The sequence below is a fragment of the Lutra lutra genome, chromosome 14 (genome assembly GCF_902655055.1).
Source record: "Lutra lutra chromosome 14, mLutLut1.2, whole genome shotgun sequence".
Lineage (NCBI taxonomy): Eukaryota > Metazoa > Chordata > Mammalia > Carnivora > Mustelidae > Lutra > Lutra lutra.
In genome coordinates this window covers 6,110,489-6,171,436 of record NC_062291.1, presented here as the reverse complement: position 1 = coordinate 6,171,436, position 60,948 = coordinate 6,110,489, and the positions used below count along the sequence as shown (strand labels likewise).

Below are 60,948 nucleotides of genomic sequence, written 5' to 3'. Positions count from 1 at the left end.
CATCCAAGTGAGGCAAGCAGAGGTCAAGGGTCACCATCCCATTTGACAGATGGAAAGCCGAAGGCTGTCATTGATGGAGCGAGCCAGGGACACAGAGCACAGGAGGGAAGCCATCTCTCTATGCCGCGCACGTAGACGAGTTACTCTGAATGTCCGCTGCCGCGTGCTCTTGGGATACGCCTCCTGGAGTCGGCCTTCCCTGGCCAGTGCTCAGAACTGTTTCGATTCAAAGATTCTAGACTCAGAGGACTCCCTCTCTGACTACAGACTTTCACTGCTGCTGCCCCTCGCCAGGAACTCTTTCTGGCCTATCCACCTCCCTCTCCACTCTGGGCCATTTTCAATCCATTTTACGACCGCTCCTTGAGCACATGGGACCCTTTCCACGTCTCATTGATTCTTTGCTGAACATCCCCCCAGCCTCGGTTCTAATCGCTCCAAAACATACCTACAATTGGTCATATTCCCTGGGCTTCAGACCTTGATGTCCAACTGCCCGCTGGACACACAGCTCCGCCAGGACATCTCATGAACACCAAAAACTCAACACATTGAAAATGAATTCACTGTTCTCTCCCCAACTTGCTCTTTTTTTTTTTTAAGCTTTATTTATTTATTTGAGAGAGAGCAAGTGGGGGGCGGAGCAGAAGAAGAGGGGAGAGAGAATCTCAAGCAGACTCCTGGCTGAGCATAGAACCCGACACGGGGCTCAATCTCATGACCCTGAGATCATGCAGGACCTGAGCAGAAGTCAAGAACCGGCCACTCGATCTACTGAGCCACCCAGGCACCCCCCCACCCCCCCAACAAACTTGCTCTTTTTCTATGTTCCCTTTTTCGCCATGATGGTGCCACCACCTACCCAGGAGGTCATTCAAACCCAAGACCGGGCATTGTGCTTGGCAAGCTCATCTCCCTTAGTCTCCCTCCAATCGACCATCCGGGGACATCTTAGTTTGCCCATTTCTGTCTCTCCACTGTCTTCTATGGTCCTTTGTGGTCCAGGCCACAGGCCTCCCTCATCGGGATCACGTCAACCTCACTCTCTAGGCTTCTCCTCTCCAACTCCACATGCAAACTGCAGCAAGAAAGATGATTCTAACACACAGATCTGATCATTCTCCTCCTTATCCCTGTGGCCTTGGGATAAAAATCACGCGTTGCTATGTCTCCGTCCTCCTCCCGCTCCCTCTGAGGTCCGGCCTCTCCCTGCACTCCGGTCTCACCAAACCACTTCCTGTCCCTTCTGTGCTTTTGGCTCTGCTGCCTGGGAACTTTGTAAGTGCTGTTCCTTCTGCCTGAAATGTGACCCCCTTCCCCATCTCATCCACTCCGGTTCGGCTAATCCCATACTCTCTGTGTGTCACAGCCCAGAAGTCACCTTCCCCAGAAAGCCTCTCCCGACCCTCCGATCTGGGGCAGATTCCCCACCTGGGTTCCCACAGCACCGTGTCACCCCCCCACAGAACCCCAGCACCGTCATCTAGCTGACAGCCAACATGTCCTAAGCACTCACTCTGTGTTAGGCTGTTTCTCAAGGCTTTACTCATGATCACATTCAGTTGTCACTACAGCCCTATGAAGAAGATGCCATTATTATCCCATTCTACCGATGAGGAAGCAAAGGTGAGAGCAGTCACATACACACATATTTGGTAAGTGGCGGGAACTGGACTTGAGGCAGTTGGACTCATGATGCTACAAGGTTTCATGATTCTAGCTGCACATTCGAATCGGCCTTTGAAAACCACTCTTGCTCGTGCCTGATCCTAAGGGATTTTTTTGGTGGTGGCGGTGGACAGTTGGCACAAGTCCATCATTCTAAAAGTCTCCAGAGGTGAAACTGATGTGCTGGACCAAGACCCAATATGCCGCATGGCAGCCACCTGTTCCATTGTCTTGGGTCTGCAACGAGCTTCGTGAGGACAGGGAACATTACCTCTGACTCGCCAGCTCCCCTCAGCACCTAGAATAGCGCTCGGCCCACAGTCAGCTTTCAAGAAGTGTTCAAGGAGTAAATAATTGCTTTTACTCTGGACTGTCTGGACTCCTGGGATGCTAGAAAGAGCCAGATATCCTGGCCCACTGGCCCCATGAGTTCACAGTTGCCGTCCTCGGCTCCCCTCATGGCTTGACTCCTTCCCAGGAATTGTGGAAGTTTCCCCCACAGTCTGTGAGCCCCTCCCCCTTCTGTGCTATGCTCTCAGCAGACGGCCCAGCCCCCACACATGAGACCAGGATCTCCAGAGCAAGATCCCTTGGCTGGCCTCCCCCACCCCTGCGGCTCCCCAGAGGTCTCGGGGCCTTCACTCCTTGATCCTTTACCTTTTCAGACACAGAAGGTTGAGGCTTCTTTCTGCCTCAGGGTCCCCTCCCCAGCCTGAGCCCCTGGGATGACATTAGTCCCAATTCCCAGGTAGCACTCTCCATCATTTGCTGTCTTTGGAACCTGCGTGCGCCCTCCCTTCCGAATTCCCAGCCGTCACCGCGCACCAAACGCCTCTGGCTTCCAGGCCCCACGCTCATGCCCTGGGCCATCCCGTGGCCTCACAGCTGACCGGCTTGTTCTTGTCTTTCAGCCCCACCCCCCGCCCCCCACGCCTATGTGGTCATTCCACATCTCTTGCCAACTTTCCAGTGAGCAGAGCAAATGTACGGGGGCCTGCAAGCTTCCTCACGGATTAGGCCTGAATTTCTCTTTAGAACACCATCTCTCCTCCTGTCCTCTCTGGTCTCCTTAGATCTCTTTCTTAAACATTTCCTGCCATCCCTCTGTCTCTCTCATTTCCCCCCATCAAGCCTCGTCCAGCCTCAGAGCCCAGTTTGATGCCCAACCTGAGCCCTATGACCAGCCTAGCAGGAAGGGGGGGGGGCACCTTTCTGTGACTTTGTTCTGCAGTTCGGCAGTGTGTGCTGCTTTTCCAGAGCTTACTATCGATTGTCTTCCCTCCTTAATGGCCCTTGAGGGCCCGATCGGGACTTTCTCCCCCGCAAGCGCTCCGTGCTAGCTTTGCACAGAGAGAAGGCTCCATTCTGCATGATGGTCGCAGAGGGACACGCGCTCTCGCAAGCTCCTCTCGGCCCCGCACAGACTCACAGCGCCATCAGTGGTGCCCAGAAGCCGGCAGGCTGTGCAAAGCGGGAGTTTGGCCCCTATGTCTTCCCGCGGCCTAGGCAGGCCTGCTGGGAAGCTGCTCATGGTCGCCGGGTTCCTGGGATAATAGCCAGGCGGCAAGAAGCCGCTCGTCTTGAGGGCAGGGAATGGGCAGCCTCTCCTCTAGGCAAGGCCGCCCTGGGGCCCAGCAGGGTGACTTGGGTCAGGGATCAGGGCTCTGGTCAGGGTGGCCCCTTTCCGTGTGGGCCCTCCTGGACACCCTCACTTTCCTCCAGCACGAGTTCCCCGGGACTCCCCTCCTTCTTCCCAAAGGGGACCAAAGAAGGACTCCCATGGGGGACGGCCTCGGCGGTGGGAGGCTAGAGCACAAAAGCCAACAAAACCGGCGTTACTTGTAATGCACCCACTCTCGTCGGTTTGTCAAGCCCTACTCTGTTTCCTCTGAGCAATGAGACAGGGAAAATAATTTAAAAAAAGAACAAAACAAAAAACGCTGCTCTAAGTATGCACAAACTTTATGGCCTCCCTCGGCTCCTTGTGCTTCTTCTTCCCCGCCAGGGCTGGCTGTGAGTTCCCCTCCCAGACTTTGTGTTTTCCATCCTAACGTTTCTGGCAGCTCCCGCATGAATGGCTAACACAGTCATTTTCTCCCCTCCACCCCCATTATCAAAGCGTGCTTGAATAACTGTTAACTCCCGGTTAACAGAATCATGTTAATCATCTACAAGCCCTTGGGCAGGGAAATTATTCTTTGTAACCTTGTCCCAGTGGCGGGAGAGCCCCTGTCCCCTGGCAGCTGACCTTCAACCAAACCCGGGCCTAGAAGCTGGCGAAACCCAGACCGTGAGGGTGTTACAAGGGCTGTTTGTCAGCCAAGGTCAGAAAGCGCTGGGCCAGGGTGACCCTCGTGCTCTGCCGTCCAAGCCGGGAGGATGCCTTTCCATCCCGCCACCCTTGCTCCAGGACCCTGTAAAGACACCAGGCTGCACTTTCTCCGCCCCCCCCCCCCCCCCCCCCCCCCCCCCCCCCCGCCAAATTGTTTTGCAAGCGAGGGCTAATCCATCGCACATTCTTTGTTGCTGGGAGACTCGGAGCGGCTGTACAGGCTGTTCTTTCTCGGAGCCATAGTTCAAAAGTGCTGCTGACCCAAACAGGGATTGTAACCCTGCCCTCCCTTGTGCGGGGCTGCGACGGCCGCTGGGATGTTTCTCGTGGCTCCAAGTGGCCAGATCCACCCGCCAGACCCAGGGGCTGGGAGGGTGACCTCCTTCTGAATTTGGGTGGGTGGCGCCCTTCCGGGGCAGGGGAAGCAGGAGTTGGAGGAGAGGAGCACGAAGGGGCGCAGGGAGGCTCCGGGGCCGCCCCCTCCCCACCCCGGGAGAGGGGCTGAAGCCGCTGAGCCCAGCTCCGCATCCGGATCGCGCCCCGGGGCGCCCGAGGGTGGGAGAGCCACCTTGGAGAAAACGGCCCCTTCATTCACCAAGCGGGTCTGTTGCTGAGGGGGAGGGCCGGGGGAGGGAGGGCCGCTGTCCACGCTCTGGCTGGGCTGGCTCGCTCCCCCCTGCAGCGGCGCCCAGATCCGCAGCCAGAGCAGGGCGCGGCGCGGCCAGACTTATTAGGAAAGATGCGGCGGGGTCTTGGCAGGCGCCGTGCGGCGGCTCCCAGGGTCCCCGCGTCTGGTTACTGTCAGGAGCTGCGCTCCGGGCCCTGCCGGCCTGGCCGGTCCCCGGGTCGCGGCTGCTCACGCGCCTGCGCCGCTCCGACCCGAACATTTCCACATTAGGCCACCTCCCAGCGCTCCGCGCCCCTGGCCGTGACCTTGGGGGACCTCCGCGGCCGGGCTCGGAGCCAAGCCTCTCTCACAGGTGCCCTGGCTGTTTTCTGGGTCGCCCTTGTGATCGGGTGTCCAGGCACTTGGCAAAATGTAGCAAACGTTCCCCGGTGCCGGGTTTCGCCCTCGCGCTACTGACACAGACTCTCTCCGGGACCCGTGAGCCGAGCTTGCGGCCCTCGCAGGGCACAGGGGACAGCGCCCAGCTTCACCGGCGGGGCAAGAGGCTGGATGACTTCGCCTCCCTGTTCATCCCTACCCCTCCCTTGAAGCTGGTCTGAGTTCCCTTGATTACTGATAATTGATTATTCCTTACACACAACCCCAGGTCTCTATTTGCCGGGGCGTATATGGCAGCCACCGTGGACCCTGCAGGCCTGGAAGTGGGGCTGTCCAGACTGGGGCTGTGCTGTCAGTGCTTGCTCGCAAGGCGGGGGGAATTCGAGGCTTACCTAAAATATGACACGTGTTGAAATGATGATAATTTGGATAAAGTGGGTTAAATAAAATGTTATGAAAATTCATTTTACCTGTGTCTTTTTACTTTTTAATGGAGCTACTAGAAACGGTCCCATGCGTGCCTTGTGCTGTGTTGTGGGGGACAGTGCGGCTCTAGACTGTCCCTGCAACCAGGGGTTCTGTCCACGGGTCCTTGACCTGCATGTCCCGGACTGCAGGGTGCTTCCAGGCTGTGTAGCTCCAGCTCCTTTCCTGTCTTCCTTCCCCCTTCCTGCCTCCCTCCTCGCAGAACTTCGAAGTCGCGTTGCAGGGTCCAGGCCCCACGTTTCCTACATCTCGTATCAGGGCAGACTCTGGGATGAAGCCTCCTGTGGCCACCACCCGGCCTGCATATGCGCGCTGAGACATCGTCCCACTGTTTGGGGGTCAAGGAGGCTGTGCCCAGTTCCAGGCGGACAGCACCAAATGTGGGAAGTTTTATTTCTCTATTGCAAGCGGCACAGAATGATGAGCCCAAGTCATGACAACTGGATTGCAGTTACCTGCACTCAGGAGAAAGTGCCCACCGGGTCTGGGCTTCAGACCTGTTGGGTATAACTCAAAAGAAACTTCGAGAAGTTCTTCTTTTATTAAGAGCACTAGGATTTTAAATAAAATAAAATGCCATGTATCACAATTTCTTTCATTCTATAGGCAACATTCATGGGAAGTCAAAATGTCGTGAGTTAGAAATGTTAGCATCAGACTATTGTCTGGCACGGTACATGTGTCCCCTGTGGCTGTTCGAACTTGATTTGTGGCTACTCCAAACTCAGATGTAACAGAAATATAACACGCTCTTGGGTTTGGAAAAAAAAAAAAAAGAATGAAAAAAAAAGTAAAATATCTCACTAATGATTTTTTATATTTATTATAAATATTTTAATATTTTATATTTTTCAATCGAGTTATATCATTTATAATTAGTCTTGTTCCTTTAAAAAAAAAAGATTTTAATTATTTATTTTACAGAGAACGTGAGAGACGAGAGACAGAGTGTGACCTGGAGGGAGAAGTCAGAGGGAGAAGGAGAAGGAGGCGGGGAGCCCGATGTGATGCCGGATTCGATCCCAGGACCGTGAGATCATGACCTGAGCTGAAGGCAGACGCTTAACCTAATGAGCCACCCAGGTGCCCGTTCCTTTTTTTAACATAGGTACTAGAAAATTGAGAATGACCTATGTGGCTTACACTGTATTTCTATGGGGCAGTGCTGCTCCAAGGGAAGGATGCATTATTTATTCTGACACAATTACAGATATGGGTGAGCATCTCAGCCAGGTTTATCACAGTGCTGGAGCCCGGAAACGTGGACTCTGAGTCTTCCAGCTGTGTAACAGAACATACGTCCAGTTCTGTAGGTTTGAATTCTGGTTCCCAGAGCCAGATGTTCTCTGGGGGACCCACCTTGACTTAACATCTCCAGAAACAGCCCCGCTGGCCCTCTGGGAAACTCCCAGGTTCTGCAGAGACTTGTCAGGTAGTAATTACAGGTGTGCAAAGACCCTCCTGCTTCATACACTTAGTCATAATGATTTACCTTTACCAGGCACCAAAGGTGTGCTGGGAGATTAGCTGAACAGAGAGAAGACTCGGCAAGCAGATCACCTTGAAGTTGACCTGTCAGCTGGATTTCACAGCACCTGCCTGTTCTAGCCCCGGGGGGCTGCGATTTAGTCTTTGGGAAATTGCAAATTCTGCCTGCAGGCCCCAATCCAAATCCTGGCTTCTCTCCCCAGGTTCTGGAAGACAGGATGGAGGCATCTGTAGGGCAGGGGAATTTCTTTTCTAGGGAGTTTTCCACCTGAATTAGCTTTTATGACACCTTCAAGCAGTCTCTAAGACTTTGGTCTTTAAACACGCACGCACCCACGCGCGAACATTCAAATCCACATCAGAATGTCCTTGTTCTTTGGCCCCCCAGAGTCCGGTGCTGAGTCATCTACCTGCTCCCCTTCCCAACCTCTCCCGAGCAGGGAGCCCTGGTTTGGAGGCAGTGGGAAGAATCCTGGAGAATCAGGTGTTCGTGCCCTTTTGCATGACCTGGGCACCGTGCCTGCCTGCCCCACACGCTGAATGCTGCCGGGAAGGAGAGAAGCAACATTTATGAAAGGGGAGGAAAAATTAGGCCCTTTTCATTAAGGTCAGAAGATTGCTGCGGTTGGAGCAGCTGGCCAGGTGCATGAGCAATTTTCTTGGCTCCTTGGCAGCAGCGAAGTATTTGAAAAATAATGGGGCCCTTAGTCTTATAAGTAAAAACGCATTTATCTTGGAAATTTAAAAAAAAAAAGTGCTGGCGTTGGAAATTTTCGGATGAGATGCATTTCTTCCCGCCTGAATGTCTTGAATGCCTGCCGGCTTTGTCTCCCTGCTAAGCTCCTCACACTTGCAAATCTGTGCTTTTCAAGGTGAGGAGCTGAGCGTAAAAAAGGGCTGTGAGATGTATTTCTGGGAGGGCAGAAAACAGGAAACAAATTAGAAGGACCGCGTGTGGGGTGCAGATGCTGGGTTCAGGGAGGGTGTTTGCTTATTTGGACAGAGAGCAAACGTCCCATCCCACCCAGTGCTAGGAGCTCGACACTCTTTTAACCAGCGCTGGAAACCAAGGTTCTCTTTGGAACTTGGTGGGACTGTTATTTTCTTTTCTTTTCTTTTCTTTTTTTTTTTTTTTTCTTTTGGCTTAAATTGTTTTTATATGGTTACCCTCACGACTCCTTTCTGTTTGGGGATATTTTCATATATTTTTTTTTATTAAAAAGAGCCCCAGAACATCTTGATTTTGAAAATGCATGTTCACCCAAATAAGGCGCCAAGAGCATAAACAAGGCAGCCTCAATATTTTGTGTGTCAACAGCCAATGTTCCCAGGATCCACAGCTGAGCTTGAGGGCAAAGAAGGAAGGAAAAGGCTCAGTCCTTGCTCCTAGGTGTTCCAACACCTCCAGTCCCCTCCTCTGACCTCCTTTACCGACTTTCACTTCTGTGATTTTGAAGGGAGAGAAGGCAGGTTGGAAAGGAGGAGGATACTGGGTGTGTAGGTTATGGAGGGAAGGCTCAGGGTGTGCTTGGGGAGTGAGAGGAAGGAATGGGGGATGGGGAGTTGCTTGTGAAGGGGGGGGTCCAGTGACCTGTGGGCGAATGCGGTCAGCGCGGATCTGTCCATGGCCTCCTACGCTCATGCAGTAGACTATGGTTGCCGCCATTCCCCTCTGGGCGAGGTCACAGGGCTGTGTTGGTCTTTCTCATAGCAGGGGCACCGGAGGACATTCTAGGGGTTCCTCATCACCTTTGACAGTCACTGAACAGTTCCACTGTCCAGAGAAATCCCAAAGATGCTCACACAGTCTGCCACGCGGCACAGGAAACTATCGGGCTAGTCAACCTTGGGAGCCCCTTGGCGTCCTTACTTGTTGGCATTTCCCAGACCCATCCGGTCATCAGACCTCATTACCCTTCCCTGAGTTGTCTGTTTGCTCTCCCTTCCTGTCCCCTCACTCTTCCCTGGGTCTCGGAGTACAGTGTTGAGGGGGAAGGGAGAGACTGAGCTCAACACTCATGGCCGTTAACCCAAAAAATCTGTGCTTGGCAATCTCCGCGGGCCTCTCAGGCCTCGGGGGCGTGGGTCAAAAGCAGATTCTGCAGGAAAAATGGCGATGTAGAGTCCAGAGACATTATCTACCTCTTATTTTGTGGATACGGAGCCCAAGACTCATCCAGGTCATGTGGCTTGTCTGGAGCCATTGAGCCAATTGGAGAAGAACCAGCGCTGGCACCCAGCTTTCCTGAATCTCTGTATGTGCCCCCCCAAACTTACCTATGGTGAACGTTCTACCAGGCCGTTCTCTTCACTGTGGGCAGAGTAATAGGTGTGGTTTTGTACTATACTTATGCTTGTCACTAAGTCTATCCCCTGGCCTGCGTGGCCTCTGTGTGTCACCACATTTCCTGGAGGCTCTGCTTCTGACCTGGGTGATTCTGCATGCCGTGGAGCAGAGGGGGTCCCTTGGTGGAGTGTTCTGGACCAGGAGTCACACAGTATCGTACCGGGGCCAGCTGTGGCCCACTGGCCAGAACCAACGGTCAACGATTCAGGAATCTTGGGTGTCACTTAACTATTGATAGTGGGAACGTGGCTCGGTGGAGAGGATTTGCACCACAGATATTGGTAAATGCTACAAATAGGGGTTTTCTTTTCCCTCAACGATTAGCTGGTTTACCAGCTTACCACGGATTTGGAGGTAGGACCCTGCTTAGGGTGGGGAGCTACTTCCAGGCAAGATGTTTAGTGCCAATTAAAAAATGGAAGGTGGCCCTATTGTGTATGAAGGAAAAGCATCAAATCTGGGAAAACTACCCTATGGGAGGTGAATGTCATTGATGCATCTTGCCCCGGACTGAGGAGAGCTCTAGGGAGCCGCAGGGCTATCTAACGTGATGAGTGACAGTGAGGTCTGGGTGGGACTCTGACAGCCATCTCGGGACAGCTTCCCCAGGGTCACGTATGAGCTGGTGAGCTGGATGAAACACTCAGCATTGGGGCAGAAACCTGGTGAAGGGCAGGCATGGTCCATCACTGCCTCCCCTGCCCTGCCCCTGCCCAGCACATCAGCAAGTGCTATCAATCCATCCCCAGTCCACACCTGATTGTGCCCACTGCTCCTTATTGTGGCCTCTAGCCAAGTGCAAGGCTCTGTCCCATTTCTCCTAAGACGTCCCCTTCCCTGCATTCTTGCCCATCTCTAGTTACTATCAACACAGCAGCAAAAGTGATGGGGGCAAGAAGGAGGAGGAGGAGGAGGAGGAGAAGGAAGAGAAGGAGGAAGAAGAGGAGAAGGAAGAGAAGGAGGAGGGAAAAAAGGAGAAGGAGAATTTATTATGTCATCCTTCCCTGGACTTCATCAAAACCCTTCGACAGCTTACCATTGTACTTAGAATCAAGCAAAGCTCTGCGAGAGCTGGCCCCTGCCCCCTCTCCAGCTTCTCTAGCTCTGTGCTCCTGCATCACTCTTGCCACACTGGTCTTCTTTCAGTTTCTTGAAACCGGCCTCAGGACCTTTGCACACACTCTTCCTGCCTCCAGGACTATGTCCTGAGTAATCCCATGGCTCCTTCATTTCCTTTAGGTCTCATCTTGAGTGCACCCTTCTTAGATGGAGCGTTCGCGCTCACCTGGTGGAGCCCCTGGAGGGCTAGCAAGAGGCTTTGCACACAGGACCGGTGAGAACCAAGCAGTGTGGGACTTTTGGGTGAAAGAAACCGTATGAGTTCGCAATGTTCCCATTAAATTAGCCAAGACCGTAAACCTTACAACAATACTGCTCGAAAGTCTGTGTTTGCTGACTATGCAGTTCTATGTCCATTTGGGCAGAGGCCTAGGAAGGCGGCCAGTGAACCAGGGGGTGCATGGGGACGATGGGGGTGCGGGTGCCCCGCGCAAGCCACGCATACTTCCAGACACTCCCATCTTGTCCTAAAGCTCTGACCGGCCTCTGGTTTGTTATTGGAATGAGCACCGATGATTCACGTTAAACAGATCCGAAGCAAAACTCATAATTTGTTTTTCTTGAAATGGTCCTGAGAGGTGCTTTCCAAGAAACAAGAAAAAAAATGAACTCGCGGTGACTTTGAGTCTGCCGAGGGGCAGTCAGTGGTTCATTCCCAAGTGCAGAGCTTTCCCTGTTGCCCAGTGCATGGGCAGTGAAGAAAAGGGCCACTGAGCCTGGGAGGTTGAAGTGCTTTGCTGTTGTTCTCGCGGGGTCTTCAGGGGGTGCTTATGGGGCCCCGGGGGCAGGGGATGGGGAAGGGGTGCCTCCAGGTTCCATTGTGGTGGCACAGCACGTGGCTTAGAAAACTGGAACCATACCCACTGACAGCTCTGGAGCTCAGCAGTCTGAAATCAAGGTGTTACAGAGCCACGGTCCTTGCATGAACTCTAGTGGGGAATCCCGCCTTGCCTTGTTCAGCTTCTGCGGGTGGCTGGAAATCCTCGGCATTTCTTGGCTGGTGGCTGCCTTGATCTAATCTCTGCCATCATCATCACGTGGTATTCCTCCCTCTGTCCCTGTCTGTGTGCAGGTGTCTTCATAAGGACCCCAGCCACGGGCTTTAGGGCCTGCCCTCCTCCAGCATCATCTTAACTTGCTTACATCTGCAAAGACCCTCTTGCCAAATAGGGTCTCGTTCACAGGTAGTGGAGTAAGGCCATCCCCATCTCTTTCTGGGGGACACAACTCATCCCACACAGGAGGGGTCCCCTGGCTCCTATGCGGGTAGTCACGTCACATGTGTGTGTCCCAAACATGCAGGGCTGATGAGGAAACCTCACCTCCAGCTTAAGTAAGATGTGACTTCCGAGTATGGGATACGCAATTCACCAAAACCTTTTGAGGTTTGGAGTGAGAGCCTGCTGGAGGTTGGGAAGCCACCTTCCTTCAAAGATTTCCCAACATGTGTTACACAGGTCACTGTGGCAGGCTGAATCGTGGCCCCTCAGGAGACGTCCACGTCCTGAGCCCTGGAACCTGGGGATGTGTCACTCTCCATGGTAAAAGGGACTTTGCCAATGGGATTAAGCTAAGGATTTTGAAACAAGGAGACGATCCTGGATGATCTGAGTGAGCCCAATGTCATCACAAAGGTCCTTATATGAGGGAGGCGGGGGACTCAGAATCCGAGAAGGAGATGTGACCGCAGGTACAGAGGTTAGAGAGGTTAGAGGGGTTTAGAGCTGCTGCACTGCAGGCTTGGAAGATGGAGGGAGGGACAAGGAGCCAGGAACGTGGGCAGCCCTCTGAACCTGAAAATTTGAGGAAGCAGACTCTCCCTTCCGAGCCTTCAGAAGGAACCAGCCCTTGATCCTTGATCCTACTCCAGTGAGACGCATTTTTCACTTCGGATAAATCAGTTTATCTTGTTTTAGGCCGCTAAGTTTGTAGAAATTTGTCACAGCAGCAACAGGAAGCTAATACAGTCACTCAGCCCAGTTTCCTGTCTTGTATTAATTTAACAAACTATCCGTCTGTCTGTCGTTTCTGTTGAGTAAGATCTAGAGCAGTATACTGCATGTAGAAGACACTTAACTCTTTGTCGGATGGATAAATTGAGAGCTTGTTATATACTGTGTGGTAAGCTGGCCTCTTCGGATATGTCACTGCCCTCGTCTCTCTGAGTATGGAGGAGCACTGGATAGTAAACAAATGCTTCTACCCATTAAAGCATGACTGGGTCCCTTGGTGAGTGCTATGGCATTGGAACACCAGAGAATATTGACTGAGGAGAGCCAGGGGACCTAGCTTAGACTCCGGGGTCAGGCAGAGCCACAGGGGGGACACAGGGCTGAAATGAGGATGAGACATCACTCCTTTTGGTTCCAGTTTCAATGACAGAAACGTTCTCTGCACAAGGAGGTGCCCGGATTTGGGCTCCATCATGCCCCTCCTTTTGGGGAACAGTCTGAGGTTGTCATCTGGTCGTGGGAAAAAATGCGGTGTGGGTTCAGCCTGGCCCTGAGCTGGGTGTTCATCTTCAGTCTGCCCGGGGTCAGTGCCCTCTGAGAACTCTCCTGCCCTCCCCACATGCCGTGGGTTCGGCTGATGAACCACAATTTCCCTGGCGGGGAGTGAAGCGCGGCTGGGAGGGGGGAGTGCCGCTGCCCCACTGCGACAGGCTTGGAGGAGGCATGAACCTGCCTTATCCTTATTCCTGGGGCTGCGGGTGTTTTCTGAGGTGGAGCTGGAGCCCAGGGTAAATTCGATTTACGGGCGTCTCTGTGCTAAGGAAGGGACAGGACCTGGGGAGATGACATTGAGCGACACGGAACCTCTACACCCCAGTGGTGGGGACACTTGGGAGAGGCAGATGCAGACACCGTGAATACAGGACGTAGAGTGTTGTGCCAAAATTATAAGTTAGGCACCGCAAACTCTGCCTGGGGGATTGTGGACAACATGGAGGAGACCTTGAAGATGCTGGAGTTTGCTCTGTGAAGAAGTGGGGAGAAGCCTGTTCTGGGCGGGAGCAGCAGGAGAGAAGGTTCTCCACACTCCAGGGTTCTGGATGGTTGGGAGCCCAGCTTCACGCCTCCTCCCTGGGTCCTCACACCGGGCACTAGGTCAGCAGCAGGACACAGTCCCTCGCCTCCCTTCCTGCGACAACACTGTCACATCACTGTCAGCACCCCATTTCAGATGAGCCTCAGAGAAGGGCCAGAATGCATCCGATCTCCAACAGCAGCTGAGCTCTGAGTGCTGTCTGCTTAGAACCCAAACCCGCACTCCTGGCACCATATGGATGGTGGGTCTGCGGAAAAGCTGAGCCCATTTGCACCCACGCCCCGGTCCTCAACCGACACGTGCACCCCTCCCATTTGCTGGAGGTGCATTTCCCAGCTAAGCCGTGGGTGGTGCAGACCTGGCCCCATGGGCGGTTCCAAGCCCTGGGATTCCAGAGGCTCCCATCCGTCTGGGGATGGATGGCCACATTAGGGGGCACCTAGGGAAGCTTCTGAGGTTCGATGGCGCCCTGCTGACCATGCTGAGCTCTGCCCCTTCCACTCCTAAGGGGGAGGGCTTGTATTGGGGCCAGACACGTGCACTCCGGATGTACCCCCTGGAGCCTGCTCTGGGAGGAGAGCCACTTGCGCATGGCAGCAGGAGGGCCTGGGGTGCCAAAATATTCCGCAGGCTGCCACTTGCCACCTGCCAACCAGAATCCCTGTGTTCCCCTTCCCGCCCCCGCTCCCAGCCCTGCCTTATCAAGTGGAATCTTGTAGGAACTGCTGGCACCTCAGCAACCATGAGGAAAACACTCTAGTCAAACAAAGACTCTCTCCAGCACACAAGGGCTAGCCCTCGGCTATGGCCTCATGACAACACCTTGCTCAAGCTTTTACAGGGGAGCCAAATGCCCTCGTACCAAAGGCTGTCCCACATCCTTCAGGGGAATCATTCCCCCGCCCTCCAAGCTGGGCACCCATTTGAGGAAAGACCTTGGCCCCACAGGCAAAATGGCAGCCGAGACGTGAAGGGCTGGAGTCCTGCCTTGGAGCAGAGCCAGGGAATGTGGGGGTGGGTACCCTCCCCAGCCTGTGCTTCTCCATCATCCTAGGCCGCCTCCCTATGGAACTAGGCAGGAAGTTTCGTGAGGAGGCAGAGGGGAAGGAAGCTGTGTCCAGAAAAAGCCAGAACACTCGGTGCATTCCCCGTTCAGCTGGGGAGCAAGGCCAGCCAGGACCTCCCCTGGCCTTCCCTTAAGCTCCCTTAGGGTTTTGGGTCAGCACAGCGAGGCACAGACAACCCTTTCCTCGAGGACCATCGTTCTGTTCTAGACTAGCTTACCTCAGTGCAAGGCTGCGGCCACCATGCTGAAGCCCTGGGGGGAAACACTCAACTCCCAGCACCGAGAAGAATCCCCAAGAGTTTGTGTCATTGCTGCGGCTCCCAGACTAACGTGTCTGCCGTTGGGATGCGCCAGTGTGTGTCCATTTTTTGTTTTGTTTCATTTATGATTGTCTGGAACCATGAGCATCTTCTGTGTGTGTGAGGGTGTGAGATGGGGGTGGGCTGGGAAGTGTTGGGCAGACCACGGACTGGCCCCAGCACTCCCTGGATCTTACTGTACTTTCTGACGTCAGCTATCTGCTTGTCCCTTGTGAAGGAGAATGAGCTCCATGAGGACAGGGGCAAACTCTTCTTTTTCTTTGGATTTGCAGCTTCTGAGATACTGTAAGTCTCAAGAAATACTACTGATGGAATGACGGACGCGCTATAGTTAAGTTGTTGAACAGAGTGGCGATGGGGGCTTCATCCTAGCTGGGACCCCTCTCTCCCAGCAGGGAGAGTACAGTGGTAATGGTAACCAAGCTAGGGATCAACCAGGTCAAGGGGGCTTTGAGATCTACTAGAAAATGTTCATGTACTGGATTATGTAGGGTTGTGTGTTTCAAGTAGCTCTGTTTTCCTCTAAAATAGTAACAGCAGGAGGGGTGAATTCCTGCTTGCCAGACACTGCACTGGCTTTTTGCACATGCTGTCTCTACGCCTTATAAGGACACTGGAGAGTATTATCATCTTCATTTCACAGATGTGGAAATGAACACTCAGCGAGATCGGGTATCCTGCTTAAGGCTAAAAAGTGGCACAGCCACTTGTTCAGTTCACTTATTCAGCCAATATTTATTGTGTGCCCACTATATGGCAAGCCCCAAGCGTCACTTAGAATAGCAGGAAAAACCAGACAGAAATTCCTGCCCTCTTGGACCCTCAGTGCTAGTATAAAATGGTGATCAAGATAATTAACAAAATATATGGTATATTAGGGGTTGGTAAGTATAAGGGGAAAAATAAAATAGAGAAGGGGGAGGGAGAGGGCTGATGGGGGCTGTGAGGGGCTGCTGCAATTTGTTGGGGGGGAGCGGTGCAAGGAAGCCCTCATCCAGAAGGTAACATGTGACTACAAACCTAAAGGAGGTGGGAGAAACAGCAGAGAGCTCTGGGAGGAGGGTCCCAGGCAGACGGAGCAGTGAATTCCCTGGGCCAGAGGCATGAACATTCCAGCATGTTCTAGAAACAGCAAGGTACGATGAGGTGAAGTCGGAGTGAGGGTGTGCAAAGGGAGAGAGAGATTACAAAGGGCCCTGTAAACTGTCCTGGGATCTTACTGTACTCCTATGGAGATGGGAGCCGTGCAGGGTTTTAAGCAGAGAAGTGACATGATCCATTTGGGGTTTCAACAGCATCATTCTGGCTGCTGGGCTGAAGACAGACCGAGGGGACCTGGATAGAGCCGGGAGACTGATCAGATGACTGGGAAACTAATCCCAGGAAGGGAGACAGTGGCCCAACTCAGGGCTGTAGTGGGGTCAGGTTCTGAGTGAAACTAGAGCCAGTGGGATTTGTCGATCGATTGGATGTGAGGTGTTAGAGAAGGAGCTGTCCTGAGCAACTGGAAAATGAGATTTCCATTCCTTGAAATGGAAACCAGGGGAAAGGATAATTGGGAGAGAAATGCAAGAGCTCCGTTTTGGACACGTTACATTGGAGATGCCAGTCAAACATTCGAGTGGAGATGCTGAGCAGATGGTTGGATCTCTGAGTCTGGAGCTGAGGGGAGAGGTGGAGGCTAGAGATGGGACACTGGTATCATTGTGTAGATAAGGCATTTGAAATCCTGATGCTGGATGAGCTCATTGATGGAGACAGGGAAGGTAGAGAGAGAAAAGAAGAGATCCAAAGACTAAGAGCTGAGGCTTTACTTGGTAGGAGGGCGAGGGGAAGAGGAGGAACCAGAAAAAGAGGTGGGAAAGAGCAAGCAGGAAGGCAGGAGGAAAACCAGGCAGGTGGGATGGAGCCGACTGAAGGAGGGAAAGGTGATGAGGGGAAGGAAGATGAAGCAGAGGAGAAGGAGGAGGACGGAGAAATCAGCTGGATCAAATGTTGCTAGCAGGTCAAATAAAAAATGAGAACCGAGATGAAGCCCAGCCCTGTGCTGCCCAAAGCTACTGTGCACTGTTCACTCCCTCAGTATTTGACTGACGACAGATGCCAAAAACTGTTAACAGAAAAAATTCCAAGCCCCAAACCACAGTGTACTTAACATTTGACTTCACTAAACCACTCAGTGCAATCCAAGCGTCATGGTGCCGCCTTCAAGTTCTCCAACCTGTGTGCTCCCTCCGTGCAGCAGGTGCATTCCAGAAAGCAGAATGGAAAAGGAATCATTTTAGAGTATACGATATTGTAATTGCGCTATTACTGTTGCAAACCACGCTCTTTTTAAGAGAATTGTCACCCTCTAATTTCTGTTTTATAATTTAGTGTTTAGAGATAATGAGTGGAATATACCTGCTCTGGGATTTGACCTATATTAGAAAATCACTGTGTAGTTTACCAAATGGTACTGGAGAAGAAATTCCAAAATGAACTGTCCCAAACAAGAGGCTGGTTCAGTGGAAGTGACAGAGGGAGAAGAGGGGTTCTGGCCAGGCTTGGTTATGGATCAACTACGTGATTTTAGGTGAATCACCCATCACATTTCCCTTATCCATTAAACAGGAATAACTGATTCCCAGTATGGTTACCCTACAGGGCAAGGACCAATGAGGACGTTGAGAAAGCATTTTGCAAAGCTGAAAACCCATGGGAAATGCTACTGAGTACTGAGCACGGTGCTGGCACATAGTAGGGCATGATCATTGGAAGCTGTTATGGACTATTTCTGTGCTTTTTATATGAAAATATGAGAAGCAAGATAAATCTGAAATGCACTGGAGACCCAGTGAAGGGTGGTGAGCATGTTTTGGGAGTCTGGGCTTGTCCAATGTCAGAGGAACCACTACAGGTCCAGCCTCTGTGGGACTGGGCCCACAAATGTGAATTTCTCCCTTGCTCCAATTAAGGTTTCTACTTCACTGCATCTTTCAGCCAAGGATGCTTAAGGAATTCACCACTACTCCAGAGAGAGTAGGGCTCATCTCTACTCTCATCCAGTAGAGTAGATGACACTGGCTCATCCAGTGTCAACACTGGCATCATCATTAGCGTCATGGTGGCCATTGGGACTGCTGGCAAGGCAATGGGCTGGCACTAGCAAGGTTAGGCACCATTAGTTTTCTGAGTGGTTTTTCACAATGGGCAGCTCTGGAACTAGAAGTGTCAGCCCTTGAGGAGCTCATTTCATCAGAACTGCCTCAGACTGTGACTCCTTCATCCCCTACCTCCTGTCCTGTTGTGCGGGGTGATGCTTGTCTCAGAAGGAAATACAGATGAAGTTCTTAGAAATTCCAAAGCCTTACCTAAGACCCACCATTCCCTTTGTCTTTTGATACACCCCTCCATTCTCCCTGTCTTGCCTAGTTCTTGCACATTTGTAGGCTTTCCCTTTTCTGTTCAGCTTTGGACCATTTATCTGTTTTGTTCTTGGAGAGGTGTGTCCTCTTACTCCTTACCTCCCTGCTTAATTAGAGATGATTGCTTGTCCCCATATTCACTCTTGCTTTCCTCCACAACAACTTACAGCATGGCTAGGCACATGGCCGTTAGAGACTGTTTCTTAGGCTCTCTTGCAGCATGGCAGGGTCATGTGACTAATTTCTTAAATAGAGCTCGTGCTAAAGTGGTGTGTGCACTTTCCGCGCTTTTAAGGAGAGAGGTGTGTGCCTGTTATTCTTCTACTTTTCTCCTCCTTCCTGCTGTTGGAACGTGGATCTAGTGGAGAGCCATCTTCAACTAAAGGGATGAAGGCAACATCCTGGAGATGGCAGAGCAACAAGATGGAAGGCACCTGGGTCTTGACATGAGCCCTGGACTCCTTAAACTGACCTATGAGAGAGAAAGAAATTTCTATCTTATTTAAATCCTATTATTCTGAGGCCTTTTGGAACTGATGAACCTACATTCTAGCAAATATATTCTTCAGGCTCTTTGATTTAGTGGACTGTAGGTTACGTGAGACAGAGAACATGGTTCGCTCACCATTGGGTCACTGGTATAGAGAGCTAGTAACATAGTATATGCTCAATAAATATTTGTTGAAAGTATGAAATGAGTTACTGTTTTACTCTGGCGTCTTTACCTCTGCTTTCCAAAGAGTGGGTGGCTCTTGATTCATTGCTCACTTGGACTACTATGGTCTCTGTCATGGGTCAAGTATGGAATGTCCTAAGGAAATGAGAAGTCAGAGGCAGAGAGTTCCAGTCCAGCTGGAGCACCGTTTGGGAGTGTGAGCCTTGAATGAGGTTAGATGATGTAATCTTCCCATCTGTTGAATAAACAGAAAGTTATCTAAAGGGTTCACATGACTTCCCAACTTGATGGAGATTATGCCTTCATCCATATCTGAGGTCCATTTGATAGAGTGCCAGAGAGGCAGGAGGCCCATCAGATAGACCTGGAGTTCTGAGGATAAAAGAACCCACTAGGGCCTTATAGATTTTTCAGAGGGATGACTCTCCCAGAGAACAATGACCTGGAGTGCTGGCCCATCTGGCTCACAGTTCTTTTTAGTCCACCGAATGAGAGTGTTTGCCAGTTGCCTATTCTGCAGCATCTCCCTGCCTTTAGGATCTCCCTAAAGGGGAGATTTTACCTTCCTCCCAGCATCTCCCTCCCTGACTTTACTCCGGCTGGGGTAGCCCATGAACACCAGCCATAATACCCTGATTCCTAATTGGTGGGACCATGGGTTAACTTTCCAGCCTCTACGGACTAACAGTGTAGTTTGCTATGTCTATCTTTTTTCTTGAAACCTTGCTGGACTCAGTTATTAATTCTAGGTGATTTTTTTTTTTATTCTTTGGGATTGACTGTATATAATCATGCCATCTGCAAATAGGGCAAGCTTTACTTTATTTTATTTTTTTCCAAACTGTGTGGTTTTTTTTGTTTTGTTTTGGTGGGCTGGGACTTCCAGTAGAATACTGAACTGGAGCAGTGAGAGTGGATGCTCTTTCCTTTTTCTTTTACTGTTAAAATAATTATTGTTAGCCATGGGGTTTTATAGGTGCTTTTTAGCAAGCTAAGGAAGTTCTCCCTCAGTTTCCATTTTTCTGAGGTTTTTTTCTAATGAATGGGAAAATTTGGGAAAGGGCAATAACTCTTTCATTATTCCAAATTCCTTAGTGAAATCAGCCCCTCCGTGGGCATGTTATTGATTGAGGGAACACCGTATGCTATGCTAGGCCCTGTGAGACATAGGAGCTTGAGACTTGACCCTGCCCTTGAGCATTAAAGAGTCATGATTTCCATTCTACTATTGAGCATACATTGTAAACTGCAGAAGATCCAAGACAGAAAAGGCTAGTAACGACCTGACCAGAGGTAGTATGTAGACTGGCCTCTGGGAATGAGTAGGACCTGAGAGAGAAAATAAGAGAGAGAACTTGGGAAGTCTAAATGACCTGAAGTTCTGTTTTCTAACAAGGATGACGGTAAGCCAATAATTAGCAGGATACAATTAGCTTTTGATTTAAGGACATGGATTACCTCCGTTTTGTGGATTATCCCTGACAAATGCTTCATCCTGGACTTCCTCCCTTTCTTTAACCAGCTGAGCATTTGGGCTCTCTTTTCTGCCATCAGTCAGCATGCTCAGGGAATGCAAATTAATATTACTATTAGCTAAAGAAAAACATAATTAAGAAGGGCAATCTGTTGTCCCTAAATTAGAGCATTTATTCCAAACTCAATAGGAGGGATATTTGTATTTTGTTTGTGGATATCCACACCACTTCTCTCCCTCTTAAGGATAAACAGAAGTCGGCTGTGTGACTATCACATACACGTCACGTTTATTAAGTTGGCTTGGGAGTTAAGAGTAATGCACAGAGATCATGGACCACATGACATCTGATTCATTGGACCCATCCATATTTTTATGTGTTTACCCTAACATAAAGTAATAATGAATAGTGCTCTCATCTGCAAAATTAAAAATCCTGGCACATTACCCACAGGTCATGTTTGGGTTGTCTTCCTATAGCATTGATGGATTTGCACAGATCGAGCCCTTCTATCTCACTTTGTCCTGCTGGTGACCAGTGGCTCATCTCTGAGGCAGATGGCCAGGGTTAAGGGTGAAATCTGAGGCCACGAGGCAGAGTGACATTAACTGCTCCCTTCACATAGGGATTGAACCCCTGACCTTCACCTCATTAGAATAGCACTCCAACACTGCAATTCCCGGCCTCAATTTTACATCACCCCAGGGTGTTTCCACTTAACTCAAGAGGGAGCTGTGGAATTCCCCAAACAAAATTAATTTTAATTCGCTTTAATTTAAACATTAAATATGGGCTAGGCAGGCAGGACCTTGCAGGGGTGGAGGAGAACGGTCAATGTAAAAAAATGAAGCTGCCATGATGCGCTGGTACCCAAGCCCCCAGGGACAGCCTCTCTCACCCACCGAGCCAGTCTGGGGAGGAAGAGGTCTGTCCGTAAGCAGCAGGCACAGAAGACTTTTAGATTATGGGGGACAACAGCTCAGTCCTACCAAACATCTGCATTTCATAGGATTGTTTCATGTGGTCAGCTGGACGTACTCGAGGTTTGCTGCGCCTGATGGGCAACGGTTCAGCTCCGGTCCAGCGAGGCCCTCCCTTTTTCATCCTGGGGACTGGGATACTTTGCATGGTCTTAGGAATTTGCTGCAGGAACAATTTGTGATTTATTAAGATAATAAATTGGGCTTTGTTGTTGGGGCTTTTTCCTGGGTCAATACGCAAGATTTATCGCACCGTGCTGGCCCAGGAAGCGTGTGGCTCCAAGGGTTCCAGGGTACTGTGGCCACTGGCTTTTTGGAGGCTGGCGGGGTCTCAGCAGGCTGGCAGCTGAACCGTAAGGCAGGGAAGGGAACAGTGGGAATCGGTTATTTAATGAACGTCTTCAAAACCCTTCATCGCAGTTTACTAATAATAGCCATATGCATTTATTACAGGATAATAAGTGTCTTTCCTTATACTGGCAACGCCCTTTATAATTTGTAAAGGACTTTCACACACATTATCTCATTTGTTCTTTGCACACCTGTCAAGAATTGCGATCTTCATTTTATTGATGAGCGACGAGATTCAGAAAAATGACTTGCCCAAGGTCGCACAGACCTAAATCACAGACGTCACACCAGCTGCCATGTCTTCTCATATCCTGGGCCCTTTCCACTCTACTTCTCTTATCTCCATTTATCGTCCTCATCCATTTGCTTTTGGCAGGGAAGAGTGTAGTATCTCCATTTTACAGAAGAACAAATTGACACAAAGATGTAATTAAACTTTTTGGCTCCTGCCTTTTGCAAACGCTCTCTTTTTGATGGCATTACGTCCCTTTCTCGCTGAAGGGCAAGGAATCCTTTTGCGGGGTAATTGCTGCTCTCAGAGTCCAGAATCTTGACTGTCATTGTCAGCGCCATGATGGTCGTTTGGCTCCAATGTGCCCTCTGCGTCTGCCGGGGGCTCACACCAGCCACTTCAGGGTTAGGAGGAGGTCACACATAAATGGTTTGTTCAGATCTATTTAAGCAGCTTTGGCAAAACACTCTCCTACCCAGCCCTTCAAGGATAGGTATTTTGTTCCGGATCTTTTTTTTTACAGTCAGGTCCTGTGAATTTCTTCTAATACAGTGGGCTTGGAGGACACATTCCCAACTGGGTCCTTAGACAACCTCCCCCCCGCCCCCGCAAATGACACTCTCCAAAGCCCATTCTAGATGCATGACCACACTATGTCATCCCACCTGGAGGAGCACTCGACCTCTCCTGAAGGCTTCTATGTTCATTATCTAGACTTAGATTGGAACTTAAGGGATAGTAGAAAATGGTTGTATCTATATCCTCTCCTAGCGCACCTGTGCGGCACTGAGCAGCCACAGCGACTCTGTATGACAGAGCTTGGCCAAACCTGAGTGAGAAGATGACCCCATAAGGATGTAAGCTCCATGTGGGCAGAGCTTAGTGTCTTTTGGTACAGGCTTGAATCCCTAGGTCTAGAACACTGCCAGCCTCCTACGAAATTATTTACTCAGTGAATGAACTAATGACACAGAGATGATGAGATTAAAATTGATGGTGGCCCAGAAATCATGGCTGTGCCCATTGATGGCATAAGGTCGCTTCTGCCTCCTGGCTCCCTTGGCTTACACCCATTTACCAAGCCTGGTCTGTTAGCCTTGCCAACGATTCCATATCCTGCTTAAGTTATTCAGAATTGGTTTGTAGGGCAGGCAACGGAGAAATCTGATACAAGTGGAATAGGGTTGGTTGACCACATGTATATGTTTTATCCACCTAACTTAGACTGAAAACTTCTGAAGGCCATGGCAGGTCCCATATCTTGTTGCATTCCTCAACATCTGGAATAGCGCTTTCCAAGGAATGCATGCTCAAGACATGTCTGCAGATGGTGATGAAGATGATTTAATAGCATTTTAAAGGCCAGGCGTCTAAGAGGTTGGATGTCCCGAGGACCATCTTCCCTATGTACACGTACATGCACACTTACACACACACACACACGCACACGTTTTCTCATTTGTGAGACACCATTTGCAAGAGGCCATTTGGGGAATGCAGTGGGCCCACTGAAACCGGAAGAAATTCAAGGCCATGGGCCAGCAACACCACGGGAGCCCCACACCCAGCCAAACGTTCTCACTGGCAAATCAAACCCGAAAGCTGTCATCAAATTCTGCTCCCTGACAGTCCCAATTCAACAATGTGCTGAGAGACAAAAGAAGTTGAAACCCAAGTGAAGGTTGCCAACGAGTCTTTTCGGGCAACCAGCAGATTGCACAGAGGGTCAGCACAGACACCGGCAGAGAAGAACATTCTCCTGGCAGGACTCCATCTCTAAATTAGGCACCACTTCAGAGGATCTCAGCCTCGTACCTTATGGGATTTATTATTTTTTTTAAAGACCCAACATTTGTTCTTAGTTATTCTTAACAAAACTTTCTTAATCTAGCACCATTCCCTCACTCTCTCACTCATTCACTTACTCAATTAAAGCTTTGTTGTCCACGTACAGAGAACTTTGGTCCCGTCTGATGACGAAGACTCTGGAAAGCAGGTAAACCATTCCCACATGTGCATGTTAATGATGAAGAAACCCATTTAGGTAAAGCTATCTCCCACAGCTCATTGCTACCAAAACTTTGATTAAGACTCAGTTTAGGGGTGCCTGGGTGGCTCAGTGGGTTAAGCCTCTGCCTTCGGCTCGGGTCATGATCTCAGGGTCCTGGGATTGAGCCCCGCATCGGGCTCTCTGCTTAGCAGGGAGCCTGCTTCCTCCTCTCTCTCTGCCTGCCTCTCTGCTTACTTGTGATCTCTGTCTGTCAAATAAATAAATAAAATCTTAAAAAAAAAAAAAGACTCAGTTTAACTTGTAATTCTGAGCAGTAGCCCCTGGATAAGTGCTTAGTGAGAAATACTGATGAGGCAAGGCATCCTTCCCTTGTCTAGAGTGGTGCTTTAGGGCAAGATTAGTGGTAGTGTTGGTAACTCCCAAAATACCACTGTGGAAGTCTATAATGATTTTGGAGAATGGCTTTGAGTTACCTCATGGTCTTGCCAACTATCCTAAAATCCTCAAAAGAAATCAACTGCATTTGAGCTATAGTACATCATTTGGTTGATTTCCCCAGTGTAGGAGTGTGAGGCTGAGGTGGGGAAGCATTAGCTCAGCACCAGGGGGATGAAAGTAGGGACCACAGCCCCCAAGTTTGAGGCTCTGGGTCTAAACAGAAGGGAAGAGCTACATAATTCGGTGGACAGAGCTTGGAACTACCACTGGGAGAGGTCATTCCATAGAACAAGAGAGACTTGGTTAAAAAAAAAAAAAAGGGAAAGGTTATGTTGCCCAATGAGAAGCATTGCCAGAGAAAGTTCCTGGGACGTTGAAGGAACCACCGGGCTGGAGTGTGAGTCTCCCGATTTGAACAATGATCAGAATCACTGAGGCTCTCTTTAACACTATAGCTTCCCAGATATGCCCTCCTTAAAGATTCTATTAGGCAGGTCTAGGTGGAAGCACAGAAATCTGTATGTTTATCAGACCCCCCCAGGTGATTTTTTATAATTGGGAAAGATGTGGGCAAGCTCTAGGTTTGAGGATGCTCCCACCCAAGGTGAAGAAGGAGCTTGACAAGCTAGGTCCAAGAGAGCGGCTCTGGGTCAAAAAGACAAGAACAAAAACAACATGAATCTTTTAAAAAAAAAAAAGTGACTTGGCAAAAAGCAGCTGTAGCCCACATTTAATGATTTCCCATGACTTCCAGAAAAAAAAAAAGCTGAGTCTGCAGATGCCTGTTCATCTGCAGGATGAATGGAGTCTGTGTGTTCCTCGGGATGCCGTCACAATGCGCCCATTATTACTGAGGTGCCCTGGTGATCCATTCCTTATTATCTCCCCTGTCCCCCAAAGTCCCAGGTTGGTTTTCCTTGGATGCACTCCCTTCTCTCTTCCCAGGGGTTGACAGACTGCAAGGGCTGCTGTCTGCACTCCCTTTCTCTTTCACTAGTCTCCGCTCTGTGGACTTGCTCTGGATCAAATGACCACATTTCCCCTTCCTGGGGCCTCCTGAAGGCCTGGCCCTGAGACTCCCATGGGGAGGCCCGAGGCCTGCAGTCATCTGAGATGACAGAAGCTTAATTTCTAGCCCCATCCCAATCACACCTCCAAACAGCTGATCCCACTGTGAGTGTGAGGACCTGGGGCCTGCACACATTTGGGGGCTGGTATCCCAGGAGACCTTGAAAATCCTAGGCTTGTTGCCGGCTGGTGGGCCCACAAAGGGGACTGGCTGCTGTTGCAAGCAGCCCAGCCCAGGTAACCCCAGAAGGAGGTAATGAAATGGGTGAAATCCTTGACGGTGATAACAAAGCAGGGACCATGTATTCGGCCACTCCTGTGTTGTCCTTTTCACGTACATTACTTTGTGTTTTAGAGCACTCTCTTGGGGGTAGTTATTATTACACTGATTTTACACATGAGGACAGAACCTCGACATAGTTAAGGAACTTAGCATTAGCCCACAGTTGGCTAGTAAAGAAACTTCTTAACAACAAAATATAATATGCATAAAAAGGAATATAATATGCATAAAGAAACACATAGTGTGCTACTTTTTGGATTATCACAAGTGTGAACACATTGCCCAAGTCCAAAGCCAGAATCTCACCAGCAGGAGAGAAATCTCTCCAAATAATCGCCTCTTCTCCATGGTAAGCATTTTTCTCACCAAAGATTTGATTGCTTGTTCATGAATTGTATAGAAATGGGATTGTACACCCTGTATTCTTTTTATCTGGCCTTTTCTCCACTAAGTATTATGTCTGTAAAGTTGATCTAATATTGCTAAGGGTACAAGAAATTTTCTCATTTCTAATGCTGTAAAAATTTACATGTATGAATTTACCACAATTTATTTATACATTCATAGACTGCTGGTCATTTCGGTAGCTTTTCATCTGTTGCAAATAATGCTGCTTGGAACATTCTCCTCTATATCTTGTCGGGGGATGCATTCCTGTGGCGTATATACTGAGAACTGGAATTGCTGGATTATAGGATATGCCTACGTCAGTTCTAGTAGATACACAGTTTTTCAGAGCGTTTGCACCAGTTTGTACTCCTAACAGATAGTTACGAGGGTCTGGGGGTGTCCATATGATTACCAACCTTTGATACTTTGGAGCTTTTAAAAGTTTTAGCATTCTGGTGAATGTATTTCAGTTTGTATCACCCTGATGACAAGAGAAATTAAACCCTTTTTTCAAATGTTATTGGTCATTTGGATACCTACTGGCCTGGTTCGGTCTTTTGCTCATTTTTGTATTGGGTGGTCTGTTTTTCTTGGTGATGTAGTTTCTCGTTATAGTTTCTGGCTATGAATCCCCTTTCAATTGTATAGATTGCAAATACCTTCTTCTCTGCGGCTTCCCTTCTCATTCTTAATAATTTCTTTTGATGAAACAAAAATTCAGATTTTAATGTAGTCTAATTTATCAATGTTTTCTTTGGGGATTCTGCTTTTTGTTCCTGTTACATGCGACTGACTCTTGTATACTGACATTTTTTTATCCAACAACCTTGCTAGATTTCCTCATTAATTCTGACAGTTTTTCTACAAAATAGTTTGTACTTATTACACATGCAATTGCATAGCCTGTGAAAAATGTCAGTTTTATTCTAAGAATTTAATTTTCTGGTCTCATTTTATTGCAAAGTCTAGAACCTTAAGTATAATGATGACTAGAACAAAAGAAAGCCGGCATCCTTCTTTTATTCTGGATATTGGGGAGAAAATATCACTATTTGAACATTAAGTATGATATACACTAGCGATATTTTTACAGATACTCCATCATATTGAGGTATTTTCCCCCTCTTTCTAGTTTCCTAAGAAAGTTCTTTCTTCTTATTATTATCACTAAGGGTTAATTTTATTAAGTGCTTTTTCTGAATCTATTGAGTTGATCTTGATTTCCTTCTTCATTCTGGATGATTTTGGAACATCAAAACAATCTCATATTCTTAGAATAAAACCCATTTTGTTTGTTGATCCAATCTGATAATGTTTTGTTTAGGATTAGCCTCCATGTTTAGGAGAAAGAAATAGCCTGTAATTTTCCCTCCCAGTCAGGTTTATTAAGGTAATTGATATTAAGATAACATAGCTCTCAAGAATGAGCTGACAGGTTACTCATTTTCTATTCTTTGGAATAATTTGTATAAGATTAATTATATTTCATCCTTAAGTATTTGGAAGAATTCACTGGCGAAACCATCTGGTTCTGGAGTTTTCCTTGTGGAAAGATTTTTCGTTATGGATTTAATTTATTTAATAGATGAAAGACTATAAGTTGGTTCAGAACATCCTCTCATTTAATAGCTGCAGGCCATATTGATATATATATATTTTTTTCATTCCTGATATTAATTATTTGTGCCCATCCTTTTAAAAAAGACATCAGTCTTGTCAGGAGTGTATCAATTTTACTAGTTTTTAAAAGATAATTTTTGACTTTGTCCATTTTCTTTGTTGTATTATTATTTTCTCCTTCATTAATTCCTGCTGTTTATTACTTCCATTCTTGTATTATGTCATAGTTGAATTTGCAATTCATTTACTAAAAATCTTAAGATGGAAACTTGGTTCATTGTTTCTCGATCCTTTCTTCTTTTCTAATGATGCATTTAAGGCTATAAATTTCTCTTAAGCATGCTTTGGCTGCATCCCATAAGTTTTGATATGTTTCAGTTTTATTACCTTTTCATTAAAATATTTTCTAATTTCCACTGTGATTTCTATGTTGACTCATGGGTTGTTTAGAAATGTATTGCTTCATTTTACGTCACATTAATCCAGTCAAGCACTGAGCTCTTTCAAAATGATTCCGGATTTCTGCCTCCAGCTAGCTCTCTTTCTGGATCACCCTTTTGGAGGAGTCTCAGCTGCGAGTCTGAGGTGTCTAACCAGGCCTTTTCTCCCTGCCAGGTCCTGAGCTCCCTTTTTGTCACCCCAGCCCCATAAGACTCCTGGAACTCCGCTCAGCTTCTCAGCCGCTGCTTGGACAGTGCCAGGTGCCAGGGAAAAACATGTCTGATGCTCATTCGCTGCTCATGCCTTGTTTCTGGGATTTTAGCTCTTTAGTTTCTCATTACATTGGTAGTTTTTTTGATGGCTTCTACTAGATTTTTAAAAAATATCTTGTCCACATTATCCATTCTTGCCAGGTAGGTACTCTGAGATGAGCCAGTCTGCCGTTGCCTCCAGAGAAGATGTCCTAGAGCCGGGATTTAGGCCCAGGTCTGCGCATGCCCAGAGCCAAAGTTTGGAGCCAGAATGTGGAGTTCAAAGGCAATGTGAAGCCATCCTGGCTGCTCAGCTCTCTGCTTTACCTTCCTCGTTGTTCTTGACCTAGTCCTTTGGATAAAACAGTGTCATTTATCGAACCCCACTTTTAAAATGTCCTAAACATAAATTTCCAAATTTCTTTTTCTTTTAAAGGTTTTATTTTTATTTTATTTGATAGAGAGAGAGATCACAAGTGGTGTGGGTGGGGGGCAGCAGGCAGAGAGAGAAGGAGAAGCAGGCTTCCGGCTGAGCAGGGAGCCCAGTGTGGCACTCGATCCCAGGACCCTGGGATCATGACCTGAGCCGAAGGCAGATGCCCAACCAACTGAGCCACCGAGGTGACCCCATAAATTTCCAAATTTCTTAATAAAATTATTCTTTTTGGATCACTTCCTTTCTGATGGTTGTTCACAGGGCCTTGAGGGGCCCTGCTGCCTTTTTTTAAGTTCATCCTTTCCAGGTCTGAAACCAATACCAAACTGTATGGGAAGCAGAAGCAGAATCACACTGTCCTGTAATTCTTTATCTCCCCTGGTAGACATGATGGTCCTTGAGGGGAATCCTCTGCAAGGGTTCACAAGGAGCCATTCTTAGGGTTCTCCCACAGCGACTTCCTTTCTGTCAATGTGAATGCCCTGACTGGCCACATTTCCTTTTTCCCTCTGGCTGCCAGGAAGCCCAGAGTGTAGAGCTACAAATTTATAGGTCCTCTCTAGCTGCTATGTCTGTGTGTAGAGACTGGATGTGACTTTTCCTCCCCAGCTAGACTTCTTCTTTTTTTTTTTTTTTAAAGATTTTATTTATCTATTTGACAGAGAGAGATCACAAGTAGACAGAAAGGCAGGCAGAGAGAGAGAGAGAGGGAAGCAGGCTCCCTGCTGAGCAGAGAGCCCGATGCGGGACTCAATCCCAGGACCCTGAGATCATGACCTGAGCCGAAGGCAGCGGCTTAACCCACTGAGCCACCCAGGCGCCCCCTAGACTTCTTCTTATTTCTCTTTTCCTTATTTCTGAATTTTCTTTATTTTTATATATTTTAAATATTATTCTGTCTCTCTCTGTGACTTTACATGAAACTGGAGTTACTTCAATTTTGTCCATCTATGTAACCACTTGGAGTTTTTATTTATTTAAAAATTTTCAGGGCGCCTGGGTGGCTCAGTCAGTTGAGCGTCTGCCTCCAGCTTGGGTCATGATCCCAGGGTCCTGGGATCAAGCCTGTGTCAGTCTCCCTGCTCACCGGGGAGTCTGCTTCTCCTTCTCCCTCTGTCATTCTCCCTGCTTGTGCTCTCTTTCCGCCAAATAAATAAATAAAATCTTAAAAAAATCCTTTTTCAACTATGGAGATATTTGACCGACAACAGAATGGATCCTGGAGAAACAAAGATATGAACAGTATTGTAATTTCTAGAACTTTTTGTGAAATTAGATTTTCATGAATCTTCGCCCTACATATTCTGTTGTTTAAGATCATTCATAACTAGATATTGCTGTATGTAAAAAACATGTTTCAAAATCAAAATTAAAAATCAGTGTTAGAGCTCCAATCAACCGGGAGCAAAGGTAGATGGACAAATCTGGTCACACTGGCCATGTGAGTATGAAAATGTGAAGATCAATTTTACAAAGTCATGGACAAATGAAAGAAAGTAAGTATCAAAACCAGAAACTATCAATATTACATTTATTGCAATACACCAATAAGTAAGTATAAGTTTTTTTCTTTCCTCCAAAAATTCATAGATGTCCCTAAAATGAAATTAACGTAATTTAAAGTTCGAATCCATTAGATATGGTATGATATTGCACTATTTATTTTATTTTGGGTTTGAGTTTCTTTTTTTTTTTTTTTTTTGACAAGCATGACCATCTATAGAAGGGTCAGAAAAAGAAAAAAAAAATCACTCTCTGCTTTTCTTTTTTGATCCATTACTAATATTGCTGCATTTGTCATTATTGTTAAAAATAAGGTCATGCAAGAGCAGGGGTGACACCATGTCCTCTCTGGGGGTCAGTCCTTGAGGCAGGCTGTGGGCCCCTGCTGGGGGCTGAGGGAATGTCCCCTAACCCGGAGTTTCAGGTCTTGATGTTCTCCTCCTGCAACGGCCCCGTCCTGCATTCCACTTCCTCGAGGCTAAAGGTGCCCTTTGCACACCTTTCCTCAAGCTAAGGCTTTCCAGTTGCACGCACACTGGCCTTTATAACTCAGTTCAGGCTGCTCCCGGGAGGGCAGCTTTCTGCTTGTGTTCTTCCTGCCAAGGAGCTCCATCAGTCAGCTGCCTGGGCCCCAGTGGCCGCCCAGCCCCTTCTTACTGTGTGGTCTTAAAACAGGTCACTTCACCTCTCCCTATCTCTCGCTGTAAACCCCGGATAATAATACCTCCCGAATAAAGAAAGGGTTTTCTTTAAGCCCTTTGAGCTTCAGCTGGAGCACACCACAGCCGTGCCCAGGGCTGTGCTGGGCCGCCCTGTGATTAGGTAAATTGAGATGCTCCTCATTGTGCTTTGTCTGCAATGAATGTGCCTGGCCACAAAGCCCTGGAACTCTCGGCGACACCGAAAACCCGAGGTAAGCTGGATTGCCTTACATTCTCATAAAGCACACCAGAAAAGAGCAGTAGCTGGGACTCGCCCAGCGCTCAGTGGACACTCTCATCGGAGGATGAGACGGCGCAGTAAGACACGACCCACTTACAGGTGGAGAGGCACGGCCGGCAGCCACGGCGGCCTTGTCTGCGAGCCGCAGCAGGCTCCCCCGAGTCCGGCCACACCGGGTAGGGTGGGGCAGGACCCATCCCGGTACCCAGATGGGGGAGATCGATAGCTACCATGGTGTGAGCTCCTGTGGGGGGCCAAGAACTCAGCTGGGCATGTTTTTCTATTCCAAACCCTCAAGACAACTGTTTTAAACCCCATCTATATTCAAAAAACAGAAGCAAACAAAAACCACCCCCTGAATTTATACCTTTTCCACCATCATGAGAGCCTACCCATCTGGGCCTGGAGGTCTGAGTCCAAAATTTTGGCCTGAGGCCTCCTCACCGATTCCGAGGCTTTAAGACCACACAGTGTGGAACAGCCAACCACGGAGGGAAAGCTTACTTTTCTCCTTCTGACCCAGGCCTCTGGAAGTGGCCTTGAGGCTACATGAAGCCTCCTTCCTTATGAGGCCTTGGCTAGGCCTCTCCTAGCTTGACAAACTTACCCAGAAGCCTCTGATCCCATTTTGACTAATGGAACCCCAGCCGCAGTGGGTTCTCTCGTCGGGCTGTTGTATCAGAGCCCGCCGAAGGTCGGGTCCTAGTTGTGAGCTGGTTATGAACTGGGGGTGTGCTGGGGAGGGGCTGGGAGGAGCCCCAGAATCAGAGAAGACAAGGGTAAGTGTCCTGTTGGCTGGGGCTTCTCAGAGGTAGCCAAGGACCGCGTGCGTGGAGGGAACAGGCTGGGGACGGAGTGTGACCCGTGTCCCTTGGTGGGAGAAGACGGAGGGTCCCAGGGCTGGCTGCTTGTGTCACATCCCCTAGTGGTGCCTGGCGGCAGGGGCTTCTGGAAACCCCAGGTATGGAGACGGGTCTGCTCCCTGGGGAGAGGTCTATTGTGTCGACTGCTGGGAACCATGCTTCGTTGAACTGACTTCTGGGGGCGTGTGTGTGCGTGCAGGCATGTGCGTGTGCGTGTGTGTGTGTGCCGTCTGTTGTTAGGGAAACCACGCAGAGGAGGGGAATGAAGGCTCTGGATGGGTGCTGCCTTCCCTTGGGGTCCCCTGCTGAGCGCCGATTGGATGGGCTGGAGTGTTCTCCAGGCAACCGCTGTTGCCCAGAGAGCCCTGGGCTGACTTGGTCCCTCGGGAGCTGATGTTCAGGGAGCGACGGAAGCAGCTGGTTTATGGGAGCATCAAACAACGTGAGCGGCAGAAGCCGCCCAATCCCAAACGTCTCTTGCCAAGCACCCTTTCTTCTAGATTTCGAACCCCTCTGTGTTCCAAAAGCCGTTTTGTTTAAATGGCTTTTCCCCCTTACTCCCAGTCGGTGGGAAGCTGCAACTCGCGGGCAGGATAGGGACTCCCCGGGTTGTTCACTGAGGCTGCTGCAAGCCTGACACTGGCAGACACCGTGCATCCCCAGGGGTGTGGTGGAGCGGAAGCCGGCGACCTGCCTTCTCGGGAGGGGGACTGGCTCCCCGAAAGGACACACAGGGGGCTCTGCCGTGCACGGACTCTGGTCTCGAGGCAGATATCTTGCAACTTTCCTTCCTAACGCAGTCAGCATTGTTTGTTCTCGGGACAAGTCTTCCAAGTGTGGGGATGGCGACTGTGTCCATGTTCTCTTAGTATCTCTAGGAAAGCTCTGGGGCCTCCCTCAGCAAGTGCTCCTTGAACGAATGCTTGAATGAATGAATGAATCATGAGCTCATTGTGTTGGCCACTGGCAAATTCAGTAGCTCCCTCGCAAACCAGACTGCTCCTGCGTATGGAGAACCTGGTATCAAGGTCAGACTTATCACGTACCCCTCCCTCATCCTGTTTTGTCCAGACCCTGGGAGTTCTGGGGGGGGGGGCAACTCAGAAAAAAAAAAACCCAGAATCTTCCATGGTAGGAAGATTCCGCTGCCTCCAGACATGGGGAAAAACCACTGGTCTAATTCATTCACTATGGCGACTTTTTCATCCACAGGCTTGGCGCTGCCTGGGTAGCTCTGTCTGGGAAGGTTTGCTTTCAAGTAGGACAGCTGCTTGGCGTTCTGGTCTTTCAATGTGGAGGGCAGATGTGGCATCCTCTTGGAACACACTTGCTGGTGGGCAATCAAATCCAAAGGCAGACTCCCACAAAATCTAACTAATTTCTTCTTCTTCTACTTTTTTTTTTTTTTTTTTTTTTTAAGCTTTCCGGGTCTCGGTACCCATCTGGATACTTCATTAGGATCCTAAGACATCTGGGGACCAGCGATAGCTGGTCATGTTGAGTGCCTATGATATGCCTGCATTGTGCTAAGCCCTTTCCCATATGTTACATCAGATAATCCCCCCCCCAGAAACCCCGCCAGAGTGGAATATATTCCCCTTTTACAAATGAGAAAACAGGCTCAGAGAGGCTGAGTTCCTTGCCCAAAGTCACACAGATGGGAAATAGTAGTTCCTGAATTTGAACCAAGACAGTGACATCAGTGGCGGGGGGGAGGGAGACAGTTAGGAGGCTGTCACTGCAGCCATCATCTCCAGCTGCCCCTTTCCCATGACCCCCCCCCCCAAAATATACAATCTGAGTAAGGAGAATATGCAGGGATAAAATGAACCTTTATGTATTCCCCTGCTGCATCCTTTCAGAGAGCTGATGGCCTGAGCCCTGTCTACACAGACCCCCTGGAGTCCACACCATATCAAGATTTATCTGGCTCTGAAGGCCATGTTCTTCCCAACACAACCATGATATCAGTTCTCATAGATCCCTACCAAGAAGACCTCTGCTTTCTTGAACACTTTACCCAGAAGAGCCAATCAATCAGCATAGGATTTCCCTAATGGATCCTTGCACCACAGAGTCCAAAATTTCACCAGCCTGCCCAAGGTCACCAGCCCATTAAGTGGCCTGCGCTTCTCAGGACCCACTGATGCATTGTGTCCTGGCAGGGGAGCGTCGCTGGCATGGAGATGCTCGGCATGGATAATGTAGATTAGAGTTTCAGTCTACTTTGAAATACCCACTGGCCAAGGTCCAGTTCATTCTGGGTTCCAGTTAGTTTTATCTGGTCTCTAAAGGTAGAGACCAGGGATGTTTAATGTGGCGGTCCATCCCGACACACAATCCATGTTCCCTTCGTGCCACTCCAGGCTCCACCCTGGAAGCGTGCACGGGACGTAGGGCTGGGGTCAGCCGTGGTCGTGTTCCAGAAGGGAATTAGTTAGCAGACTAGATGCTCATGGGCGAAGAGCTTGTCGCGGGCTAGGAGGGAAATGCAAAAGCAAGCTAAGCTTCCAGGAATTCAGAAGTATAAACAGGTGTAGGCACCTTCTACCTGCTCCCCTCCATCCCTCGGGAAGGCTGTGTCTAATACTCTCCTATTTTAAGCTCCTAGATCTCCTTATAATCACAAAGCATTTTTGCAGGACGTAGTTTTGATCCACAAGCATTACTGTGCCCCATTGGACAGATGAGGAATTGGAGACACCGGGGGTGAATGGTTTTGCCCAGAGTCACAGGTCCAGTAAGTCTGGCAGAGGAGAGGCTCAGATCAGCCGATTTCATGCCTGGCACTCTCTGCGTCAGATCTGGAATGTTCTCCCTAAAGGGCAAAGGGCTCATGGGAACCTTTGAGGAGCCTAGTTAGTTTTGCCCTCCTGGGGAGCTGCATTGGCCCAAGACTGGGGGCTCCAGAGTTTAGCTTAATGCTCTTTTGCTGGCTTGTGTAGACACTGCCTCTGCCTCTACATGTGGGCTTCCTCTCTAGGGAAGAGGCGGCTTCTTCCGGATCACTTGCAGCTGATGGGGCTGAGCAAGGTTGGGACAAGGGAGACGGTGCCTGGACTCAGTGATGGTCTCCGTCAGCTTCTCAGTTGCCAACGTCCTCGAGCGTCCATCACGCCAGTGGGAGAGCCTGGGAAGCTGGTGGTCTCTGGGGTGGGGCTTCGGCAAGCAGGGAGCTCTCCAGGCCTGGTTCTGTCCCGCGGAGCCTGTCTTGGGTCTGCAGCTGTGGGTCGCCTGGAGCACCATCTGAAGAGTGTGGGGCGTGTCCACACGGCTTGTGCGCCTGGGACAGGAGCGGAATCGGGCCGCACACATGCAGTCTACCCCGGGCTTGCACGCGGGTCCTGCCCAAGCTGGCTCTGGGGCTGCTCCCAGGGACAGAGTGCAGTCCGCCCCCTCAGGGCCTGATCAGAGGAAGGTACCCGAAGGCCAGGGAAGCAGGGGCCCCGTTGGCAGAAGCTACCTGGCACCCCGAAGATGTGGGAGACCCCCGATTCCTACACCCTTTGCTGTGTGGGCAGATGCTCCTGAGGCCAGCAGCCCCTCCAGGTCTCTCCCCTTTACCCCAGGAGAACCACCCTTCCTCCTTCCATCCAGGGTTTTCCAAATCCTGCCACGTCCAGGGATCTCCATAAAGTGGGAGCTCGAATATTTGGTGAACGAAGAAACCAGTACCTTATGTTACACCCATAGACTCCTGTGGGGTGGGCGTTACTGCCCTCCCTTCCTGAGGGTAAGTGATGAGCCCCCGTCTCACGGCGAGACTTCTGCTGTCCGCTCCCTCTGGGTGGCCCCATCTACCCGGGTGTCAGCCCCAAGTGTTGTCAGACCCATAAGACCCCTGGTGCGTCATTGCCCGTTCCGCCCTCAGGAGCCCTTGCCGAAGTCAAGATGCCCGGCAGACCCAAGAGGCTGTGAATAGACCCCAGGGGATGGTGGGAATTGCAGGGAATGTTCCTGGAGTGTCCCTGGGCTGCCTGGCTGCTGCTGGGACAGAATGTCACTAGCTACGGCGGTGACTGTTGAAGCACTGGTGTGTGCTGGAGGAAACCTGCCGAGAGGGCCTGAGACAGGCCCCTGGGTGTTTGCTCAGGACTATCCCCAGGGGCCACGGGGCAGAGGCCGGGGGGCAGAGGCCGGCTCCCGGGAAGCGCCCTACTCTCCAGACTGAGATTTGACATCTGGAGCCGGGGTCCCTCCGTGCTGGCTCCCCCCTTCGCTCCAGGCCAGACCATCTGCCAGGCTGTCGGCTACCCACAGCAGTGCCCCCAGGCTCGTCCTCAGCGGTGCTCCTGCACACCTGGACGCGGGGTGGGTAAATGTGTTCTTCCTGAAGTGGTTTCCTCTTATATTTGCAGTTGAAAACCATGACCACGAAAGTGACTTCCACAGGCCACTGTAATAGCCCTTGCATAATGGCACTGGGGACAGTATTTTGGGGAACAGGAGGGGGCGGCTGCGCCTCTCCGCCCATTGGGAGATGCACTTGGGCGGAAGCAGGACCATCTCTCCAGGTCCTCTCAGACTCCGAGGGAAGATGGGATCTCCCTGCCGGAGGCTCCGTTAGAAACCCGCCCTAGCTCTGTCACCTGCAGCTGTGGACCACACGTCCCTTTCCCTCTGTTCGGGGGAGGGTGTGGACATCTTCAGATTCCTCTTTCTTTGCTTTGCAAGATGTCCTGTGTTTGGCCAAGTCACCGCCAAGGTGAAGCGTGTGGACGCCAGCGTCAGGAGTCGGATGGAGCGCTCCGGTCCCAGCGGTGGCCCTTGCTAGCTTTATAACTGAGGGCCCCTTCTTTGACCTACCTCGGTTTCCCCCTTTGTGAAGCAGGGTTGCTGTGAATGGGTTCAGACACACAAAGCTTTTGAAAGCACGCCCAACCCCGTTCTGCTAATTCTCTTTCCTGCAGAGGCCGCTTCGACAAGTGTGGGCAGCCATTCGAGTTTGCCCCATTCTCGGGAGCTGGCTGGGCTGGTTCTCCCACACTGTGGGTTCCCTGTGCCTTTCCCCCTCTCTGGCACGGAGCAATGTCTCCCAAGCGTGCCCACTGCAGGCGTGCACAGAGTATCCTCACTGCCGTTGGTCGAGAGCCGTTAGCAAAGAGCAATTGCGTGGTCACATGCACTTGGCCATGGGCTCAGGGGGGTGGGGGTGGACACATGGGATTTGCCGCAGGCCCAGATCATGCTTCCCTTCGGCCATACCACCTGCTGCCTGGTTGAGCACCCCCAGGTTGGAAATGACTCAGTTTCCCCACCTGCAGGCACTGTGTGCGATGCGTGCAGCTCACTGCTCGGCAAGCCAGGGCTCTGCGGACCAGGGCGGGCTGTCCTTCTGCGGACCACCAAACCTCCCTGTGTGTTTGGCTGGCGCCGGGGAACATGGGGGAGCACCAGTGATTCGAACGATGTTAGGCAGCCCAAACAACGGAAGTATATCAAAACCCACTTGGTCCACACAGCGAGCTGGTGTTAAACTAGAAAATAAGGAGCCAAGGGGTGCCTGGGTGTCTCAGTTGGTTAAGTGTCTGCCTTCGGCTCAGATCATGATCCCGGGGTCCTGGGATTGAGCCCCGTGTCCGGCTCCCTGCTCGGTGAGGAGTCTGCTTCTCCCTCTCCCACTCCCCCTGCTTGTGTTCCCTCTTCTGCTGTCAATTAAATAAATAAATAAAATCTTAAAAAAAAAAAAAAAAGAAAAGAAAGAAAGAAAATAGGGGGCCAAGTTCTGTGCCCTGAGCATTTCACTCAAGTGAAGTGGCTGGAAAGGAAGGAACATCCCTGGTGCATGTCCCCGGGGTGCCGGTGGTGGCAGAGGCCAGCTATGCCATCTGTCCACACCCGTGGGCCTGAGGGCCTGGGACCCTGCTCCCCAGCTGCCATGTGCTCCTCCCAGGCCTGCACAGAGCTTCCTGCATAGAGCACTTCACGTGTTCTACTCGTGGACTCGTGGCAACTGTACAAGCAGCATGACCCTAGGTGACCTCTGCCGTAGCAAGGTCATCCTGACAGGGGTGTGCAAACCAGCAGAGTCGTGACGACCACTGCCCGGGACCCACAGACCACCAGCTCCTGACGATCATGCTCCTCCGGGCACAACTGTCACCCCCGACAGCCAGTGTTGCAGGGCCCGTGGCTCTTCCCTTGGCGGCTGAGGCACCTGAGGCCCAACTAAGGAACCTGTCAAAGGGACAAACAGAGGAAGTGGCTGAGCTGTGATTCAGACCCCATCCCGTCTGAGGTCAGCGCTCACTCCTTTCTCCACGCTGACAAGAGTCTGCCTTGTCTTCTCTCTCACGGGGCACAAAGTTCGGACAAGAATCACTCAGACTTCTCGGTGAACCTCGAGAAGGGGCCGTTCTGGTTACACACCGGGAGGCTTGGCTCCACCATGGGAACGGGCATCTTACGCCTCAGGAGTCAGAACTCAGGGTTTCCTAGGGCTCGGATCCTGGGGTACGTCTCTGTGCTTGCCTGCTCCCCTTCCTGGAGAAGAAACATCCTTCATCCCCCAGAGCCACTGTTTTCAACACCAGTTTTAATGTGAGGCACCCTCTCTCTGGGAGATTGCAAAAATTAAATCGTTTTTAAGCAACCAAACACTTCTGGGGTTTGTAATGAACTTGTGAAATTTGCGGAACTTGGCGGTTGAGTTTCCCTTAGTCCTGCTTCCCTGGGGCCCCGCGGAGCCTCAAGTTGGCTCTCCGTTCTCTCCGGTTTATGGTTGATCGTGCCAACCGGGACCTGTACATTGCGTCTTGAACCAAGGAGGCAACTTCTGGTGTGGGTTTCCGGCTCTGCCTTCCCTCCGTTGTTATAGGAAGGTCGTGCAGACCAGAGGTAGGTGGTGGGTCCCCCGTGCAGAGGCCAGCCCTGCTGTCTCCATGGGGCTCCGCTGCCAAGGGCCACACAAAAGAGCAGCCAGCTTCCCCCCCTGCAAGACTTCAAGCTCTCCCCATCAACCAAGTGAGCCCCGGGTCCCCCGAAGGGTGGTCCATCCTTCATTTTATGACACTGTTTCCTCTCCCATGCGGAGGCCCTCTCCATCCATGGAAACTAGCAGTGAAGTCATTTCCACGCATCGGCTGTCCATGGGCTTATGTTATCCTGGTGGAAGCAGAGTGCATAGGCCTAGGTGTGTTTCTGGCTCCTTCGACCTCTTAGCTGGAAACTCAGCTTTGTTCGGTCAGGACTTGGACAGTGTCAAGGCCAGGAGGATAAACATAACTTGATAACTCACCTTTCCTGGCTGTGAAGGGCCTTTGGCTTAACAAAGGGAACCTTCTCTCTCTGAGGGAGGACACTGGGCCAGAGGGCTGGGTGCTGGTCCTATCTGAACCCTTTCGTAGCTGTGGACATTGTCTGTACTTTTTCGTCATTAGTATCGTGGGGACAGTAACGATACCTGCGTCCTGGAACTGTCACGGAGATTGAAAGCACATGATGTACTTAAACCAATGCCTGGCACATAGTCAATGGGTATTATTTGTATTTTACAAATAAGAGATGATCTCATGCTCTGTGAGAACCACAGATAAAGGATCCCATGGCTTCCCACAGAATGATGGACCCCAGAGATGTCCGCATCCTTCCCCAGGGCCCGGGAAGGTGTTCTGTTACGTGGCAAAATGGAAAGAAGGTTGCAGAAAGGATTCAGGCTGCGAATCAGCTGACTTCAAGATCTGGGATTCTCCAAGTGGACCCGATGTAGTCACAAGGGTCCTTCCAAGTGGACGAGGGGGGTGGGAGAGGAGAGTCAGAGGAGAAGTGATCATGGAGGAAAGGTACAGAGCAGAGAGAGCAGGCCACAAGCCAAGGAATGCAGATGGCCTCTAAACACTGGGAAGGGAGGACACAACTTCTCCCCAGAGCATTCAGGAGGAACCCAGCCCTGCCGTCCCTCAATTCTAGCCTGGTGAGTCCCACGTCAGACGTCTATCCTACGGAATTTGTAAGGTCATACGTGTTGTTGTAGCCGCCATATCTATGGTGATTTGTTTCAGCAGCAACACAGAGAGGATACATGGAGTTACCCCTTGTGTGTCCCACATGCTGCCTCGTGACTGAACTCGAATGCTCAGAACAGCCTGTGCTGTGCTGGGACACCCCACGGTCGCACATCCCCACTGCCAGCCCGAGGAGCGTGCATTTCACTACCAGCCCCTCCAGGACGATGGGATGCCCCCGGCCATTGCATCGCTTCTGGAGCTGCTGATGGAGACTCCAGGAGTTTTTTCCATCAGCGAGGGCTTGAGGTTCTCCTAGGACTGGGAGGTGCCTGGCGTTCGTAGCCTGTAGTATTAGGGCTGCTCCTGTGGCTTGCCCAGCCCCCAAGCCATTCAGGGCACATCTCGCATTACTGGGCCGCAGATGCTCAAGCCTGGCCTTCTGTTTCCCACCCGACTCCTTCTCTTTAAGGAAACCACCAATAACAGAAAAAGCATAAACGCAAAATGCATTATCCTAAGAATCCACCGCCCGCCACGTCACGCACTGGTGATAGCAGAGGCCGGTGTTCTGGAGAGACTCCCCTCCACACGGGGGGCGTGGAGGTCTCCCTCTAGGGGCTCGGCATCCTCAGCAGCTCACCCCTCCCCGCGCCTCCTTCCTTTCCCAAACGAGGTTAGGGTTTACAGCTTCTTTCATGACAACATCTCGCGCATCTCCATTGAGTTCTTATTTTCTTTCTTTCCTTTTTAAAAATCCCTCATCTAAAGCCATTTCGGTTCGGTTCAGTTCTCTCCTTTCTCTGCCTCCCACCCCCCAACCCCGCAACCTGCCCCAACCCTCCTCTCCCCTTTCTTGTCCTTCTGGCCTTTGGCGATAGTGAAGCAGAGGCCCTCGGGCTCATTACCCACAGCTGATGAGTCGGGTTGGAAGTGAAAGCTCTGGCTGGGACCCGACTTCTTTATTTCTTTTTGGCCACAGAGCCACAAGGCCGGGTCTCCAACGAGCCGCCTGAGGATATCTTGCAGCACCATCTGCCCGCCCCCACCCGCCCCTACCAACCGCCGGGCTCTGTTGTCATTGCTAATTTTTTTTTTTTTTAAGTTTTTGTTGGTTTTAGAAATTCGCTAGCTCTGTACTTTTCAGAGCTGGCTTGCTAGCATAAAAGCAAAACCAGGGTAAGGAGAACAAAGGAAGAGAGGCTGGCAGAAGGCTGGGCCACACTTAGCAAGGCCACTGCTGGCTCGCGTGGGGAGGGGAGCCAGCCAAGCCTTAAGACGCATCTGAAAACTTCTCATGGCCTGAGGGTTTCAAATACCCACACTTCCTGCTCCTTGGAGAGGGTATGTGCAGAATGTGAGTGACTCACCAGCGGTGGTTTTCAAATGTGTCTGTCATAAGGAGGTAGCATCAAAAGCCCATCCTGTTTCAGATGTTATTTTTTCCACTCTCCGCTCTGCAGACTATAAAAGCTCAGTGCTGAAAACCAGTGTTTGTTTTGAGTGCAGAAAGTGAAGGGCGAGTTAATTGTACTGCAGCAAGTAAAAACCTAACTCTTAAGCAAAAAAAAAAAAAAAAAAAAAAAGAAAGAAAAAAGAAAAAGAAAAGAAAAGAGAAAAAGACATGTAAACAGTGTGGAGATGGAGTTTCAAAGCCTTTGTCTTCGAGAAGTTTAATTATATTTCAACTAAAGCCAAACTGTCAAAACACGGGAGGGTGATCTGCCTGCTTTGAAAATGCATTAGCCTTCTTATGTAAAAGCCTATAATTGATATCCACGAGGAAACTAGAGATGAGCCCAGAGAGGGGATGGCCTCTTACAACCGCTCAAAGGGCACTTCCCTATCGACCACGTGTGACTCCTCAGAGCCCCGTTCGTGGAGTGGGAAATTGGAGAGGAGAACAAAGCCAAGCACAAAAAGCCCCGTGAACAGAGAGGGTTTAAAATATCAGGCCTGGTTTATGCCATGTGTGGGCCCAGGGCATTGCTGACTGTCGTTTACATAAGAGGAACCCCGGTCGGGGGGGGGGGGGGGGGGGGGGGGGAGGGGAGGGTGGAGGGGGTGTTGCCTGGGCGTCTCAGTGGGTTAAGCGTCAGGCTCTGGATTTCAGCTCAGGTCATGATCTCAAGGGTCGAGCCCTGAGTCGAGTCGGGCTCTGCCCCAGATGGGGAGCCTGACCGAGGTTCTTTCTCCCTCTCTCTAAAAAAAACCCCGAGGAAACAACAACAAAAACACACAGAGGAAACACACAGGAGCGTTCCTCACAGTCCACATGGCAATGTGAGAGGTCAGAACAGGTTGCACCTTCTTCCTCCTGAGAAGGGGGGCTGGTCTGTACTGTGCTGGGGCTGAGGGGCTGCCTGGGCCCTCTCTTCTCCACGCAGACCACTCCTGGGCCCGGCTGGGGCTGAGGGGCTGCCTGGGCCCTCTCTTCTCCACGCAGACCACTCCTGGGCCCGGCTGGGGCTGGTTTTCGGGTTGCTTCTCTTCTTCCAGACTCCACTTGGCCACTTCCCCCAGAAGGAGATCCTGAGTGGTTGAGGCTTTGTCCTCCTCATCTTAGCTCCCATTCCTGTCTCTCCTTTGGTGATCTTCTAGAACATTCTGGTTACCATGCAGAATTTTTTTTTTTTTTTGCAAAAGTCTCAGCATTTTATTATTATTTAAACTTTTTTTTCCTTTTTTTTTTAAGGAACACAAACTTTAGGGGCAGCTCAGTCAGTCCAGGGTCTGACTTCCAGTTTTGCTTCAGGTCATGATCTCAGGGTCATGGGTTCGAGCCCCATGTCATGCTCCGCACTCGGCAGACATTCTCGATCGTACTCGTTTGATGTCCGAGAGTTCTCTAAATTCAGAAACCATGCTCAAACAGAATCAAACTCGACCTAAGGGAAAATTAACAATGTCAGCCGCATGGCACATATTTGGGGTTGGACTAGAGTAGGCATCAAAACAGACCGTGACGGGAACAGCAGTAGGAGAAGGGCTGGGAATTACCAGGCTAAGGCTTGAGTTCTCATAGGTGGCCACCATCCTTCCTCTTCCTCCTCCTGGTGAGTGGACCAGGCCCACCCACCAGGCCCCACCTGGGACCATCACTGTCATTCTCCCCTTGGACACTGATAGTTTAAAACAAGCCTAGGTACCCATAATGTGGATGCTTCTGGGATTAGAACGCTGTCTTCTTCCATCCTGGGGACCTGCGGCGGCCACTCGCCTCTTTCTTCCTCCTGGTTTTGTGGGTCTTCCCCAAGTGTGACACATTCCACGTAAGCCAGCACTGGGTTGAGTGGACTTTTTGGTTTATGGTCTGGGACTCTCTGTTGGCCTCAGAGAAGAGTTGCCAGATAAAATACGGGATGACCAGTTAAATGTGAATTTCGGATCAACAATGAATCATTTTTAGTGCAAATATGTCCTAAATACTATGTTAAGAAAAGTATGTCCTGTGAAATATTCAGGACATATTTACGCTATAAAAATTATGTGTTGTTTGTCTGAAGTTCACATTTAACTGAATTTTCGTTTGCTAAATCTGGTAGCTCTCCCAGAGCCCCTTGCGTCCTGAGTGAACACGGGCTCCATCAGCTGTTTGAGGAGGCAGGTTCTAGTCTGGATCTGAGCCTGGTGGGGCTATGTTTTCCCCACAAGGCCCTAGTGAAGGCAACCCACGGGCTAGATGTTCCCTTGTTTCTTCCTCCTTGGCCCTGCTCTGTGTCCTGGCGGACACTGTCTATACCTCTGTCCTGGCGCGCTAGTGTTATTAGCCAAGGTTCTAGACCCAAAAGCTTCTTCAGGCTAAGACAGTATTGGTTCATCTGCAGGCCTGGTGCGTAGCAGGTCCTCAATGTGGTCAAACAGAGCTGGTGGCCTGGGAAGGACAAGGTGGTACCAGGCTCCCTAGGCCATGCCTGGACCATAGAGTCATCCTGTCGGCCACCTCCAAATGACTGGGGAAGCCAGCAGAAACCACCACGCAGCTCACATAATGATAGCTTTCTCCTTTCCTATTCCAGACAGTTTGGATTCTTTTAAAAAAAATTGCTTTTGGGAAGCAGCAGAAGGTGCGGGAAACTCAGAAAGCAGCCACCCATGGAAAACAGGAAAGGAGCACCTCTAATTAACAGCAGCTCCCAGCTCCATCCGTAGCCCCGGGCACCCAGCTGAGAAGGGAAGGCCTCTCCCCCTTGCCGGCCAGCGTTGGGGGCAGGTGGCCTGGACAGACTGAGAAGGAGCACTTGGGGCCCCTCAAAGAGGAGTCTCCACACGACGTCTTCACCCCTAACCTCTACCAGTTCCTTCCTCCCCCCGCCCCTACCCGGAGCCGCTGCTGGGCTCTGGGCTGAAGGCTCAGACACACAGAGTGCACAGAGCTTAGAACTGCTCAGGGCCACCCTCTGTTTCTTTCATCTTGGATAGAAAAGTCCCCTTTCAAGTTCTCCAAGAAATGATCTCAGCACGAGCCATTTACCTTTGAGCACCGTCGTCGGACTCTGTGTTTCCAAGATATTCACGCAATAGCATACCTAGTAGAACAGGACCCTGCTGCGTGACAGGTTGGCGGCATTGTATTTATTTCACAGATCCAACAGAAGGCCCAGAGACGGGGAACAACCGGCCCATGGTCACCCAGCAAGTGGTTCATTCATACATGAGGGATAGGTACCATTGAAGCATCAGAGAACAAAAATGAGAAAGACATCATCCCTGGTAAAATGGGCAGGAGTACGATGGGGAAAGGGACAGGGCGGCAGTGTGCCAGGAGGATGAATCACACCTGGAGGAGGGAGAGAGTAATTGAGGGGGCAGGGGACCCTGAGGGAGCATGGACAGCCATGGCACTGAGCTTACAGGCCAGGGGCGGGTGTCTGGGGTTGAGGTTGAGCTTTTGGGTCATGGGTCTGAGGCATGAGGTCAGTGGTGTCAGAGGGCCAGCTGGCCTGCGGCGATGTGGTATGGACAGAGGACCAGGCAGGAGGCCTGAGACTAGTGTTGACTCTGACCTTAGTGAAAGTGAACAGGTCACCTCACCTCTCAGGACCCTCACCTGGCTTTCTTATCTGAAGCCTAGGAGGGGACTGGATTTGACCATTTTCTAAGATCTCTCTCTAAGGGCCCCGATGTTCTAGAATCTGCCTGAAGCCCCAGACTACAGCCTTGACCTGACAACTTCAGGCTGTGGAGATGATTGTGCAGGGCCTCTGGTGTATTTACTGAGCACCTACTATGTGCTGGGCTGCAGTGGGGTTAGTCCATTGGCTGACACCATGGTCTGCAGAAAAGTGGTCTTTGGGGCTAAGTCCTTGCTGCCCCCTGCACACATGCTCACCATCGCTTCTGCTCACCAGGGGAGGACAAAGGGATTTCTGGGTAGTTGTAGACACAAAGCCTCAGCAAGTTCTAACTTTGATCTTAGCAAAGTTGCACTCAGCAGCTCTGGCGTGCTCAGCTCCTCCTCAGGGCGTGGGAACCAATTTCTAAACAGATCCGTGTAAGCAGCGCCCTGCGAAAGAGATTTTTCCAAAGCCCATGGCCAGGGACATGGGGCAACACCAGAAGGACAGGCTCCCCCACCAGATGGTCAGCGTGTTGCTAGGGACTAGTGAGTGCCCGGAGGACCCAGAAGAGGCCCTTACGAAGGGGAGCTCCTAGGAAAACCAGTGGTGGTGAGGAAAGGGTCTGTGAAATGGGCTTTCTTGTGCTGATGTGTGATGCAGGAGACGCAGGGGTAACTTTTAGAGCGTGTGTGCAGGAGCACAGGGTAGGAGAAGGGGAGGCCGGGGGGCCAGTGACCATGGTGAGGCTGAACAGCATAGGAGGGGCTGGGGACTTTCACTTCCTTATTTGGTGCATTAAAATGCTACATCATGACTCAAATCCTCCTGGTTAGAAGAGCTGTCTAGGGGACTGGCAGCCCGTTGGCCTGGACGGGACCCCCCCTGCCATCATTCCAGCATAATTGTGAATACCCCACCTTCCCCTCACAGAAGCACACTTATTTGGACGACGTGTTCTGTGGTCACCCTTGTGGCGCTGAAACAAATGACCATTTTGAAAGTTCAAGTGACCAGAAGAGGAGAGATGGGTTTCTGGAAGAATTCCATCCCAGTTCCATGACGTGACTGAGAACTGGGCCCCTTCGATGCAACCACTTCTTTCCAAGACACTCCGCGTTCTTCTCGGTGAGGACTGTTTGTCATTGAGACACAGCACTTCCCAATGCCAGGTTCACCCCAAAGTTCTGACATGCAGAACAAAGAGTTTTCAAACTCCAAACCACCAGGGAGCACTTTGGAGGCTGTTTTTGATTCTATTTCTCCAGACACTGACCCTCCACCCCTCCTTAAGCATCCATCGCCCTCCATTCCACATCTTGAAAACTTAGCACTTCGAGGACTACATCGTATTGGGAGAGAGCTGCGCAGAGCTCTTCTGGAACAGTCACACTCAAGGGGAGGTTAGGGCTGACCCGGCGGAGAAGATATGGACCCCAGAACTCCAGCTCTGCTACATGGGCTGGATGACTGGATGCCTGCGTTCCTCATGAGCCAAGTGGGTATAAGGTTTGCAAGAGAACTAAGCAAAGAAAAGAATTACTAATGGTGAAACTGAAGATATGACAGTAGGTTAGTGGGTGATGAAGCTGTCTGTGGGCCTGAGGCCTTCCTACAGTACTTAAGATAACCTCTGCATGTACCCTCCACTCTGCCGAAAGGGCTGGCTCTGACCCCACAAGTTAAGGGTCCTGAGGCACAGACCCCTGGAATCCCAAAGCACTGACCGAATCTGTCCATGTGTCTCACCAGCGGATTTCAGCCCTTTCTCCTTCCCTTGCATCCACAGACCCGAGCCAGCCTAAAGACAAAGACGTGCTCGTGAACCTCACGATGGCTTTGGTCCCACTGGGTTCCATGTTCTGTGCCTGCACCATCCCGTGCCCTGGGGACGACAGCAGCCATCAAAGCCCTCTCTGCCCTCATGGATCTTGCACTCTAGGAGAGACAGACAACCAGCCAGGAAAGAGTCGGAAAATGTGAGGTCAGGCAGCACTGAGTGGGTGAGCAGTGGGGACGCCGAATCAGCAGACTAGGACTGGAGCGTCAGTGTGACGGGATCATTGGGGGAGCCCTCTTGACCGGGTGACCTTTGGTGTGATGATTTGTAGGGTAAAGGCCCCAAGACAGAACCCAGTGAATGTTGGAGGAAGAATCAAGGCCAGTGGGGCCAGATGTGCAGATGTGAGTCCAAGCCGTGGGACAGGAGGCCATGGGATGGGTCGTCTCGTTGTGGTAACGCCTCGGGGCTTTTGCAGGGCTTTTTCTCTAATTACGATGAGAAGCCACTGGAAGTTTTGACAGGAGGAGTGAAGTCGTCCGGCTGACATTTTGAAGGAATGCCTTTAGCAACCGGGTGAAAAATAGATGGTCGAAGGACAAAAAGTGGAGATATTTTAAGAGGCAACAGACAGGGTCATGATGCGTGGGGTGAGTGACAGCGGTGGGGGTGGCGAGAAGGGGTTTGGCTCTGGCTGTATTTTGAGGGTAGAGCTTACGGGATTTGCTGGTGGGTTTGATATGGGGAGTGAGAAAAAGTGGGAACCATTGGTGATGCCAGGGGTTTTAGTCTTCTAAACTTCTTGCTGTAGAGTTGACATTGAGACGTCGTCCCCTGCATGTACCTCCTCTGTGCTTCGCACTTGGCCTGCCTCTCGGATCTACTGGAATTCTGCCCGCCACGCTTTCCCTGCTCCACACACAGCCCCGAGCTTTCCGCGTGCTGGCTCCTGCTCTGCCTTGCGGGGGGCATTTCTTCCCCCTGTATCAACAGTGGCCCAGTCCTACCCATGGAGGTGGGGGTTCACAAGGCAGAAGCCTCAGGCCCCCTACCCATGCACCATCCCTTCCGCAGACTCAGAGACACTGTAGCCATCGGGTCGCACGGGCGTGTGTTTTGCAAAATTGGCAAAAGCAAAGTAAGCAGGTTAAGATGTTTGTCCTTTTCCGCCCTAAGGTGGCCTCCACATGCTTCTCGAGTTTCTTATGGTGTCGAAGGGGCTTTGAGCCGTTGGGGATCTGGCTGAGGGAGCACAGAGCTGGCGAGACACTTAATGTGGCTTCAGTAAGATGAACATGCATTTCGTAGTCTCCCCAGCTGCGTTAAGGCATCCCTCACAGTCTGGTATAGAAGGGGCTTCCGTGGATACCCCTCCGGCCCCTGCGCCGGCTCACGCGGCCTCCCATGTGCAGCCACTGGCCTGGGTGCTATCCCAGCCCACGCAGATCCCGTGGCATCGCTCTCCTGGACCAGATCGGTAGGGAAGCGGGAGCGGAATTTGCAATGCAGGGCATCAGAATCCGGGCTGCGGAGAGCTCTTCCAGTTATCGGATGTATAAAACCGTATAGAGGAAATTCTGCTTTCACTAACACCGGGTCAAAAGGAAAGTTCTCTCCTGCCAGGAAGCCACCCAGGATTGCAGCAGATACAATTACGGATGCACAGAGCTGACTTACGGAGGCAAGGAGGGCTTTTGGGAACCTGTGGCTGGTTGACACATGGGGGGCTGTGGAGGCCTTAGGGGATGGCTGTTGTGAGGATCTCTGTTGGGTCCTAGAATATGTATGTTACAGATTTTGCATATAGATATTGTGTATTTGTATCTGTGTGAGCTATATAATACACATACCTGTGTTTTCCATGTGAACAGATAAGGGGACATGTGTTACAAATTTTTTTTAAAGATTTTATTTATTTATTTGACAGAGAGAAAGGGGGAGCAGCAGAGGAAGAGGGAGAAGCAGGCTCCCCACTGATCAGGGAGCCCGAAGCGGGACTTGATCCCAGAACTCCAGAATCATGACCCGAGACAAAGGCAGACGCTTTACTGACTGAGCCCCCCAGGTGCCCCTGTGTTACAAATTTTCTTCCACTACAATGAGGAAGTCAAGGGACACCCCTTGGTTTGGTCGTCACAGGGGTTGCAGAATTTGGGATTCTTGGGTCAATCCATTGACAAGCAGGGTTTCCCACGTCCCTAATCCCCGGGCAGTTTCCAGGGACCTTTCCGAGGTGTCAGGAAGGGGCTTCCAAGTAGGGTAGGCGGAAGTCCCTGTCATTGACTGACGGCCCCAGGGAGGTCTGGTGAGCCAGGAGGGCAGAAGAACAGAATGGACTTTGCTTAGAGCTCTGTGAATGGAGTCAGGGGCCCAGGCCCGCCGAAAGGAGCAAGGGGCAGTGTGGACGTGAGCATACACGTCGATTCCAAGGTGGATCTGCTGACACGATGGGGACATCCGGCCCCCCCGAGGGCTGGCTGCGAGGTAGGCAGCTACAGGACACGATGGGGAGAAGCACACACGCAGGGACGTGATCAGGCCAGAGCTTCAGAATCCCAGACCTGTCCAAGTGGGGAGCAGACGGGAATGATTTCAGCTTTTGAAAACTGTACCTCCGCCCAAGTGTGGGTCTGGCTGAAAGGTTGGAAAATTCTGTTAAAATTCAAATAAGAATAATAGCACTGGAGTCACGAGTCTAGTTTTTATTTAAATGATGCTCCCAGATCTCTGTGAGTCAATCCAAAGCATAATTAACACTGTTTTGGTTTCATTTGTTTTTACTACAGAGGATACGTTTTGGTTGTAAGGGTACATGCACACATACCTGTGAGCTTACGTTTGCAACACACCCACATATATTTGCCGTCCGGAAGTAACAGGAAAGATGAGAAACATCCCCGAGCGGGTGCTACCTGTCAGGGGGAGGTAGTGCGTGACTATGCGCCGGCTGTGAGGGGCTTCTGAGCCTGACTCCGCGGTGCTCTGGCCCCGGGGACGCGCAGGGACCCCAACCCACCTGTCTGCTGCAGACCTGGCATGCTTCCTTCCTCCTGTTAGAGCGTGTAAGCCCCAGCCCTACAGCGTCATCCCATCTCCCTCTCCTCACCAGCCCGCCCAGACCCGTATCCCACCTTCCTGTTAGTTTTGACAAATGGGTACCCAGCATTTACATCTGCTTCTCATCTGGAAGAACAGAGGGGAGAGAGCCTGTAAGAAGAGGGGTCGTGGGATGGGAGCAAAGCTTTCAAAGACAGACATGGATGAGGCAGAAAGAGAGAGAGGGAGAGCATGGTGAAGTCCCAGCAGCCGGGGCATCATCATCTCTGCGGGGTCCGGGGAGTAAGAGGGAGTTTGCTTGTGGAGTGGTTGCCGTTCCTGAATTTCTTAAGGGCATGTCCTATCTACGCCGCTCTGTGCAGCCCCAGGCAGAGAGCCGCCCGTGACTGTGTTTCTGACGACGCTAAGGCAGGCAGGTCTGGACTGCACTTGGCCGAACTCAGGAACCTAACGGCCCCGGAATGTTGCCTGGGGCCATGGTGTCCTGGCGCCGTCTGTCCCTGGGTCTGGGATTCCTAACCTGAGCCTAGACAACCTTCTTCTCTTGGTTCTGGCTCTGTCCTGGGTGAGCTTTCTATGCCTCACCCCTGGTAAATCAGAACCGAAGGTGGGTCACCCCTGCCCCCGTCGCAGCCTGACTCCTCATCCACACTAGGCAAGAGCCCAAGGGTGGCGATGGGGAGCTCCTCCCAGATCAGGGACGCTCTTGCGGTTAGATGTGCGGGGTTTTCCTCATGTCCCCAGCATCCATTTTCAGGGCTCACAACAAGACCGCCTGCAGTTAACGCAGTGGGGCCTTCCTCAGCAGAGGTTCCTGGACGTTTGGCCCTTGTGCATTTTTTCTTAAGCTTTTAAAAATGAAAATCATAGCTTTCAGCTCTGCTGGGCTGGGGAGGCAGCCTGTCTGAGCTGCATCAGCCCGGGACGCTTCCCTGGGGCCGACTGTGTTTCCAGAAAGAGCCAGGGCGCACATGTCACCTTCAAATTGAGGGCAGAGACCTTGGATGTCGTCTAGGCAGAAGCTTTCAAGTTTTTCCTGGTGGCAGAGCTCTTCCTATGATGAAACCCCACTACCTAAGGAGGACTAGCTGTCCTTGGAGACCGGGGAGGGTTCAGAGATAACTCTGCGGGGAAGCTCAGGGCTCTGGAATATGGTTTGCAAAAACATGTCTAGCCCTGCTGTTAGAGTGTCCCCAGAGCATCTGTGAAACCTGCAGTCCCGGAGCAGCATCAGAAAGAATCAACCTATGAGTGCAGACGATGGTCCGAAAAATCACACAAAACCACCACCACGCTGCATTCAGAGCTCTTCTCCCCAAGGTCACCTTCCAGTCTGCCAGAATGTCCCCAACCTGGGCGCCTGAAAGTCCCCACCTGGTCCATCCCCTGGAGTCTCAGCCTCATTTGGCTCTTCGTGGTTGATGGGGCGAGTCCCCTTCTCCTGGGCCCACTCAGTCCACCACAGCCAAGCCCCAGGGTCGCCATCTTGGTGATAGAGAATGTCCTGCCACCCATGAGAAGGCTGCAGGTGGTCAAGGGGAGAGGGGCTGAGAGCCCACCCATCTCCCAAGCATACCGTGGGGATGAGCGAGGGGCTGCGCCATGTAGCCCAGATGGAACCTTTCCAGAAATGGAGACCGCTACAGTTTTTTTTAGGGAGCGGGGCAGAGGAAGAGAGAGAAACCCCAAGCAGACTCCACACTCAGTGCAGAGCCCGATGTGGGGTTCGATCCCACGACCCTGGAATCGTGACCCTGAAATCTGACTCTCACTTGACTGAGCCCCCCTCCCCCCACGCCCCGGAGGCTGCTCGTTTTGAGGCAGCTCCCGCTGACTTGCTTCACTCTCCTTCCCAGCAGCGTCTGGGGAAGATGTGTTCTTGGAGGTCACCTTCCAGTTCAAAATCTAAAATTATTTTAGAAGAGAGTTTCACATTTTTACCTGTTCACAGCATGTGAGCTCCCTCAGCATCGAGACCGAGATTAGCACCCAGATAGCAAGAATCATTACTTATAAAAGGAAGATGCCAGATGGTGGTCATGGTTGGTCCCCACTGACCATGACTCACAACATCACGGAAGTGACTGGAAGATCCAGGGGGTCGAAAATTGCCATTGCGGTCCACTGCCCGGAGGAGAGCAAAATAGGAAGTGGAGAGAGAAAGAAAGAGAGGGCGCCCGGGTGGCTCAGTGGGTCAAGCATCTGCCTTCAGTTCAGGTCATGATCCCAGGGTCCTGGGGGGTCCTGGGATCAAGTTCTGCATCAGGATGTCCTGCTTCTCCCTCTCCCTCTGCTGTTCCCCCAGCTCATGCTCTCTCTCTCTGTCAAACAAGTACAATTTTAAAAAAAGAAGGAAAGAGAAAGAAGGGGAGGACACCCACCTTTTCAGATCACCTGCTACGTGCTAGGCGCATTACACATATTTTTTGCACGGCCTTTCATTCACACAACCACTCTGAGGGGTAGGAATGACTCAGCTCATTTTACAAACTGAAGGAAGAAGGAGATGCAGAATGGTACCGCTTGTCAAGGTCACACAGCACAGCGGTGTCCTTCGGGTATAGCAGAAAGGAGGGGCATGAAGAGGCCGACAGGAAGAATGGGAGGGAGAGAGTGTGGCCATAGAAGCATCTTCTGGGAACATTTCAGAGGGGCCGTCGTGCTCAGCTCGGGGGGAGTCCTCAAATCCACAGCCCTTCCAGAGGGAAAGGCTGCTGGGACGCGTCTACGTGTAGCTGGGCTGCATGTGAGTGGGCGAGTGGGAGGGGTTTTGAGATTTTTGACCCTTCACAGAGGCCACCCATCTCTGCAGCCGGTGTGTGCTCCTGCCGCCTTGTCTTCCAGGCTATTCTGCTGCTGGTATCTAGGACTGAATGCAAGAAAGGTTTGGAACCTTCCAGAAAACGATATTGTTCTGTACAATGGAGAAGGTTCAAGCAGAAGTTCTCGAATCGGACAGGGTTATTTAAGTCGTGGCTCTGCCACGGACTGTGTGGCTTTTGGGCAAGTGACTGAACTCCTAGCTTCAATGTTCTCAACCAAGAAATGGGGATAATAATAGTATCTCGCTCATAGGGCTGTTTTAAGGACAAAATGAGGTAATGTATGTAAAACACTTAGCACCAAATCTGGCACATATTAAATGCTCAGTGTCCACTGGCTTTTATTATTTTTAGTATGTCCCAGTTAAACAGCCATGATCTAGGATGCATCACATCAATAGAAGTTTCTAGAAAAGCAGCTCCGGTTTTTTTGGTTAAATGTGTGCCCTGCTCTTGGCCGGTCTCCACATAAAGCTAATGGGGGTGGTGGTAGAGGAAGAGCCGGTTTGGGGGAGCCAGCAGGACCAGTAACCGTACTTCAGTGGCACTCTCTAAAGTGCTAGGGTACAGACAGATTTTAGGCAACCTCTTCTGGAACTCGGCTCTCCTCTTCTTACAAAAAAGTGTTTCACCTCCTGGCCCAAGATGGTGCCTCAGATTCCAGCAAGATCTATTTATTTGGGGTCTTACAGTCTTTCGGGGCTTCAGAAAGGTCTGGAAAGAGTAATGGCTTAAGCCATTGTCACCTGCATCAGAGGCTGACACGCAGCACCCATCCTGTAGTGTCTAAAGATAGTGAACACGTACTTTTAAACGGGAACTCGTGGTCTTAGTGAAGGAAGCCTCTGGCCCTTGTCCTTTGCTCTGATGGTTTGCACATGTGCACGCTCACGCATCCTGTTGGCTCTTACACACACACACACACACACACACACACCCCTGCATGGAGCGCCGAGCAGGAGCAGGTGTAGAGAACCCATGACCAGCCTCACCTGTTGGTCCTCGCCCAGCCGCCTCTCATGAAGACCCATCGACCTGGCTTGAGAAAGAGGCTGATGGATTGGTGCATCGTTTGGACAGAAAATGCCCTGGGAAGCCCTGGGAAAGGAACCTTTCCAGCAGAAGCTGGTGTGCGGATCACGAGGCTGGGCTCCAGGCAGCACTGCCCCATGCAGTGGCCCTTCTCCATCCCTGGACTTTAGTCCCCTGAGTGGAGAGCGGGATCTGGGCTGCCCTCCCAACATGGGATTGCGGGAAGCAAAGTGGGTTCCAAGTTGGATCTGGGGACTTTTTGTTTCTCCTCTCCTGCTACGAGCATCTTTCTTGTCTTCTTCTCCCAGCACCCTTAGCTTCCCTTCCTTTCCTCTGTCTCTGCGGGAAGGGTAGGAGGGGGCTTGCCAGGGACATCCAAGAACATTCTCTTCCCAACTGAGCTCTGCCCATCCTGGATCTTTCTCGTGTGTTTAGGGGGTGTTTTCTTACGTAACCGCCCTGCTCTGCAAACACTCCGTATCCCGGATGCACGCTTGGCTGTATTAAGGCCTCATGTCTGCTGGCGAGTCTGAGACGCCAGCTTTTCTGGAGTGTCTTTAGAACCCCCCCCCACCGCTCCCCCGTCATTTTTGACCCTTGTCCCCAAATGTTCTCCCTCCAGTAACTGGGATTTGTATCCTTTTTGTGGACAGGCATCTCCAAGCCTAGGGGCCCCCGAGGAGCTGGGAAGTGGCTTTGAGGGGTGTCTGTGGCCGTCCTGTTGTCAGATTTGTGGAAGAGAAAACAGAAAAGGAAAGCGGCTCCTCCCTTACATTAAAAATAAAGAAGATTTAAAATTTCTATTTAAGAGAGCTTTCCTCTCTTCTCTGAAAATAAATGCACAATTGTCTTGAAAACCCTCCAAGCCGAAAATACACAGTACTGATGTTCCCACTCCATTAGGCTCCTTCCCAGAACGAGGATCGCTAACCTGGAAGGAGCCATCCCCGTGAGATGACGTCAGCATTTGTGAGTTCATCCTGTGCATCTTCTAGGGGAGGGGTCCACCGCTTTCATGGGAGTGTCAGTGGGGTTTGGGACTCAATGAAGATTAAGAGCCACTGCCCTGGGTCACTTTTCACCCTTGTCTTTTATCCCTGCGGACAATCCGTCCCCAAATTCTTTCTCTGCAGTGCCCCCCAGACCCAGCCTGTCCCTGCTTGTCCAGGTGATGCCAGCTCGGAGACTCGTGCCCCTTCCTGCTCCCAGTCTCTCACCTGTGGTTTCCCTTCTGTGTGATGTGGCTACACGTTAGTCCTCAGGTGCCTGGCTTTGTGGCATGTTCTCCACCTCTGACCTTTACCATGATGTTTACGGCAGGGCGCTCTGGGGCCAGCCTCCCCAGCCTACTACAGCTCCCCTCCCAAACTTCTTACAGGACTGGGAGGACCAGACCTCCCTGGGTTTTCATCCTGGTTCTGCCTCTCCGTAGCTGTGTGGCCTTTGGCAGATTACTTAACCTCTCTGAGCCTTGATCTCCTCTTGTGAAAATGGGGATAACATGTCTCTGTCATCCTGTTTTTGGTGAGAATCGAAAGGGAGGACACCTGTAACAGACCTGGCATGTTGGGGACGCAAGGTTTTCCCCCTTTTCCTTCCCCTCCCCTGCTGTGCATGGCGTGAGGGTGTGGGGCAGGGATTGTCAGGATTGTGTCCCCAGAAGGCAGTGGGAAGTGAAGGGAGGGATGTATTTTAAAAAGCAAGGTGGGGTCTGGGGTTTAAGAGAGGTGCTCTGGGGTGGCCTTCCAACTTCAGCCTTCTTCCCAGTGTCTACTGTGGTGATCCAATGGGCTCTACCTGGACCCCAGAGATAAGCCCGAGGACGTTCTAGAAAACCGGCAGTTGTCCTTTCATATTAATGTCCACGCCCCTGAATGGCCCTTTGTCCCGGGATCACTTGGAGTCAAAATTGTCCCAGACTGTGTCTAGACTGTGTTGGAGTAAATGACTAGGAAGAGGAGCCCTCTTGACGTCCCTGCTCTCCCCAAGTCCCTCTGCCTCCTTCCATTTGGCATTTTCATTCCTGGTCTGCACCAGAAATGGAGATTGCATTTGCCAGTTGATTTGTGAAAATCGCAGAACCATTATCCTCCACAGAGTAACTTCTTAAAACACAGTCAATTTTTTCCCTATGAATGTCTGTCGATAGCTCTTCTCGTGTCTGTAAAGTGCCATGGGCTCCTCGGAAGAAACGTGTTACCTAAACACAAGGTTTTATTATTCTTGTCATTATCATTATTTATTAGCATAGGACTCTTAAAGCAGCAGTAACTATGGAATGCTATTATTATTATTATTATTTTGCTTTGGTTACATCTGAGTCTTATGATAGCAAGGTGTGACGTCTCAAAGACCAAGTCACAGGAGGAAAATAAAATCTCTCCATATCTGTGTGCCTCTGGTCATCTGAAGAGTTTGCAGCTTTCACGGACATTAATTCATTAATTCCCCAGGGTCACAGAGACATGAGCATGAATGTTCCCAGCTTTAGAGACAGGGAACCACCTTGGAGTTCCCAGGAGAAAGTTCCCTTGCACTGTGGGACTACTTGAAACTTTTGGGAAGTGCTGACAATGTCCTTTCTAGTAGCACAACAGGAGCCCTGAAAGCCGACACACTTTGCTGGCCAGTAGCTGTTGGAAGGGCAGGAATGATTATGTCCCTTCCTACCCCTTCCTCACCCTGCTCCAGACACAGTAACAACCCACGGTGCCACTGGACACATCGCTGGTCCCACACGACCAGGTTGACGACATCACATGGAAACATGCCAGAAATAAACAAGGTGCCAACTGCCCCAATGAACTCAACAGTTGCCCATCTTGTCTGCTGAGAGAAAGCTCCTGTCTCTCAAGGTTGGGTTTGGAGTTCTTGGGGAATCTCGGATCTTTGTGTGAACACAATCCTGCCTCCCCAGTCCTTCCAGGATTTGTGGCATGGGGCCCCGACACCCACCCGTCCATATGCAGTGGTATGACAAGGAAATGCAGTGAGCCGCACAGACTGTGGGCTGGGAGGCATGCAGACCTTGGTTTCAACCCTAACGTACCTCTTCCTTGCTATGTGATCTGGGGCAAAGTATTTTCCAAGCCTATTTCCTCATTGGCAGGATGGGAACCACAATATCTTCCTTGTGGGTTTGTTGTGAAAATCGTTCTTAATACACAGGTAGCCCCAGCCAGAGTAGGGGAGGGGTGGAGGGGCTGGAGAGGCCCCTGCTGCCCCAAGACGAGAGCTGACTGTCTTCTCCGTGACGTCACGTTGGTTGCTTGGAACGAGACATGGTAAGAGTGTCTCCTTCATGGAAGTCGGCAAATGCTACAAAGGAGGGCTTACTTTTTTGTCCCCCCAGAGCCTGCTTATCAGCACGTTCCAACATAGTAGACACTCAGTAAATATAGCTAACGATTAGTAAACTCAGGTAAAACCCGTGTTGATTCCAAATGTAGAAAAAGAATACATCCATTATATGGAACACAAAATCACTGCTTGTTTTACAAGAAAAGTATATCACATCTGCCCAAAATTGATCACCCAGAAAGATGAATGTGTGGCCTCCTTTGGTACGCGGAGCTTGTCATTTAGATCTATTGCTTTTGCTTATTGAACTCGGGAGCATATTTTGTGTTGCTTTTAGTGACTCTAGTAATTGTTTGGCTGATAAGAATGTGCTGGCTAATACCCAAACTGACAGGAAAAAACAAACAAACAAACAAACAAACAGAGTTTTGGAAGTAGCTTTCAGTCCTTCCCTGAACAAACAGCTTGTCAATCAACAAACATCCCAAACTGTGCTTGATTCTACGACAGATATGAGAAATTTGCAGAACGATCTCGAATGTATGGAGTTCATAGTCTGCGAGGGGTAGCTGGAAAGAAGACATGGACATGTGATGTGCCGTACAAAGCGAATGTCTTTTGCAAATACATTATATGCTACAATTTGCTTCCGCATCGAGAAAGCTCAGCACAGAGGAATGAAGTGTTTTCAGGTTACACATCTAGTAAGAAGCAAAACTTCAGTTTGAACTCAGACAAGATCCTAGAGTTTCTCAGTCCTAATTATTAGGTGCTGGGATTAAAAACAAGCTAAATTTTGTAAATGGATAATTCGAGAGTGGACAGATCAGAGGCTAATTACGTGATCCCGGACAACAAACGCAGGGAGAGTGAGAACTGAAAGGGGGCAGGAAGGGGCGCCTGGGTGGCTCAGTAGGTTAAGCATCTGTCTTCCGCTCATGTCACGATCCCAGAGTCCTTGGATCGAGTCCCGCATAAGGCTCTGCGCTCAGCAGGGAGTCTGCTTCTCTCGCTCTGCCCTTCCTCCTGCTTGTACTCTTTCCCTCTCTCTCAACTAAATAAAATCTTATAAAAAAAGAAAGGGAAAGAAAGAAAGGGGTAGGAATCACCATGTGGATCACAACTGCTGTGGGAGAAGCCCCATGGAAAAAATGACATCTTTCCTGCGTCTCAATGGACCAGTTACACATTTTTGTGACATTTTGCTCAACCATGAATGCAACCAGGTCTGCCCATCTTTGGCCCAGATGCAGCAAGCCATCTGCTCCGACTGGTAGGACCAATAGGGAAGGGTGGAGTGTGCAGTATGGTGACAGAGAAGGCCTCTGCTCCATTCTCCGACCATCCTACAACATCAGCAGAAAGCCAGGCAACCCAGTCTTGTGATATGAGAAGCCCAGTCTCTCTTTCTTATTATGCGAATCTCTCTCAGCTTTTCTCCTTATTCCCCACCTTCTTTCCTGGCCTAATTTTTTTTTTTTTTTTTTTAACATCGATGGGCTTTTCTGACTGTAGCCAACCCAAACACGACTCCAAATAATAAATATTGGAACAAGAATGGCGACGCCACTGTTTTGCTGGGGGCAGGCAATCCTTCATTTCATACATCATTTACTACCGTACTAGGGAGCAATTCCACAAAGCCAGGAAGGATTTAGAAAGTTAAGAAAGGAGGGGAAAATGCACCAACCACATCACTACTCTATCTCTATTATCTTGTAAAGTTTATTGATGCACAACAAGAGGCAATTTATAACGGCGCCCGCGACTGTGCTGATTTACACAAGGAAGAGCAACATGGTGCTAACCAGCGTTTTGGGAGCATTTCGTATCTGTCACAGGCTTTATTGGAAGTGTGGCGATTTTTCTCTGTGACCCAAATCTGGGTTTTCCAGAGCGCAGTTTGAATGGAAAGCCAGCAGCTATGTACTGCGGATGTCCAAGGTGGCCCCGGAGACAGTCTGGGGGTCTTCGTGGCCGAGAAGTAATAGAAACTTGCCAGTTCGCTCTGGCAGCCGCGCTCCATCCTTGCGCCAGGATCCGGAGCCTGTCCGCAGGGGGAGGGAGGGATGGGGAGACAGAGGCGGGTGGGAGGCGCCTCTGCAGCTGCTCCACTCCGCTCAAGAACCCCTGGTGTCTGCTCCATCCCTCCCCCACCCCCCCAGAACACAGAAGTCCTCTCAATGTCCCTTGCTTTCCCCGACGGCACTCCCCCGACACATGTGACAAGTCCACGTGGGTGACCCGGAAATCACGCCCAGAAGAAGTCTCTTGACCATCTGTGGTCCACTTTCCAGACCACCTGCCTGTCCCTGGCCCCTGTCCCCGCCAGTCACAAAGCTCTGAGGTTTGCAAACTGGAGTTGTGGCCACTGCTGACATGCCTTGCCTGCCTTCCCCGCCTCCCTCCTGAGACATTGGGGACCCGAGGAATGGCCTCGGGGCACCTCGAGGGCTGTTGGAATGGAGTTCTCAGTTTCTTGTCCCAAAGAGGAAACAAAAAAAAGCCAGAGGTTGGGGAGCCAGCCACAGTCACTTCTCTGCGCCGCCCCCTACCCCCAGCTTAGCCTCTTGGGGGCCCTTCAGGGCAGGTCCGGGGGGTCTGCTCACCAGGAGTCCCCAGGGCTTCTTGTCCTGCCCACCTCCCGCTGTCCCTCATCCCAGGAAGATCTCATTTGTCTCTGTCCCCAGGAGCTCCTGGGGTGGCCTGGGTGTCCCTGAGCAAAATCCCATTCTGTGAGTCCTACGGATCTGCGGCAGGTGACCTAGCCGACAGAGTCACTCTCCTCCCTCTTCCTAAGAATTTAGCTGCAAGCATTCCTTTTCCTACCCCTCTTCCCCGGCCTCCCCAGCCTCTTCTAACTGTTCTGCTAGGAACCAAACCCACGCCACGGAAGTTGCCAGCAGACGGCTTGGTCCTCAGAGGACTTGAATTTGAACTTGGTGAGACCCCTCCGGTACGTTACTCAAGACCTCAATTTCTCAACGGCTATGTGGGGATATTCTTGTATCTGTCCAGTGGTATGCTCGAAAATGTTGAACCACTAGTTCTAAAAGAGAGGAAGGAAGGAAGGAAGGAAGGTAGTTAGTTCCGATGCGATAGCATTCGCCAGTGTCTGTGGTGTAAATACTTGCATCATGGCTAATTATAAGCCAGCACACCCTGATGTCACTGACCGTGGATCTGGGGAGAGGGGACCCTCTGAGAGCTGGCTCCAGCCCACGCCTGACCCTGTCCAGTGAAGTTATGGGAAGCTTTAGCCTGGGAAGGCATAGGCAGCTCCGAGCACAGCAGCTGGCATACAGCTTATAGTGGTTGTGCCTCACACCAGCCGGGGCTCCCAGTTTGGGGGCTTCTCTTCTTACCCTCTGAAAGCAGCTAATGGATCTTCCTGTGGAGGAAGCCAATTGCAAATGATTTTTAAATATTATGAGTCTCTCTTTGCTGGCTTCTGATCAATTGTTCTAAGCAACCTTCTTGGCAATAACCCAGGGCCAGCACCTGGGCCTTGGGGTGGCGTTGGAAAGGGAGTCATCCAGGCCTCTCCCTGCCACGGGGAGAGGGGATCTGTGTCTCGAGAGCCACACCAAGCTGCCTGGGCTGGCACCCCTGCTCATGTGCCAACCCTGCCACATGCAAAACATTGTCTTACTTTTAGCAAGTTCTGTGTTTGTGTCTTTCCTAAGCAACAGCTTTGCTGCCGGCCACAT

At 50.7% G+C, this 60,948-nt stretch overlaps 1 long non-coding RNA gene across 1 annotated transcript; it reads right to left on the bottom strand.

The window, feature by feature from the left end:
- Window positions 1–12,658: 12,658 nt before the first annotated feature.
- Window positions 12,659–39,667, bottom strand: LOC125085208 (uncharacterized). Its single transcript, XR_007122813.1, has 3 exons — window positions 38,284–39,667; window positions 15,031–15,041; window positions 12,659–12,671 (listed from the first exon to the last, which is right to left on the bottom strand). It is a non-coding gene; the product is annotated as an uncharacterized LOC125085208 (long non-coding RNA).
- Between the last annotated feature and the right edge of the window lie 21,281 nt (window positions 39,668–60,948).